This window comes from Rhinoderma darwinii, chromosome 1, assembly GCF_050947455.1.
Source record: "Rhinoderma darwinii isolate aRhiDar2 chromosome 1, aRhiDar2.hap1, whole genome shotgun sequence".
Classification (NCBI taxonomy): domain Eukaryota; kingdom Metazoa; phylum Chordata; class Amphibia; order Anura; family Rhinodermatidae; genus Rhinoderma; species Rhinoderma darwinii.
Window position 1 is genome coordinate 133,446,112 of NC_134687.1, and position 72,089 is coordinate 133,518,200.

Consider the following 72,089-nt stretch of genomic DNA (forward strand, 5'->3'; position numbering starts at 1 on the left):
GAATTACAAGTCAGTATCTTATTGTTAGGATAGATTTGTCAATGCCAAGAAAGTGTAAAAATCACTTTACTATAAAGCTTATTTACTTTTCACTATTGCTATTAATTATTATTATTATTATTATTATTATTATTATTAATAATAATAATAATAATAATAATAATAATCACATTATTTCAGGGATGTAAAATACAAAGCAATGAAATTGGAAAACAAACCACACTTAGGGTATGTTCACACGCAGTGTTTTCAGACGTTTTTGAGTTTGTGTTTGCACATACCCTAACCCAGACAATGTCTTCAAGAAAGCGACACTGGTCCGCAGAAATTCCTTGCATACATTTTAATGATCCGACCTAATTTAACCTGTAGTTTTGAGACAGTCTCCCACCACTCACAGCCATTCAGGTATTCATACTATGGTTTTTTAGATATTGTAGATGAGAACATTCAGTTTCTTCCTCCACATGAATGGAATTCCAGCCAATTGTATGAGCGAGCAGTATTCTAATCCTTCCGGCATTAAAATTACTATTGTGCTATAGTATGGCTGCATACATTCACCTGAAGCACTCCTATTTCTTACAAGTGCCTATTGTGACACAAAAAGCCTTTTAGCTGAGTAGTACATGTCTAGCTTGGCACTAGTAACTCATTGGTTACCAAAGGTTATGAAAAGACATAAGTAAAATCTGGAGTCAGTTTAGATTATCTTTTCATTTTAATGCTTTTTGTATGTTGTGTTTTTTTTTTTGTACATTTTTGTTTTCACAGTGAACACATTCCAATGGCGCAGGACAGTGATTCAATACTATGTAGCATTGAAACGATGGCTTCAAATCTGGCCAGGGAAAAATATCTATGGAATTTTGCTTTCCACATTCCCCCATCTTCCCAATGGGCGATATGGTCTCCACTTTCTACAGCTGCCATATCACTGGTTCTCTTCAAGGAACTGCTGTCTTCGGATGGAAGTTCATATCTGGTAACATTAACATGTTGTGTTTGATCATAAAAACTTGGTAAAATATGTTATGGGAGGTGACACATCTATAATACTGTACTACCTGTTTAAATTTATATATTTAGTACCCTCTTTAGCTCACTTATATATAAGCGCATCAGCTCAGTTTCATCTTTCACCGTGCTACAAAACACACATATTATAGTAATGCACAGTGTTGGAGCCAACTTTTGTATCCGGGAATTTCATTATCCACAATTCTGTACTATATTTTTTATTATTATGTAAATGTCTCTTAGACAACCCCACTGTATGGGTATGTGTTTGTCTTTAAATCCCATCTCTATTCAAAGTCGTGCGTGGGTTCTTTGGGTCCACCAGAGGAAATGATTTTGAAGGCCAACCCTCCATCTATAGAGAACCTGTGCACGTCCATATTAAAGAAAACCTGTCACCTGTTTTCTTATGCAAGTTTGTTACAGTGACTCGTCTGTTAACAGACGACACACCAGAAACTGTGGTACAATTGCTTTACTGTTTTAACATGGATTCATTTATGCTGTTGCAGCTGGGATAGACAGGGCAGTCCAAGACAAGAGTTGGGGACGTCAGCCAAACAAGAGTCCCCCCTGAAAATGCCTGGTTCCCAGGGACAATGTCTAAGCCTCCATGGGTCATCCATGAAGCTGCTTTCTACCATGTGGAATCCCCAAAGGTAAGAGCTACACCCTCAGCATCTAGCTGCATTGTGGGACCAGTAATTGATCTTTATACGCCCATGTGGTTCACAGCGGCAGCAAACTGCTTCCCCCTTAACTGTACCACTCTCTCTCCGGACTACGTCCTTACAGGGTGAAAGGCCTGCCGATGTAACACAACCTGAACAAGCAGGTGGCACAGTCAGAGTCCTTGGCACAATGTCCTTGTTGGTCTTAGACTATACCACTCTGCCCTTTGTAGTCATTCGCACCTATGTAGAAAGTGCTATGCATCTTAGGGTTTACAATAGAGCTTAATTTAGGCAGCAAAGGTTGACACTGAACTTAGCAAACGGAAACTATCAGCAAGTATCACACCACTTCAGTGCTGTCCCAACCACAGTATTTGTAGGGTACTTAACTCAACTTATTAGTAGACCAGCATAGAGTGGCAAAGCTGTGATTATGTCGCTGGAATTGGTAGGACTAACTTCTTGCAACAGGTCTTACTCTGGCTCCCAAAAGATGCAGGGATGTTGTCTCTACTATTTCTTCTTACTCTGTCTCTCAATAGGATACCTAAGATTCCGGCACAACACGGGAGCAATTCTCAGTGCACCTTCACAGAGCCCCAGTCGCCCCTTCTCCCCCCTCCTATTCATGACTCAAGCCCAGACTATATTCAATCAGTAGCTATTGATTGTTCAAATTCTCATAGAGCGTAAAAAGTTACAGATTTTATAATATCATTCAGTACAGTAAAAAATTGTGTAGTACCGTGTTAGCCAGAGACAATATGAAATGTTAAATACTTTTGTGTCAAAAAAGACAAAAGTATAATAGGTATGATACCTTTATTGGCTAACCATAAAAGTTCTATATGCAAGCTATATGCTAAGTCATTCATTTGTAAACTGCCTGAAGAAGGGGCCTCTGTGCTCTGAAAGCTTGCATATATAACTTTTATGGTTAGCCAATAAAGGTATCATACCTATTATACTTTTGTCTTTTTTGACACAAAAGTATTTAACATTTCATATAATATCATTCAAAATGCATCTAAATCTTCGTACCCTAGCCAGCAGTTATTCAAGAAATCTCACATTGCTATAAGAAAATGTGTTAACCTTCCCCTTTAAAGTAAAAAAAAAAATCTAACCCTGGGATAATAAGAGGAAGGGGTAACATTGGTTTTAATAATGGTTCACAGTTGCTGTTAGTTAAGGTTCAGTGACTCTCCCTCCATTGCTGCTTCCTACTTCATCTTAGTTTCTTTCTTATTTTCATTATTCACAATTCAACACTGCTTCTTTGGTAAACGCTAAGGAGGCAAAATTCTGACTGTAAGTGACCCGTGAGTGTTTGACGCTGAACCATAATTAGGCATTTCCTTTTGCTTTACACTATCATGACCGAAAAAAAATAATGTTATGTTGAAATATTTTTGCAAATAGGGAATTTCCTCTTCTGTAATGAGGTGAAATTAGGGTATGTGCACACACACTAATTACGTCCGTAATTGACGGACGTATTTCAGCCGCAAGTACCGGACCGAACACAGTGCAGGGAGCAGGGCTCCTAGCATCATAGTTATATACGATGCTAGGAGTCCCTGCCTCTCTGCAGGACAACTGTCCCGTACTGTAATCATGTTTTCAGTACGGGACAGTAGTTCCACGGAGAGGCAGGGACTCCTAGCATCGTACATAAGTATGATGCTAGGAGCCCGGCTCCCTGCACTGTGTTCGGTCCGGTACTTGCGGCCGAAATACGTCCGTCAATTACGGACGTATTTAGTGTGTGTGCACATACCCTTAAAGTGAATTGTTAATTTAGCGAATTGTAGTCAGTTACTTATTAGTGAAGCAAAATAACTTGTGTACATCGATAGAGCAGACTATTCCTCATCGGTACTTTGTAATGACAGCTGGACTTAATCCTATTTAGACTAATCAATTGTTCTGCAATATTTTTATATTATGGAGAAATTTCAGGTTTAATGTGTTTGATTATTACATATTGATTCATTTTCCATTGACTTTAATAGTAAAAATAGCTTGTATTGTTCTGCTCTTTGTATATACATATAAAGAATAAATAGATTGGCATTTCTGTGGTACATTTATATAAATGCAACTGGAATCACTGGAATATAAAATATCAGATGATTCCTGAGTCCCCATATAATAAGCTGAAACTGCAGGACAAGTTGCTAAGTATCAGCATGCTGTGTTTATGATGGCTTCCAGGATTAGACTATGCCACATTTGTGTCTTCTTCTGGCAGTTTATAACCTATAACTGTGGTTAAAGTGGTTACAATTATGATAAAATCATACCCATGCCACCTATGTTGCAGAAGCAATTTTCCTGTCAGTACATTTGTCACGTTGTGCTCTTTAGATTGATCTCATAGCATTTACCACATTATACCATGGATACCAGACTCAACCATAGTGTACATTATAGTTTATATAATGGCTAAGGAACTATTGATTTTGGCTATGTTTCATTTTCCTGCATTTTTTGTTACAGCGTGTCTCTAAATGTCATCTAGAATATAAGCTGTATATTTTCTCATTTTAAGACCGGATTCACACGAGCGTGTGCGTTTTGCGCGCACAAAAAACGCAGCGTTTTGCCTGCGCAAAAGGTACATAACAGCTCCGTGTGTCATCACCATATGATGCGTGGCTGCGTGATTTACGCGCAGCCGCCATCATTATGAAACTCTGTTTGTATGTTTGTAAACAGAAAAGCACGTGGTGCTTTTCTGTTTTCATTCATCGTTTTTACTGCTGTTGCGCGAATCACATGCGTTACACGGAAGTGCTTCCGTGGGCTGCGCGTGATTTTCACGCACCCATTGACTTCAATGGGTGCGTGATGCGCGAGAAACGCACAAATATAGGACATGTTGTGAGTTTTACGCAGCGGACAAACGCTGCTTAAAAATCACTGACTGTCTGAACGGCCCCATAGACTAACATAGGTCCGTGCGAGGCGCGTGAAAATCACGCGCGTTGCACGAACGTATATCACGTTTGTCTGAATAAGCCCTAATATTGATCTTATAGAGACATCTAGTGTGATCTGAACACTGCATTACTTTTAGGTTTAGAGGTCCATCATTAATACCTTCATTGTATTGATAATTTGTGAGGAAGTTACCACACCATAATCCATCAATCATGACCACCACTCCAGAATTTATGACTGGCAAAAGCCTCCACCCTTGGCTTTAAACTTAGAGGACATGTCAGGCCTGGATGTGATTGCATCACACACCAAGTCAAACATATACTAGTTTATATTTATATATATAAATAAAAATACATACACCGATCAGCCATGGGGCGCTGTGGTGGTGGTGGTGGTCTATTTGATATCTTTGGGACACTTTAGACATAAACCTGGTTGGTATTTCGGAACATTCAGCTGATGTGGCCATACTAATGGTGGATGGGTGATTTTTTTGCGTGATTGCACTCACCATATATATATATATATATATATATATATATATATACAGTGAAGGAAATAAGTATTTGATCCCTTGCTGATTTTGTAAGTTTGCCCACTGTCAAAGACATGAACAGTCTAGAATTTTTAGGCTAGGTTGATTTTACCAGTGAGAGATAGATTATATATTAAAAAAAAAAGAAAATCACATTGTCAAAATTATATATATTTATTTGCATTGTGCACAGAGAAATAAGTATTTGATCCCTTTGGCAAACAAGACTTAATACTTGGTGGCAAAACCCTTGTTGGCAAGCACAGCAGTCAGACGTTTTTAGTAGTTGATGATGAGGTTTGCACACATGTTAGATGGAATTTTGGCCCACTCCTCTTTGCAGATGATCTGTAAATCATTAAGATTTCGAGGCTGTCGCTTGGCAACTCGGATCTTCAGCTCCCTCCATAAGTTTTTGATGGGATTAAGGTCTGGAGACTGGCTAGGCCACTCCATGACCTTAATGTGTTTCTTTTTGAGCCACTCCTTTGTTGCCTTGGCTGTATGTTTCGAGTAAATGTCTTGCTGGAAGACCCAGCCACGAGCCATTTTTAATGTCCTGGTGGAGGGAAGGAGGTTGTCACTCAGGATTTGACGGTACATGGCTCCATCCATTCTCCCATTGATGCGGTGAAGTAGTCCTGTGCCCTTAGCAGAGAAACACCCCCAAAACATAAAGTTTCCACCTCCATGCTTGACAGTGGGGACTGTGTTCTTTCGGTCATAGGCAGCATTTATCTTCCTCCAAACACGGCGAGTTGAGTTAATGCCAAAGAGCTCAATTTTAGTCTCATCTGACCACAGCACCTTCTCCCAATCACTCTCAGAATCATCCAGATGTTCATTTGCAAACTTCAGACGGGCCTGTACATGTGCCTTCTTGAGCAGGGGGACCATGCGGGCACTGCAGGATTTTAATCCATTACGGCGTAATGTGTTACCAATGGTTTTCTTGGTGACTGTGGTCCCAGCTGACTTGAGATCATTAACAAGTTTCCCCCGTGTAGTTTTCGGCTGAGCTCTCACCTTCCTCAGGATCAAGGATGACCCACGAGGTGAGATTTTGCATGGAGCCCCAGATCGATGTAGATTGACAGTCATTTTGTATGTCTTCCATTTTCTTACTATTGCACCAACAGTTGTCTCCTTCTCACCCAGCGTCTTACTTATGGTTTTGTAGCCCATTCCAGCCTTGTGCAGGTCTATGATCTTGTCCTTGACATCCTTAGAAAGCTCTTTGGTCTTGCCCATGTTGTAGAGGTTAGAGTCAGACTGATTAATTGAGTCTGTGGACAGGAGTCTTTTATACAGGTGACCATTTAAGACAGCTGTCTTTAATGCAGGCACCAAGTTGATTTGGAGCGTGTAACTGGTCTGGAGGAGGCTGAACCCTTAATGTTTGGTAGGGGATCAAATACTTATTTCTCTGTGCACAATGCATATAAATATATATAATTTTGACTATGTGATTTTCTTTTTTTTTTTTTTTATATATAATCTATCTCTCACTGGTAAAATTAACCTAGCCTAAAAATTCTAGACTGTTCATGACTTTGACAGTGGGCAAACTTACAAAATCAGCAAGGGATCAAATACTTATTTCCTCCACTGTATATATATATATAATATATAATATATGTATTATACAGGGTGGGCCATTTATATGGATACACCTAAATAAAATGGGAATGGTTGGTGATATTAACTTCCTGTTTGTGGCACATTAGTATATGGGAGGGGGGAAACTTTTCAAGCTGGGTGTTGACCATGGTGGCCATTTTGAAGTCGGTCATTTTGTATCCAACTTTAGTTTTTTCAATGGGAAGAGGGTCATGTGACACATCAAACTTATCGAGAATTTCACAAGAAAAACAATGGTGTGCTTGGTTTTAATGTTACTTTATTCTTTCATGAGTTATTTACAAGTTTCTGACCACTTATAAAATGTGTTCAAAGTGCTGCCCATTGTGTTGGATTGTCAATGCAACCCTCTTCTCCCACTCTTCACAAACTGATAGCAACACTGCAGAAGAAATGCCTCCTGATCTGACCCCCTTAGACTTTTCGCTTTGGGGTCATCTGAAGGCAATTGTCTATGCTGTGAAGATACGAGATGTGCAGCAACTGAAACTACGGATACTGGAAGCCTGTGCTAGCATTTCTTCTGCGGTGTTGCTATCAGTGTGTGAAGAGAGGGAGAAGAGGGTTGCATTGACAATCCAACACAATGGGCAGCACTTTGAACACATTTTAAAAGTGGTCAGAAACTTGTAAACAACTCATGAAAGAATAAAGTAACGTTAAAACCAAGCACACCATTGTTTTTCTTGTGAAATTCTCGATAAGTCTGATGTGTCACATGACCCTCTTCCCATTGAAAAAACTAAAGTTGGATACAAAATGGCCGACTTCAAAATGGCCGCCATGGTCAACACCCAGCTTGAAAAGTTTCCCCCCTCCCATATACTAATGTGCCACAAACAGGAAGTTAATATCACCAACCATTCCCATTTTATTTAGGTGTATCCATATAAATGGCCCACCCTGTATAACTTGTAATAATAAAGATGCATTTTTGCGTTGTACATACTTTGCTTGGTGAATTACTGAATTACTCTGGTTCTAGAGTATTGTGATAGGTATATATAACATTAACATCACCTGCCTAGCATTGTGTAGGTCCCCCTCGTCTTGACAGAACATCTCAAGAATCCCTGAAGATGTCCTGTGGTATCTAACAACAAGACATTAGCAGCAGATCGTTTAAGTCCTGTAAGTTGCGAGGTGGGGCCTCCATGGATTCCATGAATCATTCTTGCTGTTCCAGCACATCCCATAGACGCTAGATCCGATTGTGATCTGGGAAATCTGGAGGCCAAGGTAACACCTTAAACTCCTTGTCATGTTCCTCAAACCATTCCTGAACAATGTTTGCAGTGTGGTAGGCCGCATTTTCCTGCTGAAATAGGCCACTGCTATTAGCAATAATGTTACCTGGAAGGTGTGTTCTTGGTGTGTAACAATGTTGAGGTAGGTGATATGTGTCAAAGTAACATCCACATGATTGTCATGACCCAAAGTATCCCAGCAAAACATTGCCCAGAGCATCACACTGCCTCCATCGTCTTGTTTAATTCCCACACCCCCCTTTCTTCAAGGGGGGTGGGGCACTATCATCATGGACACTGTGGCACTACATAGGAGCACTATTTACATGGGCACTATCTACTTGGGCACTGTGGCACTAGGGGCAGCTTTGGGGGCATTATACTATATAAGGGCAGCTAGGGGGCATTATACTATATGGAGGCAACTATGGGGGCATTAGGCTGTATGGGGGCATTAACCTGTATGGGGGCAGCTATGGGGCATCATACTGTATGGGGGAATTTGTTTGGACATTATACTGCATGGGGGCATCTGTGTGGGGATTATACTGCATGGGAGAATCTGTGTTGGCATTATACTGCATGGGAGAATCTGTGTTGGCATTATACTGCATGGGTCCATCTATGTGGGCATTATACTGTATGGTGGCAACTAGAGGACATTATACTCTGTGGGGGCAGTTCTATGGCATTATACTGTGTGGGAGGCACTATGCAAGCATGATACTGTGTGGGCTGAACTGGGTGTGTATGGGCGGGGATTGGGTGGGATTAAAGGCATGGCTTAAAATTAAAAAAATTGTGGTGGCGCGATACATGCGTCACATTGGTTGTCCCTCTTTGTGATACTTGAAAGTTGGGTTGATATGACTCCTGCGTCGTGCGGGGAAAGGGACTATCCACTTCATACCGAACAATATCCCAAACCTATCTAAATTATTTCCATGTCAAAGTTGCTCAGATCCTTACACGTGCCCATGTTTCCTGCTTTTAACATAACAACTTCAAGAACTGATGGCTCATTTGCTGCCTAATATATCCCACCGGTTGACAGTGACAGTTGTCATTGTAACAAGATAATCAATATTATTTACTTCATCTGTCAGTGGTTTTAACCCTTTCAGGACTGAGACTCCTTTGGCCTTGAGGCCAAAGCCGATTTCTTTTAAATCTGACACGTCTTTCTTTATGTGGTAATAACTTTGGAATGCTTTTACCTATCTAAGCGATTGTGAGACTGTTTTCTCGTGACATATTGTACTTTATGTTAGTTGAAAAATTTGGTAGATAAATTCAATATTTATTTGTGTTAAACACCAAAATTGTATTCAAAACAGCATTCAGAAAGTGTTTTAACCCTTTAGGCGTTCCACAGGAAATAAAGAAAAGTAGAGGTAAAATTTACAAATTAATTTTTTTTCACCAAAATTCATTTGTAATAAAAAAAAAATCTGTAACCCAGAAGGTTTTATCAGAGAAATGCAACTCAATATTTATTGCCCAGATTCTGCAGTTTCTAAAAATATCCCACATGTGGCCCTAGTTTGCTAATGGACTGAAACACAGGCCTCAGAAGCAAAGGAGCACCAAGTGGATTTTGGGGCTTCCTTTTTTTAGAATGTATTCAGGCACCATGTCAGGTTTGAAGAGGTCTTGTGGTGCCAAAACAGTGGAAACCCCAAAAAGTGACCCCATTTTGGAAACTACACCACTCAAGTAATCTTTCTAGGGGTATAGTTAGCATTTAGACCCCACAGGTTTTTTTTGCTGAATTTATGGAATTAGTCTGTGAAAATGAAAATCTACTTTTTTTCCTCAAAAACGTAGAATTTTTAAATTTTGACAAGGAATAAAGGAGAAAAAGCACTCCAACATTTGTAAAGCAATTACTCCCAATTACAGTAATACCCCATATGTAGTAATAAATTGCTGTTTGTACCCACATCATGGCTCAGAAAAGAAGGAGCATCATCTGGATTTTGTAGCGCAGATTTTGCTGGAATGGTTTTTGGTGCCATATCGCGTTTGCAACACCCTGGAGGGACCAAAACAGTGGAAACCCCCCAAAAGTGACCCCATTTTGGAAACTACACTTATCAAGGAATTTTTCTAGGGGTGCGATCACTTTTTTAACCCCAAAGTATTTTTGCAAAATCTTGTTGAAATCTGGCGTGAAAAATGACATTTTTAGTTTTTTCCCAAATGCTTCATTTATAGGACAGATTGTTCAGCGCATGCAAGTGAAGAAAAACATCTCAACATTTATTGGCCTATTTGTACCGAGTTCAGAAATAGCCCCCAAAGTGGTCCAAATATGTTGTGTGGACACATGGCAGTGCCTTGAAGTGAAGGAGCAGCCTTAAATTTTCAGGGCCCAAGTTTTGCATGATTGGTTCAACAGCCCCATTTGATATTTGAAGAGACTCTGTGTCCCCTTAATGATGGAAACCCCCAGAAATGACCCCATTGTGAAAACTACACCACTCAAAGAAAATTATCTAGGGGTGTGATCACTTTTTTGACCGCACAGTTTGTTTTGCAGAATCTTGTTGAAATCTGGCGTGAAAATAACAATTTTCAATTTGCTAACAACTGCTTCATTTATAGGACAGATTTTTCAGACACACAGCATGGAAGTGAAGAAAAGCACCTCAACATTCATCAGGCTTTTTCTTCTGAGTTTAGAAATACCCCCAATTGGCCCTAATCTGCTGTTGCTAGACATATGGCAGGGCGAGAAAATATTGGAACACCACAAGGATTTTGAGGCTTTATTTTACTTGGATGATTTTTGGGCACATGTCATGTTTGCATAAGCCTAAAAAATTGCGCAGATACTACACCATATTACAAATCCTAGGTGTTCATCTATGGGTATAATGATAATTTTTAGTTTTGTTATGGAGGATATTACATTTTTAAATGGTAAAATAGTTATGGTAAATGAAAGGAACGCTAATTGTAAATGAAAGGGACGATAATTATAAATGAATGGGACGGATGAAAATAACATTTTGAATTCCAGAGAGGTGTGGTATATCTGTAAGCACTCCTTCATACACAGTCAGTGGCGTAACTACCGCGGTAGCAGCCGTAGCGGCTGCTACGGGGCCCGCGGCATGAGGGGGCCCATGTCGCCTGCTGGCACGGGCCCCCACCATGGCCAGAGGCTCCGCTAGCAGCCGCTATGGCTGCTACGGGCCGTAGTTACGCCACTGGCCTTGCCCCCGGACAGAGCTCCGTACCTCATATCACGTGATCATCATCACTTTACAGTGTATAGGAGCTCCGCCCCCTCACAGATCCCCGCTCCCTGATGTCATGTGATCATCACCTTCACACACCGCAGGAGCCCCGCTCCCTCACAGAGATCCGACCCTCATGTCATGTGATCCTCTTCACATGACATCAGCTCATTATTCCCACTTCTAAGCTCCTCCTTATGATACAGTTGTCACGTGATTTTGATATCACAGGTCCTTCATCCACCAGGTCTCTCCACTGATAAACTCCGCCCCTCCTGTCCCGGTCACATGCTGAAAACGTCTTCACAGGTCCTTTAGGTATCTCCCCGCTCTGCCATTAAACAAAAGACATGTATCCCCTATCCACAAGATAGGGGATACATGTGTGATCGCTGGCAGTGATAGGGAGAACGGGGGACCGAAAGTCCCCTGAAGTTCTCCATCACATAGTGTGTCGGCAGCTCTGTAGAAATGAATGGAGCGCCGGTCGCGCTTATGCACATGCGTGACCAGCGCTCCTTTCATTTTTATTGAGCTGCGCAGACGCCGGAAGTCAGAGGTTAGTCATGGAGAACTTCAGGGGACTTTCAGTCCCCCGTTCTCCCTATCAGTGCCAGTGATCACACATGTATCCCCTGTCCTGTGGATAGGGGATACATGTCTTTTGTAAGACACACTGTAGGTGGGATTTTTTTGGGGGGTTGGGGCTGCATGGCGTTACCTACAGGGGGGCTGCATAGCGTTACCTACAGGGGGGGCTGTATAGCGTTACCTACCGAGGGGGCTGTATAGCGTTACCTACAGGGGGGGCTGTATGGCGTTAGCGCCATACAGCCCCCTCTGTAGATAACGCCATACAGCCCCCACTGTAGATAACGCCATACAGCCCCCCTGTAGGTAACGCCATACAGCCCCCCCTGTAGGTAACACTATACAGCCCCCCTGTAGGTAGCGCCATACAGCCCCCCCTGTAGATAGCGCCATACAGCCCCCTCTGTAGATAGCGCCATACAGCCCCCCTGTAGGTAACGCTATACAGCCCCCACTTTAGATAACGCCATACAACCCCCTTTGTAGATAACACTATACAGCCCCCTGTAGGTAACGCCATACAGCCCCCCCTGTAGGTAACGCTATACAGCCCCCCTGTAGGTAACGCTATACAGCCCCCCCTGTAGGTAGCGCCATACAGCCCCCCTGTAGATAGCGCCATACAGCCCCCTCTGTAGATAGCGCCATACAGCCCCCTGTAGGTAACGCTATACAGCCCCCACTGTAGATAACGCCATACAGCCCCCTTTGTAGATAACGCCATACAGCCCCCTCTGTAGATATCTACAAAGGGGGCTGTATAGCGTTATCTAAAGGGGGGGCTGTATGGCGCTATCTACAGAGGGGGCTGTATGGCGTTACCTACAGGGGGGGGCTGTATGGTGTTACCTACAGGGGGGGCTGTATAGCGTTACCTACAGGGGGGGCTGTATGGCGTTACCTACAGGGGGGGCTGTATGGCGCTATCTACAGAGAGGGCTGTATGGCGTTATCTACAGAGGGGGCTGTATGGCGTTACCTACCGGGGGGGCTGTATGGCGTTACCTACAGGGGGGGCTGTATAGCGTTACCTACAGGGGGGGCTGTATGGCGTTACCTATAGGGGGGGCTGTATGGCGTTACCTACAGGGGGGGCTGTATGGCGTTACCTACAGGGGGGCTGTATGGCGTTACCTACAGGGGGAGCTGTATGGCTTTATCTACAAAGGGGGCTGTATGGCGCTATCTACACGGGGGGCTGTATGTCGTTATCTACAGATGGGGCTGTATGTCGTTATCTACAGAGGGGGCTGTATGGCGATATCTACAGGGGGGTCTGTATGGCGCTCTCTACAGAGGGGGCTGTATGGCGTTATCTACAGGGGGGGCTGTAAAAAAGGCACTATCTACAAGGGGGGGGGTTGTGTGACACCCAGGGGAGGGGGGCCCCCATCAAAAGTTTGCTATGTGGCCCAGTCTTTCCTAGTTACGCCCCTGTACACAGTCCAGGGTGGGAGGGACAGGTAGTTTCTCTTCTTATGCCTCTTTTGGCACAGACATGACACCTTTTCTGGGGGCACCTTTTTTTTCTGTGGGCGGTACTTCACCAGGAAAGTGCTGCCCTGGAACTATGCTGGAGACGTCACTACTTGCAGAGGTAGAACTTTCTCCTACCTCTGCCACATTACCTAAGAGAAGGGGTATGATTATCTTCTCCTGGTATTCCAAATATGTCCGTTCCTGACCAGAGCTCCTGTAAATTACAAACGAGTTGTACAATGGCATTTGGACGAAGTACACCGCCAGTTTTTTATGCCAAATTTTTTATTTCCACATGGGATTGTACGGTTTGAGCATCTGGTCAGATAGGTCCCTCCCAGCATAAATTTGTTATATGCCTGGATGCAGACAGGCTGTGACGTTCTGGCGGGTGTTGCATCACGCACAGGGAAAAGAGAGCAGGTGGCGTCATGAATGGATGTTAGCATCAATACAGCCTTCTTGTCCCTGAATTTTAAAAACAGGACCCCTTCGCTATGGAGCACCCACGCTGCAGAGTTTGTCTGAGAAGGGTTTTTGGGAGCTGTCTTTGATTTTTCTGGACCATCCCACATGCCACAGTTTTTTTCTCCGCCAGGCATTTGAACAGGGTTACACTTGTGTACCAGTTGTCTATATACAAGTGGTACCCCTGATTAAACAGTGGGTGCAGGTGGTCCCAGACAATCTTCCCAGTTGTGGTTAGGACGGGTGGACATTTTTGGGGCTCTATTTGACTGTCCCTTCCCTCGTAAATGTTAAAAGTATGTGTTTAGCCTGACTCCGACTCACATAACTTGTAAATTTTGATGCCATACCTGTCATGCTTGTTGGGCAAATACTGCCTGAATTTTACCCTTCCCTTGAAATGCACCAGGGACTCATAAATTTCTCTTCCAGGGTTATCCGAAGATGAAGATTGCCAGGCATAAAAACTACTGGGGTTGACAGCAATAAATTGTTGAGCACCGAGATTTGTCTGCTCAACAATTTTTTCAACAATGCTGTCGGAAAAAAAGAGCTTGAAAAACTCAATTTCGGACAGCCCGGCTGTCTGGACTTGGACCCCTGCAGCAGAAGTAAAGTCCGATACTTGGGGAGTGTAGGAGGTGGGGGCAACCAATTAGGTTCAGGTGCAGGTGTGACCTGAAGACTAACCCTCCTGCGACAGCGAGGAGGTTCCTCAGTGTCACTTGAGGAGGACAGAACAAAAGCGGACCCTACATCACTTGCAATATCTGTGTCCGATGCGAGCATCCCATAAGGCGTAGCTAGGTTCTCCAGCACCCGGGGCAAAGATTAAGTTTGGCGCCCCCCCCCCCAACATCTCCTTCCCCCTCGCCGTGTTTGTTTTCTCTACCAATCGACGTGTCATTTCTTTTTATGTAACGCGAGCATAAAATTATTTGTACATTTCACAAGCAATATGGTTCTATACACAACACCAGAACCAAGCTCACTACATATATACAACACCAGCACAAATACAGCTCAATTTAGTGCAACCCCTGCCGTATAGGTTTGTACGGCGTAAAACTACAGCTCCCAGCATGGCCCGAACAATGGTAAGGATATGCTGGGAGATGCCGTTTCACAAAAAATAAATCCTATCATAATCCTACCACCCATCATCTCGCTGCAGATCATACAGTGACTACAGTACTGATTAGAGGCAGAGTGAACATTTACATTAAGTGACTTACCGGTGACGTCTCAGATTCTAGTTCTTTCTCTCCATCCGGTCCAGACCTCTATGGTGACTTCACGCGGTCACAGCCCATTTCTGCAGTTTGCCGCTCAGATGTCTTCAGCTTCTCACTTTACCAACATTTCTGCACCTATAAATAAAGTTATCATTATACCACACACTACGCCCCTAAATATAATAGCGCCAAACACCCCCCCACACACACACACTGTGCCCCCTGTAGATAGTGCCTGCCATAGAGCCCCCTGTAGATAGTGCCTGCCATAGAGCCCCTGTAGATAGTGCCCCCATATAGACCACCCCTGTATATAGTGTCCCACAAATAACTCCCCCTATAGTGCTCTACAGATAGCCCACCCCTGTATATAGCCCCCTGTAGATATAGCCCACCCCTGTATATAGAGCTCTACAGATAGCCCAACCATGTATGTAGCCCCCCTGTAGATATAGCCCACCCCAGTATATAGTGCTCAACATATAGTCCACCCCTGTATATAGTGTTTCACAGATAGCCCACCCCTGTATATAGCCACCCCCCTTGTACATATAGTCCACCCCTGTATATAGTGCTCCACTAGATAGTCCACCCCTGTATATAGTGCTCCACAGATAGCCCACCCCTGTATATACTATATACAAGGGTGGGCTATCTGTGGAGCACTATATACAGGGGTGGGCTAACTGTGGAGCACTATATACAGGGGTGGGCTATCTGTGGAGCACTATATACAGGGGTGGACTATATGTACATGGGGGCTATATACAGGGGTGGGCTATCTACAGGGGGACCATATCTATAGGGGGACCATATCTACAGGGGGACCATATCTACAGGGGGACCATATCTACAGGACTGGGCTATACACAGGGCTGGGATATACACAGGGGGGGCTATATCTACAGGGGTGGGCTATACACAGGGGGGCTATATCTACAGAGGGGGGCTATATACAGGTGTGGGCTATACACAGGGGGGCTATATCTACAGGGGTGGGCTATACACAGGGGGGCTATATACAGGGGTGGGCTATATACAGGGGTGGGCTATCTACAGGGGGCTATATCTACAGGGCTGGGCTATATCTACAGGGCTGGGCTATATACAGGGCGACTATATCTACAGGGGGGCTATATACTGGGGTGGGCTATCTATGGATCACCATATACAGGGGTGGGCTATATCTACAGGGGGCTATATACTATATAGCCCACCCCTGTATATGGTGCTCTATAGATAGCCCACCCCAGTATATAGCCCCCCTGTAGATATAGTCGCCCTGTATATAGCCCAGCCCTGTAGATATAGCCCAGCCCTGTAGATATAGCCCCCTGTAGATATATTCCCCCTGTATATAGCCCAGCCCTGTAGATATAGTCCCCCTGTATATAGCCCAGCCCTGTAGATATAGTCCCCCTGTATATAGCCCAGCCCTGTAGATATAGTCCCCCTGTATATAGCCCAGCCCTGTAGATATAGTCCCCCTGTATATAGCCCAGCCCTGTAGATATAGTCCCCCTGTATATAGCCCAGCCCTGTAGATATAGTCCCCCTGTATATAGCCCAGCCCTGTAGATATAGTCCCCCTGTAGATAGACACCCCCCGTAGATAAAGTCCCCCGTGTAGACAAAGTCCCCCCCGTGTAGACAAAGTCCCCCCCGCAGATACAGCCACACTTCTATTACAATAAAAAAATAAATTCAAACTCACCTTTTCCCGCTCCCATGCCGTCCGGCAGCCATGGAGACCTGCTCTCTTCTGCGCAGGTCTCCAGGGGGTTGAACGCGGCGTCTATGAAAGGCGCTGATTGGCTGGGCAGGATGACTTTCCCTGTCAGTCAGTCAGCGCCTTTCATCGACGGAAGCGTCACTGGTACAAAAGGTACCAGTCGCTTCATTCGTGGAAAGGCGCTGAATGGCCGGGCACGGAACGTGCGCGGTCATTCATTGCTTCTAATTGTACCTGTGTCCTTGCGACACAGGTACAATTATAGTGCAGGAGGAGGTGGCGCTTGCGCCCCCCTCTAAGCTGCGCCCAGGGCACATGCCACGCCTGCCCCCCCCCTAGCTACTCCCCTGTTCTACGGTAAATGTTTTGCGGGCCATTTTTATTTTTTATGTACAGTAAATGTATCTGTACTTGTATACTGTCGAGAGCTGTATACAAAAAAAATGTATAATAGAACTTTTCTTGTCTTTTTTTTTTACATAAAACACTAAATACTAACACTAACATACACTAAAGTATATTTGTATATTTAAACATTTTTTATTTTATGACACTAAAACTAACTAACACTTACTAAACTACACTGACAAAAAGACGATGACTAACTGACAATCACACACTGACTGACGCTAACTGACTGACTAACTGACACTGATTGACTGATGCACTGACACTGAGAGACACTAACAGACTGACGCTGATTGACTGACGCTGACTAACAGACGGTCTGACACTGACACTAACTGAATTGAAACTGACTAACACTGACTAAATTGACACTGACTAACACTGACTAAATTGACGCTGACTAACACTGACTAAATTGACGCTGACTAACACTGACTAAATTGACGCTGACTAACACTGACTAAATTGACGCTGACTAACACGGACTAAATTGATGCTAACACTGACTAAATTGACGCTGAGACGGACTAAATTGACAGTGACTAACACTGACTAAACTGACACTGACTAAATTGACACTGCCTAACACTGCCTAACACTGGGTAAACTTTTTTTTAGTGTTTTATTCATTTTTTTTTTAAAAGAATAAAAAAAAAACTCCCTTATATACTTATGGGGGTGGGTGATCACAGTTACGGAACTGTGATCAAGGGGTTAATGGGGGATATTGGGAATTTTTTTCAACTTTATCTTCACACGACGACTACAGGCTCTGATCTCCATGACTTTCTAACTCCAACAGGGGAGGTCATTGCCTGTGAAGACTTTTTTCTTAACTTCTAAGCTCCGATTGGTAAGTCTGCACAAAGTAACCAATCGGATCGATTTCTGACAGGGGACTGCTTTGATAGGTCCCTTGTAGTCTGCCTGGAGGACAGACAGACTGTACAGTCAACAGCCGCTGCGGTGTATCGCCACGCGGCGATTAACTTTTAAATTGCAGACGTAACTGCACGTCAAGGTGCGCGAAGTTACTCCTCACCTTGACGTGCAGTAACTTCAAGGTTTGGGAAGGGGGTCAATGTTATGCCTGAATGGTGTAGAAATGTAAGGCTGGGTTCACACTGTGTGGTTTTGTTTCATCTTAGCATGCGGTTTTTTTGGTTTATGTACTCGCATTGAGAGACATTGGAGTTTATATACCAAAACAAAAACAATGCATGCTAAAAACTGCAACAAACACGCACAGTGTAAACCTAGCCTTAGGGAATGTCCACACTTAATGCATTTTCTGCAGAAAATTTCTGCAGCATTTCCGCATAAACTAGCAGACAATCCGCTGCAGAAAATCCGCACCATTTCATGCGTTTTTTTACTGCGGAGAATGGTGCGGATTTTACTGCGTTGTTTTCAAGGCTGTGTGTCCACTTTCAAATTACCCACTGCAGGTGAATTTCTGGACTGAAATGTGTGGATGACATTTGTTCAATTACACCCACATTGCTGCTACTGTATTATGCTGCATATTTTCCGTCCGCAATTCCGGATGGAAAATACGCAGCAAATCCGTTACGTGTGAACAATTAGGGTATGTGCACACACACTAATTACGTCCGTAATTGACGGACGTATTTCGGCCGCAAGTCCCGGACCGAACACAGTGCAGGGAGCCGGGCTCCTAGCATCATACTTATGTACGATGCTAGGAGTCCCTGCCTCGCTGCAGGACAACTGTCCCGTACTGTAATCATGTTTTCAGTACGGGACAGTTGTCCTGCAGCGAGGCAGGGACTCCTAGCATAGTACATAACTATGATGCTAGGAGCCCGGCTCCCTGTAGTGTGTTCGGTCCGGTACTTGCGGCCGAAATACGTCCGTCAATTACGGACGTTATTAGTGTGTGTGCACATACCCTTAGAGAGAACTGATTAAATGTCGGTAAACTTTGTTTGCAGCAGAGTGCAAGGAATACATAAATGTATTTATTTATTTTTCATTCACAATAAAGGCAATGCATATATTTTATTTAACAATGAATCTATTGAATCTATGACAACTTATAAATATTAGATTTGATACATTTTGATCATTTCATCAAATGTAGTTTTTATTATTATTATTATTATTATTATTATTATTATTATTATTATTATTATTATTATTATTATTTTATTATGATGCCCAGCTCTGTGCAGCACTATTGTTTTCATTTTGCTTGGACTTGCTGTGGGTGGGATTCCCATGAAAAGGGATTGCAGTTCCCATAAATCCTCTCCCCTCTCTTAGGCATTGCCTCTATTACAAGGTGTAAAGTAGAGCTGTACTTACTTACTACCTGCTACTGAGACACATCTCTGCTGTTCTACTGATTTACTATTCACTATCTTCTGTCCAGCATGTGAAACACGATCCCTCTAGAGAGGACGGGATGGGGGAAAGTAGGGAGCAGTGGAGATAAGAACATGTGATGTGAGACGTCATTATGTACAGGATAAGGAAAGAAAACCCACGTGTTCAAAGTACAAAACGTGATATAAGCAGAAGATAAATACCAGGCGTATGATCATGTGAAACTGGCCTACAAAGGCATTTCAGCTACAGCCAGCACAATAGTGAGTGACTAGATTGACTGCAGTTAAACCATTTGCACACAATTTTTATAGCTCAAAAAACACCTTTAAGAATATACAAATTGCTGACCCAGTCAAAAACAAGTGCAGGAATAATCACGTCATTAATTATAAAGGTTTCCAAGTAGTGAAAAACATAGTATGGTGTTTTACCAACAGTCTATACAATTCCTGGCAAGTATGAGCTCGCAGATGAGATCAAGCATCAGCACAGTCACGACTCCAACCCCGTCTGGTGAGGCGGCCATTGCGTCCAGACACAGACTCAGTGGATAGGTGGCCGGGATTACAGAAACAGCCGAGCTCGCTGTGCTCTGCTGTTTCTATAACTTTCATAGAAGTAGTGAATGGAAGTTACGCTCAGCTGTTTTAGTAATTCAGGCCACCTCTCCACTGAGTCTCCGCCTGAATGCAGAGGCATGTGACGGCCACACCAGATGGGGACAGGGTCAGAGGACCCCTGTTCTCGAGATAAATGTGGGTCCCGGAGCTGAGACCCACACCTATCCAACATTTATGGCATATACTGTTTATATGCCATAAATATCTAAGATGGAAATACCCCTTTAAGGATGCTATTTTGGGCGTTGAAGACGGAGCAATTTGTTTCATTTTTTCCCCACTGCATTCCGAGAGTCATAACTTTTTACATTATCCATAAACGTAGGCGTATGAGGGCCTGGTTTTTGTGGGACAAGTTCTATTTTTTAATGGCACCGTTTTGACATATTATGTATTGAAAAAAATGTAATGGTGAAATGGAAAAAAAATCAGCAGTTACACATTTTTTTTGTGTTTAGTTTGTTGAGTTTAATTTTTACGGCACCCACTGTGCACTATAAATGACATGTTAACTCTATTCTGCGGGTAAGTACGACTTTAAAGATACAAAATGTATATAGTTTTATTTATGTTTTACTACTTTTGCACCATAAAAACAAACTGTAGTTTTGTATTTGTACCATTTTGAGTTACATATAACTTTTTAATCACTTTTTATCCTATTTTTTGCGGCGAGGTGATCTACAAACAGCAGTTATGTTATATTGCAAAATTAGATCTTTTTAATATTTAGCCCAAATGTATAGATTTTTAAATCTCGAAAAAACTTCTTTAATGATGCACTTTGTTCATGTCATTTAAATTCTTTGTATGGTTTTATTTGATTTTACAGTATAATTTAAATTAGGGCGAACCCGGGCAAGTGCCCGGCCCCACTGCCCTTGGCAGGGCCCACTCGGGTGCTTAGCCCTGCTGTCATGGCACCTCCAGGAATGGAATCCCCGGCCAGAACTTTGCCGAAGCTCTGGCCGGGGATTCCGCTCCTAGAGATGCCCCTGACGTCACTATCCTTATATGGACAGTAATGTCAGCGGCTTCTGCAGGAGAGGAATTCCCGGCTGGAGCATCAGCAATGCTCTGGCTGGGGCTTCCACTACTAGAGGTAGACCCAATGGCGCTATCTACCGGGAGGGGGAGTGTAGTGCTATCTACAGGGTGGGGTGTGTGGCGCTATCTACTGGGGGGCTGTGTGTGGCACTATTTACTAGGGGACTGTGTGTGGCACAATCTACAGAGGGCATTGTGGCACTATCTACAGAGGGCACTATGGAACTATCTACAGAGGGCACTGTGGCACTATCTAAAGCGGGCACTGTGGCATTATCTGCAGAAGGCACTGTATATATAGACACAAACTGGGGGCCTAACTTCTATAAAGGGGGCCTAACTTTTATATAGGGGCACAAACTGAGGGCCTAACTTCTATATGGGGGCATAAATAGGGCCTAACTTCCATATGGGGCACAAACTGGGGGCCTAACTTCTATATGGGGCATAAACAGGGCCTAGCTTTTATATGGGGACACAAACTGGGAGCCTAACTTCTATATGGGGGCATTTTCAGGGCCTAATTTCTATATGGGGGAATAAACAGGGCCTAACTTCCATAAGGCTGGCACAAACTGGTGTTTTCTGCCACCGTGAGTTCCCTCGCAAATGGTCCACTAAGTCTGTGTCGCCCAAGGGCCTACATAAACCTGGAGCCGGCCCTGATTTGAATGTATTTTTTCATGCATAATTCTGTATTTTCTGTGTCTATGTAGAGGGTATTAGTATAAGAAATGCAGCATACGACTGTTTTACTCCTGCTTCTAGGTCCAGAGAAATCTGTGTCATGACAATAGAGGGAAAACTCTAGAGAGTAAGCTGAGGTGCAGCAGTATCTTTTTTTTTTCCTCATGAACACGGTGGCCTTGGTGTGTGAACACTTGTAGTTTACAGATGTTTAGCACAATGCAGGGTTAAGTTATGTGAACAAGGTCATGCAGAACACCTGGCTGTAATATCTTGCTATTTGGTGGGACAAAGGGCTGACACATTGGAGAAAAACAGTGATCCCACTGTGCAGTAAGCTAAGAAAGTTAACTAGTTAACGGCCATTTAGAGGAAATGGAAATTTGGAATATTTAATCACCATATACCGTATTTATGAGATGTCCAATTATGCATCATCTACTGGAATATATTAGTGAAAGTGTGAAATTCCATCACTAGATCCAAATTGAAGTATTTCAGTCAATATTTGAAATTACACTGTGCTTGAAACTGGGCTAAAATTTATTGAATAAGAGTAAAATATCCAATGCATGTGGAAGGTGCCGTTGTAACATTTATTTTTTTACATGACAAAGTGTAATTGTTTTACAGTTTCATATAGTACCCAATGATACTAGAATATTTAACATATATAGAGCAAATAATGACTTTTCACTGTGATGACTGTCAGAGACAAATCTAAAGATGTCCATAGATGTTATGGCATTTTGCTAGGATATGCCATAACATCTTGATCAGTGGAGGTCTGATCTCTGGGATCATGGCCGATCACAAGGATCAGCGGTATTCCCATCCTCCTGCTTTGCAGAGAATAGCAACACAACTTCATTCAAGTGAATGGGACTGTGTTGCGGTACCCTACACAGAGGGAACTGTGGAGTCACAGATGAGAACTGTGAGGGAGCCTCAGCTCTATGGCATCGCTTACTATGGTGGGAAAACCCCTTGAAAGGAAAGTATGGGATCTATCATCCTCTGACACCAAATCATAATATGCATTCTCTTTTTCACCTATGTACATTTTTCACCAACCTATAAGAACCATCAGAAGTTGAAGAGGGGCTACAAAGTCCCACCTAGGTGATCCATTTATCACATGATACCTAATGTGTATTGGCCTCTCGAGGGATCATTTGTTCAAAAAGTTCACCTGATGGTAGGTTGATAAAATAACTTCATTTAATGTTCATGAGCATTTTAAAGGTTTACATTAAAGTTTCACACCAAGTACTCTATGCATACAATTGGCTGACACGCAGGATCCACCTGTATTCTATCACATCTAAGTTATGAATTTAGATGTGATGGATAACAGGTGGATCCTGCATGTCATAGACACGCAGGACCCGCTGTCATTGAACCCGTTAGTCCAGCGGACCTGACGAGAACAGGATTTAGCGCTGCATACAGCTGCTCTGTATACAGAATACAGAGCAACTGTATCCAAAAAGTAAAACATGGCTTATTTCATGTCATCATACCGAATGTATGTTACCAAGAAGTAAGGGACAGATGGGAGGAAGTAGGACTGCAATATCAGACTCAGACTACACAGAATTTGTTTGTAGTCTGTAACCATGAAAACCGTGTAGTCTGTTACCAAGAAGTAAGGGACAGATGGGAGGAAGTATGACTGCAATATCAGACTCAGACTACTCCTGATTTGTTTGTAGTCTGTAACCATTAAAACACATAGGACTAAATAGCAGCTATAGACACTTAACGGTAGGATATTTTTAATCAAGACTGTAAAGCTATTCTAGTTTTTATTTTAGATACAATACAAAAAAGAAAAATAACTTTCCATTATAGCATTCTCCACCTGATTGTCTATATTGCTCTCGACTTCTTTTATGTATATTGTACTCACTTCCCTGCAATCTAGCCTTCCGTCTGCATTTGATCAGACACCATTTAGATTTTTATATTTTACCCTGCAACTATGTTATCAATCCCATGATGCCTTAGATGGGCAGCTAGAATCAGTACCATTTTTGTCTGCAGGGAGGACAGTGTGTAAGGGATCCTGCCACATTTAATAGATCTACTCAATTACTGTCTGGGTTTCCTGCCCTGTACTTGTCATGTGTGGTCTGCCAACTTCCTTCCCTATTGTATGGTCCCGGTGTTGGTGAGTCTGCCTCCCCCGTGTCTTCTAGTGCCTGATGGGGCCCTTGAGCTGAGAGAAAGGAGAGGAAATTAGAATGTAGAGGGTCAGTTAAAAGAGAGGGAAGTTGGGAGGAGTGTGTGGCGGGAGCAGCTTTAGGTACCATAAATACCTGCCTCTGGCCTCAAGGTGAACTAGCTCCCACTAAAAAAAAGTAAATAGTAAACAGCCATGTACACAATTGTCATATAATAGAACTCGTGCAGGGGGGCACGAAGGCAGAAGTCATCTCTGTCTAAGTGTCATACTGTCAAAGTGTCCTGGCGGTTATACATGGCGGTTAGACAGGGAAAGTGACAGGTAAGCTGCAAAACGAAACAAACTAGCACACACTCTAATTATTAGATAAACCCCTTCAGGACTGAGCCTGTTTTGGCCTTCAGGACTAAGCCGATTTTTCAAATCGGACATGTGTCAATTTATGTGGTAATAACTCTGGAATGCTTTTACCTATTCAAGTGATTCTGAGATTGTTTTCTCGTGACATATTGTACTTTATGTTAGGGAAAAAATTTGGTCGATAAAATCAATATTTATTTGTAAAAAACACCAAGATTTAGAGAAAATTAGCAAAAATTAGCATTTTTCTAAATTTAAATGTATCTACTTGTAAAACAGATAGTAATACCACACAAAATACTTACTAGTTTACATTTCCCATATGTCTACTTTATGTTTGCATCATTTTTTGAACATTCTTTAATTTTTCTAGGACGTTACAAGGCTTAGAACTTTAGCAGCAATTTCTCATATTTTAAGAAAATTTCAAAAGCCTATTTTTTCAGGGACCAGTTCAGTTCTGAAGTGACTTTGGGGGCCTTATATTTTAGAAAGTCCCCATATATCACCCCATTTTGAAAACTGCACCCCTCAAAGTATTCAAAACAGCATTTAGAAAGTGTTTTAACCCTTTAGGCGTTTCACAGGAATTAAAGCAAAGTAGGGGTGAAATTTACAAATTTCATTATTTTTTTTGAAAATTCATTTGTAATACATTTTTTCTGTACCACAGAAGGTTTTACCCAAGAAATGCAACTCAATATTTATTACCTAGTGCGGTAATGGACTGAAACACAGGCCTTAGAAGCAAAGGAGCACCTAGAGGATTTTGGGGCCTCCTTTTTTTAGAATATATTTTAGGCACCATGTTAGGTTTGAATAGGTCTTGTGGTACCAAAACAGTAAAGACCCCCCAAAAGTGACCCCATTTTGGAAACTACACCCCTCAAGGAATTTATCTATGAGTATAGTTAGCATTTTGAACCCACAGTTTTTTTGCTAAATTTATTTGAATTAGGCTTCTGTACATTGTCTGACTTCCGGTTGCCATGGGTACCATCGCCAGCCCCCGTCATTTCACGAGGGGACTTCCGATCTCTGCTAAACTCCTTAGATGTGGCGATCGGAATCGATCGCCGCATCGAAGGGGTTAACTGCCGAAATCAGCTGCGATGGTCCGCTGATCGGCAACAGGGAATGCAGGGCAGACACTCTGCACAGTAAACCGCCGCTGCGGTGCAGCGCCGCGCGGCGGTTAACTGTCAAAACACCGACGTAACTGCACGTCGAGGTGCGCGAAGTGACTGATCACCTCGACGTGCATTAACGTCAAGGTGCGGGAAGGGGTTAAATACTCTATCTGTTTACAAACAAACATGTTCGATACCGCGCTCATCATTATAGCTGCTATTGGTTTACAATCCTACCGCCCATTTAGGCCTTGGCAAAAAACAGTCCACATCAGTCCCTCTCTCCTTCCCTCGCCCATGAACAGCTCCCATGCACTATTCACTTTCCTCAGTCAACTTAACCCATCTCATACCACTGCCGAACATAAAAAACGCTTGCATAAATCACAGAACCATCTGCTGTCTCTCTCCATTCTCCTGCTACTAGCTGCAAGGGACATATCTCCCAACCCTGGTCCTCCCTTTTCTTCTGCCAAGCTCAACCACTTACCTGTCACATAGAAACCTTGCAAATCTTCTTACCATTCATTGTACGTCTTCTCCTGTCTCTTTTAACTGTGCTCTCTGGAATTCTCGGTCCATGTGCAACAAGCTCACCTTTATTCATGACTTATTCCTTTCTAACTCTCTCAACCTCCTGGCTCTTACAGAAACATGGCTACACCTGTCTGACACTGCTTCCGCTGCTGCTCTATCTTATGGTGGTCTCCAGTTCTCTCATGCCCCCAGACCTGAGAACAGGTAGGGTGGAGGAGTAGGTATACTTCTTTCCCCACACTGCACTTTCCAGGTCATTCCCCCAGTCCCCTCACTCACATTTCCCTCTTTTGAAGTCCACACCCTCAGACTCTTTCCCCTTTCTTCCCTCCGAGTGGCAGTTGTCCACCAACCCCCGGGCTCACCCCGCCAATTCCTGGATCATTTTGCTGCCTGGCTTCCACAATTTCTATCCTCTGAAACACCCACTCTCATCATGGGTGACTTCAACATCTCCATTGATAACCCAATCTCCCCATCTGCCTCCCAGTTTCTATCTTTAACCTCGTCCCTAGGTCTGTCATAACTTACTAACTCTCCTACACATGAAGATGGGCATTCACTTGACCTGGTCTTCTTCCGTCTCTGCTCAGTTTCTGACTTTACTAACTCTCCTCTCCCGCTCTCTGATCACAACCTTCTCTCCTTTACTATCAAATATTCTCTGCCTTCTCAGGTCATCCCTACGTATCAGACATACAGAAATCTACATACCATTAACACTCAGAAACTCATAGACCGTCTACAATCCTCATTGTCCCCTATCTCTTCCCTCTCCTGTCCCAATCTGGCTGCCAAACTTTACAATAACACTCTAAAAAATGCATTGGATGAAGCAGCCCCCCCTACACTCCGAACCACTCGACAAAGACAACAACAACCCTGGCACATGCCTCAATCCCGCTTTCTTCAGCGGTGCTTGAGATGTGCCGAACAACTGTGGAGAAAATCGCATTTGGTTGCAGATTTCCTCCATTACAAATTTATGCTGAGAACTTACAACTCTGCCCTTCACCGAGCCAAACAAGTCTATTTCACCTCTCTCATCTCCACACTATCTAATAATCCAAAACGCCTCTTTGATACTTTTCACTCCCTCCTTAGTCCTGAAGTGCAGACGCCAATCACTGATCTCAGTGCTGAAGACCTGGCCACTTATTTTAAAGTTAAAATTGACAACATCCGCCATTATATTATCTCCCAGTCGCCTAGTAACATCGATCCCCTTCCCTCCCGCACTCCCTCTTCTTCACTCTCAGCATTTGACCCAATAACAGAAGAAGAAGTCTCTAGGCTCCTCTCTTCTTCTCGTCCTACTACCTGTCCTAGTGATCCTATTCCCTCACACCTCTTCCAGTCCCTCTCCCCAGCTGTCACTGGTCACCTAACAAAAATATTTAACCTCTCTCTTTCCTCTGGTATCTTTCCCTCCTCTTTTAAACATGCCATTATAAACCCATTACTGAAAAAAACAACTCTTGACTCATCCAGCACTGCTCACTACCGACCAGTCTCTAATCTGCCCTTCATCTCCAAACTCCTGGAACGCTTGATCTACTCTCGCCTTATCCGCTATCTGTCTGCTAACTCCATTCTAGACCCCTTACAATCTGGTTTCCGCACTCTACAGTCCACAGAAACTGCCCTTACTAAAATCTCAAATGATCTCTTGGCGGCTAAATCTAACGGCAAATACTCTCTACTGATTCTTCTGGATCTCTCTGCAGCCTTTGACACTGTAGACCACAAACTCCTACTTAACATCCTCCACTCTATTGGCCTCAAGGACGCTGCTCTCTCTTGGTTTTCCTCCTATCTCTCTGACCGCTCGTTCAGTGTGTCATTTGCTGGTTCTACTTCTTCTCCTCTTCCCTTTGCTATCAGGGTTCCTCAGGGATCAGTCCTAGGTCCGCTTCTCTTTTCTCTCTACACAGCTCCTGTTGGACAAACCATCAGCAGATTTGGCTTTCAGTACTATCTCTACGCTGATTGAAAAACAGATGCCAAAGGCAAAGAAGCCCTATTTCCCAGCTACCATAGAAATTGTTAAATTTTAAAATGTAATCTTTATTATGCTGATTCAGCAAACAGACAAACAGACAGACCAACATAAATGGTTACAATTCTCAGTGCATGGATCGGGTCAGCAACCATTAGTGGTTGTGTCAGTATGCACGTGTATTTGCCATCTATACCTGCAGACCAGCAAAATCTGGAGAACGTTGATAGCAACAATGGACTCCTGAGCAGTTAAATTGTTAAATTGTTAAACCCTAAGATCCAGCATGTATTAAAATTGAAAGGAGAGCCCCCCCGACATGCGTCCTCAGGGGTTCACGGGGCTACTGACGGCGCGCCGAGAAATTATCTCTGTTATGGGAATCCTCTATGACGTATCAGGGGGTGTGTGTACAGATAGAACCAATAGTGACGGGGGTGGGCGGGAATCTCCAACCCCAGTTTGAATGGCAGATGAAACTGCCAATGAAACAGTGAGAAGCCTGAGCAGCTGAGCAAGAAGGCTCACGCATGCGCTTTAGGGCTTATTCGGTACTTACACTTGGGGCCACTCGCAAGGATCAAATAAGTGAGTGGTACGTTTATATTTAGATCGATTATACACCCAAGTCACTGGTATTGAAATTGGATATTAAATATATACTAGTAATTGAGACTACACGATGTGAATAATTTAATAAATGTATAATAGAGATCAGTGATGTGGCAGCAGGTATCGCTGCTGATAAGATGCCAACAATATGCAGAGGCATGTGTATAACTGTAGGTGTATGTGCACACTTGTATGTCAGCTCTAAACTGAGTTAATAATAACGATAGTAAAATTATATTTGCGTGTGGAGTTTGTTTTAAAGAAACACAGCTGTAGACTTCTCAAGTCAAATGGACAATCAATATGCAAAAAGTACTGGGGTGAATTCTTTAAGCAAACCTAAGTGTTTATCACGAGCGTGCAAATGGTCCCTATTAAAGGTCACAGGAGGATAAGAGTACCCTAAATAAAACAGAGAAAATATGAGGCCATCAGAACTCAATAGTTGGACAGTGTCTGTAATTCTATATCATATTTCTGTAGAAAGTAAAGATTGAAAAACATACGAATAGAGATTAGATTATGGGCCCGTGACACGGTAATCGTGACACTGAACTCAATACATTAATCTCAGAGAAAAGCTGCGAATGTAAATCCTTCATTCAGACTGGAGGGGCTGAGAGAATGCAAACGATGAATCCATCGTGCTTCCTCCTGTAGTAGAATCTGATCTAAATTTCCAGCCCTGGGTCCTAATTTAATCTGGGTGACACCCCAGAACTGAAGTAGCTTGGTGTCACCCCCATGTAGTTGGTGCATATGTCTGGACATATGTCTGGACATCCTCTTTCTGATTGATCGTGCTCAGATGCTTGGAGATTCTCCTTCTTAGTTCATTTATAGTCTTTCCCACGTACAATTTGGGACAGGGACATTTCGCTATATATATCACCCCACTGCTATGACAGTTAATAAACTGCTTAATAACATAGGTTTTACCATCAGGTGGATTGGTGAAGGTCTTTGTCATAGGCATAAGAGGACAGAAGGAGCAACGACCACAGGAGTGAGAGCCCCTGACTGGTGATTTTAACCAAGTTTGTTGGGAATTGTTTTTTGTGGAATAGTGGCTGTGTACCAAAAGTTCTCGTAAGTTCTTACCTCTGCGGTAAGTGATACTCGGAGCCGCTGAAATTACTTTTTTAAGGTCTGGGTCGATGGTAAGTATTGACCAATGTTTTCTAAGGATGTTTTCTAAGGATGTTTTCTTAGGATGTCCTTTCAATTTTAATACATGCTGGATCTTAGGGTTTAACAATTTAACAATTTAACTGCTCAGGAGTCCATTGTTGCTATCAACGTTCTCCAGATTTTGCTGGTCTGCAGGTATAGATGGCAAATACACGTGCATACTGACACAACCACTAATGGTTGCTGACCCGATCCATGCACTCAGAATTGTAACCATTTATGTTGGTCTGTCTGTTTGTCTGTTTGCTGAATCAGCATAATAAAGATTACATTTTAAAATGTAACAGTTTCTATGGTAGCTGGGAAATAGGGCTTCTTTGCCTTTGGCATCTGTTTTTCAATTGTTGTATCTGGCCTGCCAGTTACCAAGGGTCCAAACTATATCTTTTTGCATCTCTACGCTGATGACACCCAATTATATGCCTCTTCCCGTGACATCACCCCTGCTCTAATACAAAACACCAGTGATTGTCTGTCCGCTGTCTCTAACATCATGTCCTCTCTCTATCTGAAACGGAATCTTTGTAAAACTGAGCTCCTTGTGTTCCCACCATCTACTAACCTCCCTAAACCTGATGTCTCCATCTCTGTGTGTGGCACTATCATAACTCCTAAGCAGCACGCCTGCTGTCTCGGGGTTATTTTTGACTCAGGTCTTTCCTTTACTCCTCACATTCAATCACTTTCACGCTCCTGTCATTTTCACCTCAAAAACATATCCAGAATCCGCTCTTTTCTTATGGAGGAAACCACCAAAACTCTCATTGTTGCTCTGATTCACTCTCGTCTTGACTACTGTAACTCATTACTAGTCGGTCTTCCCCTCACCAAACTCTCCCCTCTCCAATCTATCCTCAATGCAGCAGCCAGGCTCATCTTTATGACCAACCACTACACCAACGATTCTAATCTGTGCCAGTCGCTGCATTGGTTGCCCATCCCCTTCAGAATAAAATTCAAACTTATTACTCTCACCCACAAAGCTCTCCACAGTGCTGCACCTCCTTACATCTCCTCCCCCATCTCTGTCTACCACCCTACTCGGGCTCTACGTTCTGCCAACGACCTTAGATTAAAATCCTCCGTAATCCGAAACTCCCACTCCCGTCTCCAAGATTTTTCTCGTGCTGCACCAGTCCTCTGGAATGCGCTACCCCAGACAATCAGATTAATTCCCAATATCCACAGTTTTAAACGTGCCCTAAAAACACATCTTTTTAGACAGGCCTATAACATTCCCTAGTCTGACTCCTTTCCATGGCCCTCCTTTTAGATTAGTCTTCAGAATAATATTCCGTAACACTCCTTCGCTTCATGTCCGTCATACACGGATACTGGCTGGTGACCGGCTCATGCAGCTTTATGTGTACCACCCCATGTGTATAAAAATGGCTGCACTATTGTACAGAACAAACACTGTTACACTTTGTGTCTCCTTTATTTCCTCATAGATTGTAAGCTCTTGCGAGCAGGGTCCTGACTCCTCAGGTTTGAATTGTAAATGAACTTTGTCACTATGTAATGTCTGATATTGTTTGTTTCATGTCCCCTCTAAATTGTAAAATGCTGCGTAATATGTTGGCGCTATATAAATAACGATTATTATTATTATATAGAACATACTTTATTGATCCATAGACATGGAACACCTCCCCTACACAAATAATTAAAAAAATAATCAAAACTCAATTAAAAACATAAGCTCAATTGAGACCATCATTTAACCAGCTACACAGTAATACAAGATCAAAATGGTGTAAAAGTATGACTACATGTATAGCGGAAAATAGTGTCTAGATCACAATCCGACAAGATCCAAGTCAAGAATGTCATAGTAGTACATATACAATTTTAATTACCTCCTGACAAATGTAGTGAAACGCGGGTTGTGGTGTTACTCTTTTGAGTTTTCCAGCATCCATCATACCAACCACAGGTAATTAAAATTGTATATGTACTACTATGACATTGTTTGACTTGGATCTTGTGGAATTGTGATCTAGACACTTTTTCCCGCTATACATGTAATCATCCTTTTACACCATTTTGATCTTGTATTACTGTGTAGCTGGTTAAATGATGGTCTCAATTGAGCTTATGTTTTTAATTATGTTTTAATTATTTTTGTAATTATTTGTGTAGGGGGGTGTTCCATGTCTATGGATTAATAAAGTATGTTCTATTATATGATAACAATTGTGTACATGGTTGTTTACTATTTACTTTTTTAGTGGAGACAATTTATTGTTCAGTTATTTATGCTGGTATATTTTTGTCTTGCTTAACATTGGCGCTCAAAATATATTATAGGTTTTAATTAACTCAAGGTGAGCTAGGCCTGAAGAGATGGGTCAACCATCAAAAATCATGGGGCAGAGAGACAGAGAGAGAACATTATTGGTGGCGTAGTTGAGACCCTAAAAGTGGGAGTCCATATGTCAAGATACCCTGTGATTTCCATCCACCAGACATGACGTGTGAGCAGGAGTGATTGATAGCTTCCGCGTGGACGTGCAGAGAAGCCTGTTCTGATGAAAACAGAAAGCAGCTGGCCTGATGTGGCATCCTAAGTGGTGGCTTTGCAAGAGCTCAAGATGGCTCCTGTTAACCCAGTTTTCTACAACTGTAAGCCTTTCATGTGAGAAGCACTGAAGCATGTTGATGCATGTTAAAGCAGATCCTTAAAGAGACAGTACCACTATTTAAAGACTTTGACTAAGAACAGTGTGAGCGTGCCACCCCGTGGCCTAGGACCGTTTTCTGTATTGGTAGCGAAAAGTACGCAATGTGTATATTACACCTGGGCACCCGTGAGAGTCGGGATACGTGAGGTAGTAACGTAGCGGTCATCGTTCGTGACACATGTAAATGCAGAGAATTACTATAAAGTGACTTAGTGCACACTAGGCGTATCAGGGTAAGCCATGTGGTAGAGAGTAGCCCCACAGGGAACCATGGCAGCACAGCCCAAATTGGTTGGAGCTCCGGTGGGGTTGAGAACCCTGATACCGGTATAAAGAACGCTCAGTTGTCGTGCCACTTGTTTTAATAAAATCTATTAAAGCTGCAAAACCTCTTTGATTTATTGAAGAATCACCCGTTACAAGTTTAATTATCTTTCCCTTTATATTCTTCTAAATAAGCTAAGAGACCATAAGTATACAGTCAGGGAGATTGAGCTGTGATCTTCTCCATTATAACTATGTGACAGGAACCTGTCCAATTATCAATAACTGTGATAGGGGTTTCTGTCCTTACCTGTGAAGAGCCTGTGTGGAACAGTCCATGCAATTTCATCATACAGGAGGTTGTGGTTGTTGAGATGGAGACCCCTGGAGAGAACAGAAAGACAAGTAATGCACAGGGGGTCACTATGACATCACATGACCAACAGAAAAAAAGGATTCCATGAATTTTTAGATTGAAAGGAATAACTAAATAAGATAATACTAGCTGAATTATATATATATTGGGTACATAGTTATTTAATGAAAGAAAAATATTGTTACCGTAGTGCTTCTTTAAGCAGCCCATAGCAAATGCAGACTAAGTATAAATTCTTTTGACTGCACAATAAATTAGATACAATGATGAAGAAAAAGCAAAGCACATTACCTAATTCCTGCCTGGCTAAACAGCCTTCATTATTAAAGGTCATAAATTCAGGCTACGGTTTTATAAATGGATTCATGGATAATTTCCAGAGCCATGCATAAAAAGAAAAGAACCACTAAAGTATTAATATAAGCCTCCTTACTACTGTACATGTATTTTCCTAACAGGTTAAGTATTGTACACATGAAAAGCTACGTTAATAGGTCTAAAAGTATTTTCTTTTATTTTAGTCCACTGTCCGGTGCTTTCTTCCCTTTTTTTTTTTTTTGCATTTTTAATGATTGACATGGTTCAGGGGAGAGGAAAGATCAATATAATGTGACCAATGTGTAGAACGTACATAAATCTGCTGGAATATTATGGAACAGACGTTGGAAAAACACATTCATGGTCATTCCAGTCTTTAAGAAACCATCTATCATGGAACAGTGATAACATACAGCATTAACATGCACAATCAAAGTTCATTGTGTAGCTGAAACCAGATCTTCACATCACCTGGGGGTTTCATAAGTGCATATGTAACTGAGACTTTGAGGGAAGGGTAAATTAAAACAAGTGTGGAGCAACAGATGGATTAGAAAATGTGCAGCACTGGGAGACCAGGGTGACGACAGTTACAAAGATAAACTCTCTCTTTTCATGAGCCTGAAATGTAAATATGCAGACCACTGGGGATCCTTGTAAAACACACCCATCACATGATGAAGGCTACAGGCAACAGCTAGAGAATTTGCTACTGTACTATGCAATGAAAGAAGAAATATGACTACCTGAAAAAAGGCTAGCTGGGCGTGAAACGGTGAGATTCCTATAATCCACACTCCAATAATTCTAATATTATTAGGTCCCATTATTGACGGATTGAAGTCATTTTTACTGTGCACCTAAAGTTGTTCACACCTATACATTTTTATGCAAACATTCTCATGCTGCAATTGAGTTCTTATTATAACTACAGAAATATTCCAACCCCTCCAAGAATTTCTCCAGTTAACCCCCTTGCCAGCGCAGCCATTTTTCGTTTTTTCATTTTCATTTTTCCTCCCCACCTTCCAAAAGCCATAGCATTTTATTTTTCTGTCAATATAGCGTATGAGGGCTTGTTTACCGTGGGACGAGTTGTGGTTTTTCACGCCACCATTTACTGTACCATATTATGTAGTCGGAAACTGGAAAAAAATATTTGTGGGATGGAATGGGAAAAAACAGCGATTCCTCTATTGTTTTTTAGGTTTAGTTTGATACGACGATCACCGCGCGGTAAAAACAACATGTTAACTTTATTCTGGGGTCAATATGATTATAGCCATACAAAGTTTATAAAGTTTTTTTTTTTTTACTACTTTCACAAAAAAAAAAGAAATTGTAAAAAAAGTTAGTGTCATTTTCTGAGGGTTATATTTTTTAAATTTTTTCTGTTGAGTGAGCTGTGTGAGGGATTGTTTTTTATGGGGTGACCTGTAGTTTTTATTGGTGACATTTTAGGGTACATAAGACTTTTTTATCACTTTGTATAATTTTTTTGTGTGGGTGACTAAAAAACAGCAATACTGCTGTTTTTAAATTATTATTATTTTACGGCGTTCACTGTGAGGGCTAAATAATAATCTATTGTAAGAGTTTGAACTTTTACAGATGCAGTGATACCTATTTTTTATTACTTTGGTTGAAACGTTTTTTTTTTATATTGCACATTTAAAAAAAACACCTTTTTTTTTTGCTTTTTTTTTTATCCCTCTAGGGGACCTGAACTAGCAATCGTTGGATTGATTGCATGATATACTGTAATACGTATGTGGGCTTACAGCGGGAGAATGTGAATAGATAGATAAACATTACAGTTTTAGTCTTTTACGCTATTTGCGGATTACAGTAGTTTGGGGCGGGGGGGTTAAGGGTGACAGATTCCCTTTAAGGCCCCATTCCCACGACAGGGAAACTCGGCCCTGTGGCATTCCCTACAGAGGGAAGTGTGTGGCATTATTTACAGAGGGAAGTATGTGGCATTATCTACTGAGGACAGTGTGTGGCATTATCTACAGAGGGATGTGTGTGGCATTATCGACAGAGGGCAGTGTGTGGCATAATCTATAGAGGGCAGCGTGCGGCTTTATCTACAGAGAGAAGTGTGTGACATTATCTACAGAGGGCAGTGTGTGGCATTATCTACAGAGGGAAGTATATGGCAAAAAATGTACAAATTAAATTCATTCGTTTTCAAAACGGACAGGGGAAAAATGTATGCAAAAGGGGTCAAAATCGACCATTAAAAACGGAAACATGGCCCGGAACGGATGCGAAATGGATTCAAAACGGCCGGGAAAAACTGACCAAAACGGTCATTTTTATCAGCCGACACTTGAATCCTGTCGTGTGAATAGAGCCTAAGGCTGTATTCACATGACGGTGAAAAACGGCCGTGTGACAGACGTTTTTTCAATGGTCTTCACACGGCCATTTTCAGAACAATGAAGTTCTATGGGTGTATTCACATGGCCGTTTTGTTAATGGCCCATGAATATTGGCCGTCAAAAAATAGGATATATCCTATTTTTGGCCGTTTTCACGGCCAGACGGCTCCCATAGAAGACAATGGATCCGTTTTTCCTAGCCGAGTATTCCCCGCACACAGCGCTAGTTTCAGTGCTGAGCACGGGGAAGCCCTTGACATTGCTGTCCATATAAGGACAGTGAAGTCAGGGCTTTCAACAATGGAATCCCCGGCCAGAGCATCGCAAGGTCTCTGGCCCACGGACTCCAGTCTTGTAGATAGCACCCCCCTGCCTGAAGATAGCAAAACCCCCATCCCCCGTAAATAGCGCCATGTGTCTCTTCTGAAGCCTGTGATCCTCTAATACATCGGCAGAACCGCTGGGGACAACTGCAGGGCTAAGAGTCTTAGAGTAGCGGTTCAGGACCACAGGCTTCAGAAGAGACACGTGAAAGGAGTTGGGGATTCTGAGGGTAGCGGGCAGCCGAAGCTTATAAGAGATCGGTTTGATCCGCTGGAGGATCTCAAAGGGTCATAGGAACCTGGGAGAGAATTTGCATAACGGCACCCTCAGCCGGATATTCTTTGAGGATAGCCAGACATTGGTACCCGGAAGAAACTGGGGAGGCTGTCTTCTCCATGTGTCTGCCTTTCGCTTCACGCAGTTGACCACCAGCAGAATAGAGGATCGGGTTAGTTGCCAGATCTGTAGGAAGTCCCTGAATGTAGAGTCAGCTGCAGACACCTGGGACGTAGTGGACACAGGAAGAGGAAGTCGTGGATGTAGGAACGGTGTAGAAACAGTGGACTCACTTGTGTGGTTGTTATAGGAGAACTCAGCCCAAGGAAGAAGCTGCACCCAGTCATCATGCTCCCTGGAGATGAAGTGTCGTAGATAGTTCTCCATTATTTGGTTGATCCTCTCGACTTGGCCATTGCACTGGGAATGGTAGGCTGAGGAAAAGTCCAACTTTACATCAAGGAGTTTGCAGAGGGCTCTCAAAAATTTCGAGGTGAACTGAACCCTCTGATCCGACATGATATGCAGAGGTAAGCCATGCAGGCAGAAGATGTGTTGGATGAAGAGGTTGGCCAGTCGAGAAGCAGAAGGTAGACCGGTCAGCGGAACTAAATGAGCCATCTTGGAGAATCGGCCCACCACCACCCAGGCCGCACTACATCCAGCAGAGGGAGGCAGGTCCATGTCAAAGCCCATTGCTATATGCTGCCAGGGAGCATTGGGCACAGGCAGCAGCTGTAGCAGGCCAGCAGGCTTGGAGTGAGCAACCTTGTTAGCCGTGTACACCGTGCAGGACGAGACAAAGTCCATGATGTCTTTCGGCAGCGTGGGCCACCAAAAATGACGGGCAATGAGATCTCAGGTTTTACGGGCACCCGCGTGACCTGCCAGTCTGGAGCTGTGTCCCCAGCGAAGGATTCTCCTTCTGTCTGCCAAGCGCACAAAAGTCCTCCCCTGAGGGATGTCTCTTACTTGCAGGGGGTTGACAGAGATAATGCAGGACGGATCAATGATATTTTGTGGAGACTCCTTGGTGTCCTCTGTCTCGAACGACCTGGGCAAGGCATCGGTCCTCACATTCTTGTCGGCAGGGCGGTAGTGGAGCTCAAACTGGAATCGTGCAAAGAACAGTGACCACCTGGCTTGACGGGGGTTCAGTCATTGGGCTGTCTGGAGATAGGATGGGATGAACTGCGCCCTCTAGTAGATGTCTCCACTAATCCAGGGCCAATTTGATGGCCAGTAACTCCTGATCCCCAATCGAGTAGTTGTGCTCTGCGGAAGAGAAAAGTTTAGAGTAATAGCCACATACCACTGCCTTGCCCTTGGACCTCTCTGGAACAGAAGTGTGCCAGAACCAACAGAGGAGGCTTCCACCTCCAATGAAAACTGTCTAGATACATCAGGATTATGCATGGTAGAGGCTGACGTGAAGGCACTCTTCAGGCTATTAAATGCGCATTCCGCTTCTGGAGTCCACACCTTGGCGTTCATGCCTTTTTTGGTGAGGGTGGAGATGGGAGCTGTCAGTGAGGAGAATTTTGGGATGAACTGCTGGTGGAAATTGGCGAATCCCAGGAAACGCTGTATGGACCTTAATCCTTGAGGACGTGGCCATTCCAGGACGGCCTTTACCTTCTCAGGATCCATCTTGAGGCCTTGATCCAAGATGATGTAGCACAGGAAGGGTAGAGCATCTCTCTCAAACACACACTTCTACAGCTTGGCATACAGGTAATTCTCCGTTAATCGCAGCAAAACTTGACGGACATCTATGGAATAATCGACCGCAGTAGCTGGGCTCAGCAGGGACAGTAGATGGCTTTAAAAAAGGCTTTGATAATTTCCTAGAACAAAAAAATATAAGCTCTTATGGGTAGAAATGTTTTACTTCCCTTTTCCCATCCCTTGTTTGAACTTGATGGACATGTGTCTTTTTTCAACCGTACGAATTATGTAACTATGCAACATGTCTCTGATGAGTCATCGGGTCTGGAGAAAAAATTAAGATGTTGTCGAGATAAACCGCAACACAGACATAGAGGAGGTCATGGAAGATATCATTAACAAACTCTTGGAAGACCGCGGGAGCGTTATACAGACCGAAGGGCATCACTAGGTATTCATAGTGCCCGTCTCGGGTGTTAAATGCCGTCTTCCATTCATCACCCCGACGAATCCGGATTAGGTTGTAAGCCGCACGCAGGTCTAACTTAGGAAAAATCTTGGCTCCTCGTATGCAGTCAAATAGTTTAGAAATCAGTGGCAACGTATATCTATTTTTTACCGTGATCTGGTTGAGACCCCGGTAGTTGATGTAGGATCGAAGAGATCCGTCCTTCTTTTTGATGAAGAAGAACCCGGCCCCGGCCAGGGAGGAGGATTTTCATATTAAGCACCTCTCTGAATTCTCCTTAATATAGGCGGACATAGACTGAGTCTCTGGCAAGGAGAGAGGGTATACCATTCCACGAAGGGAAGGGATGCATCAGGAACCAGTTCAATAGGGCAGTCATACACCCGGTGTGGGGGCATCATCTCAGCCTACTTCTTGCTGAAAACATCTGCAACCTGTGAACAGTGAGAAGGCTGTCCTTGGATGGATCTGCCCCAGGCAGCATTTGGGGCACTTGGAACCCCACTGGAGAACCTCTCCAGAATTCCAGTCCAGAACTGGGGCATGAAGTCGGAGCCAGGGCAGGCCCAGCAGCACAGGTTTGATGGACTTGGACAGGACAAAAAAATGAGATGAGCTCGGAATAAAGGGCTCCCACTTGGAGCCTCAGTGGTTTGGTCACAGCCACAATCGGGTCTGGCAGAGGCAGTCCATTCACCAAGGCCACGATCAAAGGCCTCTTCAGGGGGGTTATGGGCAACTGGAAAAGATCCACCAGGTCCCTCTGAATGAAGTTAGCTGCGGAGCCAGAGTCCAGATAGGCAGAGACCCGGTGCGTCTTTTCGCCGGACACTATGGTCACAGATATGGACAATTTAGAAGAAAGTACTTCTTCACCCAGAGTTGTCTCTCCAACCAACCCTAGGCTCTGGGGCTTTTGGGAACACAGACGCACAAGATGGTCTCCAAGACCGCAATACAGACATAGTCCCGATGTGAGTCTGTTTTGTCTCTCCTAGGTAGACAGCTTCAGATGGTCCACCTTCAAAGACTCCTTTGGAGGAACAGCTGATCAGGGCAGCAGGGGTTACTGCAATGTAGGAGTTGGACTAGGGAGTCCCTCCCTCCCGACGAGCCTCTTGGAACCGTTCTCGGATCCTTATGTCGATCCGGGCGGCCAGAAGGATGAGGTAATCCAGGGTAGATGGCAGATCTCGGGCAGCAAGCTCATCCGTAATCTCAGGTGACAGTCCCTGCCAGAATGTAGCCACCAAGGCCTCATTGTTCCTTAACAACTCTCCCGCCAGGGTGCAGAAGTGAATTGCGTATTAGCCCACGGAAGTGTCTCCCTGGCGAAGGTTCAGCAGGGAGGCAGCTGCCGACGAGACTCTTCCAGGCTTCTCAAACACAGTGCGAAATGTCCGTAAGAACCCCTGGAAGTCACGGGTCTCTGGTCCTTGTCGTTCCCAGATAGGGTTCACCCATGCTAGGTCCCTGCCAGTGAGGAGAGAGACTATGAAAGCGATTCTTGCACCGTCCATAGAAAATGCTCTGGCATACAGATTGAAGTGGATCTGGCACTGGTTCAGAAATCCCCTGCAGGTCCTCGCGTCTGCGTCATAGCGATAAGGTAGTAGCCGAGAAAATCGGCTGGCAGCACTGCCAGGAGGTGTAGTTGGAGGGTCCGTACTGCCAGGAGGTTTAGTAGGAGGAACAGCGGAGGCAATATGAGCAGGTGCTGGGGGAACTGCAGCGCTATCTACATGGGCACTGTGGCACTATCTACAGGGGACACTGTGGTGCTATCTGCATGGGCACTGTGGTACTATGTGGGCTCTGTGGCAATATCTACAATGGGCACAGTGGCACTATGTGGACACTGGCACTATATATGTGGGCACTATATGACTTTATATATAGGCACTATGGTACTATGTGGGCACTATGGCACTATCTATAGTGGGCACTGTGGAACTATGTGGGCACTGGCACTTTATATGTGGGAACTGTGGCACTATCTACAGTGGGCACTGTGATACTATGTGAGCACTGGCCCTATGTGGGCATTATTTACAGTGGGCACTGTGGCATTATCTACAGGGACATTGCAGCACTGTCTACATGGGCACTGTAGTACTTTGTGGGCTCTGTGGCACTATCTACAATGGGCACTGTAGCACTATGTGGGCACTGGCACTTTATATGTGGGCACTATGTCACTATATGTGGGCACTGTGTTACTATGTGGGCACTGTTGCACAATGTATAGTGGGCACTGTGGCACTATGTATAGTGGGCATTGGCACTTTATATGTAGGCACTGTGGCACTATGTGGACACTGTGGTACTATGTGGGTACTGGCCCTATCTGGGCAGTATCTACAGTAGGCACTGTGTCACTATCTACATGGACATTACAGCACTATCGACATGGGTACTGTGGTGTTTAAGGGGTTGGGACAAAAAACACCTGACAAATGAAATCCAACCTTTTTTTAACGGCCATTAAAAACGGATAGCAAACGGATGACAAATGGCCATTAAAAACGAGCAGACGGACTGGAAATGGATGAAAATTTGGAGACACACTGATGCAATATGGCCATAAAAAACTGATCAACTGTCAGTTTTTCATCTTTTTTCACTGTCGTGTAAATGTAGCTTAAGGCCCTATTCACATGACAGGGATTCTCGGCCGTGCGCCGGCCATTTTTCGAACGGCCGTCAGCTGGCCGCAGAAGGAACAATAGCCCCAAAATGGGGCTATCCACATGGCCGATTGTTTGACAGCCTGGTAAACCGGCCCGTCAAAAAATGGAGCATGCCCAATTTTGGTCCGTTCTCCCGGCTGCACAGCTCCCATAGAAGTCTATGGGGCCGTGTAAAGCACGGCTGTCACTTGGATTTGATCCGAGTGACGCCCGTACTTCTGCCGCTTGCTCACTTCACATGACGGAGCAGAACAATGGAATGGTGTGAACAGGTGGGAACCCAGCCTAATCCTCGTATAGATAATTGCCGCATTCCAAGAGCCATAACTTTTTATCTCCCCATCTTTGTAACTGCATGAGGACTTGTTTATCGTGGGACAAGTTGTCGTTTTTATTGGCACAATTTTGGGGTACACATAATTTATTGATTCATGTTATTTTGGGGATGGAAAAAAAACAGCAATTCCGCCAATGTTTAGTTTTTCTTATTTACACCATGCAATATAAATAATATATTAACTATGTTATACGGGTTGTTGTGATTGCAGTGATACTCTATATGTATTTTTCTTTTATTGTTTACTATTTTTAAAAACAAAACATTTTTTTATGTCAAGCTCCTTAGTTACATGGCATCTAAGGTAATAAACAGCTTCTCTGATCCTGCCTACTACAGCGGGAGTCCGGCTGTCACTTACAGATGGACTACAACTGTTGTTCGCGTGGGAACAACTACTGTGCTCCTGTGTCCTTCCTAATATAAACGTACGTCATGGGGCCTCTAGTCAATGCAATCTATGATGTACTGTACATTTATGTTATAAAGTGCTATATGGTCAAGGTAGGAATGTGAGTAGTGTTTTCATGGGATTGGAAAACACTGAACTTTTTTTTTTTTCCCAACCTTTTAAACTATATTACTATTATGGGCCCCAAAGCATTAAAAACATTAGTGTATGTATATATATATATATATATATATATATATATATATATATATATATATATATATATATATACACACGCATACATGTATAGATATCAGTCTTGATAAAGATCCTATTGTAGGATTGAAACGTTGCTGTTGTATCTGGAGTGAATAAACCACCACTTTTTTCATATTGGAGTGCTGCAAAGTTTCTTTTTCTATACATTACATTACGTCCGAGGATCGGGACGTTTTGCTGGGCGCCTGATCAACAATTTCTGTGTGAGTGCTGCTGCTTTCTTTTTTGATATATATATATATATATATATATATATATATATATATATATATATATATATATCCAAGAAAACGAGACTAGAAGCAGTACTCAGCAAAAATTTGAATTTATTCACCGAACACAGCAACGTTTCACTTCCTCCATGGAAGCATTGAAAATGCTTCCATGGAGGAAGTGAAACGTCGCTGTGTTGGGTGAATAAATTCACACTTTTGCTGAGTGCTGCTTCTAGTCTCGTTTCTTGGATATATGCATGAGGAGCACGTCACTCCTTATCTTTGAAGCTAGCACCAACCGTTTTCTTGGATATTTACGCAGTGCTGCTCCTATCCCCTGTTTTGCTGTACATATATATATATATACAGGGTGGGCCATTTATATGGATACACCTAAATAAAATGGGAATGGTTGGGGATATTAACTTCCTGTTTGTGGCACATTAGTATATGGGAGGGGGGAAACTTTTCAAGCTGGGTGTTGACCATGGCGGCCATTTTGAAGACGGCCATTTTGTATCCAACTTTAGTTTTTTCAATGGGAAGAGGGTCATGTGACACATCAAACTTATCGAGAATTTCACAAGAAAAACAATGGTGTGCTTGGTTTCAACATTACTTTAGTCTTTCATGAGTTATTTACAAGTTTCTGACCACTTTTAAAATGTGTTCAAAGTGCTGCCCATTGTGTTGGATTGTCAATGCAACCCTCTTCTCCCACTCTTCACACACTGATGATAGCAACACCGCAGAAGAAATGCCTCCCAATCTGACGCCCTTAGACTTTTATCTTTGGGGTCATCTGAAGGCAATTGTCTATGCTGTGAAGATACAAGATGTGCAGCAACTGAAACTACGAATACTGGAAGCCTGTGCTAGCATTTCTTCTGCGGTCGGACCATGTAAGAGGACCCTAAAGGGCCTTTTACAATGGGCAATTATCATGGAACGCTCGTTGCCGATAATTGCCCTGTGTAAACTGGGCAGCGATCAGCAGATGAACGAGCAAACACTCGTTCATCTGCAGATCGTATTGTTTTAAAAAAATAAAATATTATCATTGTCAGCAACACATTTCCCTGTGTAAGCAGAGAGATGTGCTGCCGACATGATAATAATATATGGGGGTGAACGTTCGCTCATCCCCATGCATTGCTCCTTGTGAAGGAGTAAACGAGCGCCGATCAACGAGCTGTCTTGTTGATCGGCGCTCGTTTACACAGTCTAGGATGGGCCGTATAAGAGGACCTTTAGACTTCTGCTGCAAAGCAATAGAAAGACAATGGCAATATATTTAATCTATGAGAATTTCCTGGAATAGCTCCAGGGGCGTAGCCATGATGCTGAGGTCGCCTATGTCGTTAACTGTAGAAATCTATCAAAATGTAATGCTTGTTTAGAAGTACAATTAAAACAAGCATTATCCAATATTCCTTTTATTTTATTTACAGATGCAGCTATTGAATAAGGCGTTATCTTAATACTATACGTCCATCTAGTAATGCAGATAAGAGTATTGTTGTAAAGTACATTTTCTGGGATTGACTGAAAAATCAATTTTGGAAAAGACTGACTGTAAATACTTGAGATAAGTTAATGTGGATGCACCAGTAAAACCACAGACAAAATATTACTACACCCTTTAAAAACCACATTCTCAAATTCTATGGCATCTATGCACTTTGCTTTACTAACCACAGTTCCTTGGATCCGTTTTAGTTAAGCCACATTCACACTATAGTCCATCTAAAACCCACTTTAAAGAATCACATATCAGAGTTCTACGAAACAATCATTAAACCACCCATGATGACAACAATATCTTATTGCTCGGTTAGTACATTCTTCAGACAGGATCCCAAAAAGTTTTAGACTTGTTTTTCCATCTCTGAAAAATTGCTTAGTGTCCAAAGCAAAAGTGAACCCGTAATTTGTAAATCTTTAAACATTTTCCATATACAGTATCCAACCATTTGTTACCATATTAATTTATTATTTCGAGACATTTAAGTCCATTTGTCTTGTATGCACATTAAAAGAAGCCAGAACAATGGTTTGTACGCCCTTGCATTCTATTAATGTATTAGTAATTGTGACATGATTGAGCCCCGGTTCTGTGATGTTGTTTGTGATATCCAAAGTATATGATTTTAGTACAGATTACGAAATGCCAGATTTACAATAATAATTGCTAAAGGGGAATAATTAGGCTTTAGATGTCTGTATTATTCTACTTTAATAACATACCCTAACTCAGTTAAATTTAAAGACACAAAATAATAATTTAGGTATCTAGACAGAAAAATATTATTCATCGCCCATGTAGTATGGTAAGTAAGTACTCAAAGACTCAACCCAAGGCAAAGTGTGAAAGACACAGCACAAATTCAGTCCAATCATTGCATTGCAATATTTCACAAATCCTGTATTCCACTTTTTAGAGTTTGATTAGTATTGTCAAGTCATTTTAGGTTATATCAATGATTGTGGAATACTGTCGCTAAACAGTTAAAGGGGTTATCCCAGTGGCGTAACTACTGCTATAGCAGCCATAGCGGCTGCTACGGGGCCCGCGGCATGAGGGGGCCCGTGTTGCTCGCCTGCACGGGCCCCCACCATGGCCGGAGGCTCCGCTAGCTGCCGCTATGGCTGCTACAGCGCGACGCCACTGAACACTGCGGTAGAGCAGGGAGGTATCTCCCCGCTCTGCCATTAAAGGGGTTGTTCCTACATAAGACATGTATCCCCTATACACAGGATAGGGGATACATGTGTGATCGCTGGCAGCGATATGGAGAATGGGGGACCGAAAGTCCCCTGAAGTTCTCCATGAAAAACCTCGGACTTCCGGGGTCTGTGGCAGCAGCTCCGTAGAAATGAATGGAGCGCCGGTCGCGCTTGTGCGCATGCGTGACCAGCGCTCCTTTCATTTTTATTGGGCTGCGCAGACTCCGGAAGTCTGAGGTTAGTCATGGAAAACTTCTCCTTATCGCTGGGCGTCCCAGCGATCACACATGTATCCCCTATCCTGTGGATAGGGGATACATGTCTTTTGTAGGACACACTATAGGTCTGATTTACTTTGGGGGGTTGGGGCTGCATGGCGTTACCTACAGGGGGGCTCTATGGAGTTACCTACAGGGGGGCTGTATGGCGTTACCTACAGGGGGGGCTGTATGGCGTTACCTACAGGGGGGGCTGTATGGTGTTACCTACAGGGGGGGCTGTATGGCGTTACCTACAGGAGGGGCTGTATGGCGTTACCTACAGGGGGGGCTGTATGGCGTTACCTACAGGGTGGCTGTATGGTGTTACCTACAGGGGGGCTGTATGACGTTATCTACAGGGGGGGCTGTATGATGTTATCTACAGAGGGGGCTGTATGGCGTTATCTACAGGGGGGCTATATGGCGTTATTTCCTGGGGGGGCTCTAAAAAAGGCACTATCTACAAGGGGGGGGGGTTGTGTGACACCCAGGGGAGGGGGGGGCCCCGTCAAAAGTTTGCTATGGGGCCCAGTCTTTCCTAGTTATGCCCCTGGGTTATCCCATCAAAGACATTTATGACATATCCATAGGATACTACACCTATCTCTAGAATGGGGACCACTAAACCCCATTCTAGATCTCTCTGCTCCGGCTGACGCGAGCGATTCCCTACACGCTCGTTCTATGGAGTGGGTTCAGCCCATGAGCCCGCTCCATATTCCCCCACCGACATGCGCCGTATATATACGGCGGATGTCGGGAAGGGGTTAAACATACTAATCTGTGAGAATGCATATTTTAGGTCAGATCAAATGTTATTATTAGGCAAAGTTTTAAAGTGAATGCCCAACTTTAAATTCTATGAATTTTTTTTGGTCATCATGGTGGAGTGAATATTACAAGAACAAAAATACTGGTCAACTTGTTGGCTGTTACAGTGCAGCTGTCATGTGTCATTGTAAGTTTATATTTTTGTAAAGAAAATCATTTCTTTAAAATGAATATCCATCATTGGATGCCATATTTTTTTCTCTAATCTAAATAGGTTCACAATTCTCTGCATATTAGTTTCATAATATATATTTAGAGTGGTCAGAATTCAGTTTTCATGATACAGAGTTTTAAATCACCTGCATAGAAATATGCGACCACCACTACATACACACATCATACAACTCTGTGAGGAACATTTATTAAGACTGCGCCAGCTTTAATAGGAATCAAGCTAGAATAAGACGGAACAAATGTATTAAGAGGCACACACCACTGAATGAAATATAGGCCACAAAGAAGCCAGCGTAGATTTCTGTCGTAAATTATAGTAAATGTGTCGAGCTGCGGATGGCGATGCCCCCTTCCACTGAGCTCCCCGCACTTTTTTTATAGTGGTTGAGAGCGGTAGAAACAACTTGAAAGTTCAAATTATTGTGACTTTCGGGTTGTTTGCAACATTTCAACGGCAGAAAACTGGCACAGAAATGTTGTTAACCCCTTCCCCTTGCTTGCATTCTGGGCCCTAATGACCAAGCAATTTTTATAGTTTATCCATCGTCACATTCGAAGAGCTATAACTTTTTTATTTTTGCGTCGACATAGCTGCATAAGGTCTTGTTTTTTGTGAGACAAGTTGTATTTTTTAATAGCACCATTTTGGAGTAGATGCGACTTTTTGATCAATTTTTATAAAAAAAATTTAAAGTCAGGATTCACAGAAAACAGCAATTTTTCCATTGTTTTTTATTTTATTTTTTACGGCGTTCACCGTGCGGGTTAAATAATGTAATAGCTTTATAGTCGGGGTTGTTACGGACGTGGCGATACCAAATATGTGTAATTTATGTGCTTTCTTTTGGTTTTTTTTAATAGTAGAGCATTTTGTAAGGGGAAAAAGTGAGTTTTCACATTTTTTTTTATAATACACTGCAATACTTCTGTATTGCAGTGTATTACTGCCTGTCCGTTTAAAACGGACAGGCATCTGCTAGGCCATGCCTCTGGCATGACCTAGCAGGCATTCACTACAGGCAGGCCTGGGAGCCTTTATTATGCCCCCGGCTGCCATCGGAGACACAGACACTCGGCGATCTTATCGCCGGGTGTCAGTGGGATGAGAGGGAGCTCCCTTCCTCTCTCCAAAACCACTCAGATGTGGCGCTTGCTATTGAGCGCCGCATCTGAGGGATGAAACAGGTGAGATCGATACTAATATCGATCTCACCTGTTCGAGCAGGGATGACCCCAGCCCTCAGCTACCACTGGTAGCTGAGAGCAGGGAGATTTAACGGCTCCCTGCTCTGTTTATTTATTCGGATGCAGCGCCGTGAAAAGGCTATTGCATCAGAATAAAGCCCACTAATGACCACCATGAAAAGGCTTATCGGCGGTCATTAAGGGGTTAAATTACCCCCTATGTATATGCAGGGGATTGGGAGTTCTGTATCAGAAGACCAAAGCTCCAGTCCCAGAGTTAAGACAGATTATAAAATTATTCAGGACAAAATGTTGAACCTAGCAACAACATGGTGTTAAAAGGTAGACTTCGCTTTAATGTACTGGCATACTTAAATATGCCAGTACATTACAAAAGTAATAAACAATAAGTAATAGAGTAGTACATAAATAAAAATGTGTCCTAGGGCCAGCAGAGGATGGTGTGAACCCTTTGAGTTGCCAACTGATTTGTCGTGGTGTTAATACAGGGATTCCCAGGTGTTTACCCTTTAGCCTCTGTATGGAGATGTGGACTTGGCTGCTAGAAATCCCCAGTTCACTACTCCATAGAGTAGCCTCTGTTGGCAACGGCTGACGTGAACAGATATAGTACCAAAACAATAAGCAAGATGCAAGGCCAATACAAGTAAAAATCAGGGCAAGTGGCAGACGGTCCCTCACGGTTAGACAGGCTGAAATTCAGGGCAGGCAGAGTACGGTCATAACTGAAGGCAGGCATAAGGCCAGGGCAGGCAGCACACAGTACAAGGTCAAGCAGAGTTGGTAACAGTGGTTCAAAATTACAATACAGCACACAGTACAAGGTAAAGCAGAGTTGGTAACAGTGGTTCAAAAAGACCATACAGCACACAAACTAGCATGCTAGCAAGGAACCCAATTGCTCGGGGTCAGACCAAGGGGGGGTGCCTTATATATTTTAGGAAAGCTGGGTAAATTGGCACGCACTGGCCCTTTAAGGCAGTAGGAACGGCAGCGGGGTGACAATGAATTGGGCGGCTAATATGAGTGACCCGGAGGAATGGCACCGTGTTGGCCTGCCAAAGGAGACGCTGGGGAAAGGTATGTATACAGCGGAGGGAGAAGAACGCAGTTGTAACAGGAAAGCTATCTTGATAAAAAAAAAACAAAAAAAAAACTTATGACTTGGAAAGCAGATGGGAAAAATTTCCCCGGTCTTCAAGGTTGGAGCCCAACATTTAGATTTCGGCAATACCAGAAGATTGAAAGTGATTCACTGTGATTCATCTGATCTATGAAATATAAAGCTGTTTATTTAAAGGAACAGTGTCATCACAATTTTTTTTTTAATATGTTAAAGATGTTAGTGCTTTATTAAAAACGTTTAGATTTATTTGTGTGTTTGTGTTTTACTTTTTCCTATTTTTACACTTTTTCTTCCCTATGGGGGCTGCCATTTTTTTGTCCATTTCTGTATGTGTCGATTAACGACACATACAGACATGGAATACGGCAGCCACAGCCCCATAGGGACTGCGAACGGGTCCCGTCCCATCCACTTCTGTGTACGCCGTCTGTGTGGGAACTGCGCATGCGCCGCTCCCACACAGTCCAATTTGAAATGCGTGCCGTCCGGCGCCATTTTCCTGTGGACCGGAAGTCGCGGCCGGACAGTAAGATTACTACTTCCGGTCGCGGCTTCCGGACTTGTGCACTTGGAGCAGCGGCAGCAGATGGAGCGGACGGGCCGGAGGGAGCCGCGGCGGCAGGAGCAGGTAAGAGATTTCTATGTATGTACGTGTTTGTGTGTGTTTACTACTGTATGTAAACCTACTACACTGTGTGTTAGCTCAAAAAATGGCGACACACAGTGTAGGAGGTTAGACCGTTCAAACCCCTCGCTTATCCCGGCACTAGCCAGGATAAAGGAGGGGGGGATTCTCAGAGCTCACTAGAGCGAGTGCTTTTTTCCCAATTTTGCAGCAAAAAGCAATGTGGTTGCTTTACCACATGCAATGCTGCAATTTTGGGAATAGCTCCATCTAGTGACCAGCAATGGGAAATATTATAAATTAGAATCTAATTTATAATATTTCCTGACTCGTGAAAAAAATAAAAAAAATTTGAACAATGTTTAATCACCTACACACTAAATGTTTAATTAAAAAAAAAAAAACATGTTTTGCTGGCAACACATTCCCTTTAAGATTTCTTACCATTCATAATCTCTCCAGTTACATGGTCATATTAATGCCCAATGGGGTCATATGTGCTGATATCAATAAAAAATCAAAGATAGCTGCAAAGGTTACTGTGGGTCAAATCAGTCTGACCTCACCTACACTTGAAGATGCAGTTCCCTAGATGGATCTTAGGCCGTGTATACATCACCGTTCTTTTCCGCAGAGGGGTTCCGTCGGAGGTTTCCGTCGGGTTAACCCCTCAACGGAAAGGCAAACGGAAACCTAAGCTTCCGTTTCCCACACCATTGATATCAATTGTGACGGAAACATTGCTAAACATTGTCACCGTTGTCACAGGGTTCCGTCGTCTTTGACGGAATCAATAGCGCAGTCCAACAACGCAAAACTGTCACAACGGTGACAACCGGAAACCTTTAGCAATGTTTCCGTCACCATTGATATCAATGGTGATGCAAATGGAAGCTTAGGTTTCCGTTCGCCTTTCGGTTGAGGGGTTAACCCGACGGAAACCTCCAATGGTACCCCTTAACAGTAGGGCAATGGTGATGTGAACAGGCCCTTAGTGATAGAAAAATAACTTTTTCCAGTGTTTCAGTTCCCATAAATACCAGTACTGAACTAGATATCATATCAGGTCTGTATTAACTGTAATATAGTATTATATAAGAATTGGTGCTTTGGTCACACTATATTGCTCAAGGCTGTTTTCTTTTGAAACAATTGTTACATTAATTAATAGTGACACTTAAATTATTAATTGAACAATGGCCAAAACATTAGCAGAATACTTTGAGAGCTTAGCTAATTTGGCTCCATGGTCCATTGATACAAGATGTACACAATCTCACTAACTATTAGCAGAAGATTGGAAATGCAAATCATTACTAATTTCTTCCACAGTGGAAATCTTTTGTAGACAATGTACTACCCTGCCAGTAATAAGGAATCATTTCTGCAATAGATATAGCTGGTTTTGAACATTATGTTCACTAGTACAATTCAAAAAAAGTTTATCAACAGCAGAAAAATTATTATTTTTTCCATTATGTCATATATATGAATATATACACATTATATGTACAATGCATTTGAAAAGTCTTCAGACCCTTTCAATTTTTTCACATTTTGTTATGTTGAGGCCTTGTTGTTATGTTGAGGCCTGCTCTCCTCTGCAGATCCCCTCAAGCTCTGTCAGGTTGGTTAGGGACTCTCCAGAGATGTTCGATTGGGTTCAAGTCAGGGCTCTGGCTGGGCTACTCAAGGACATTCACAGAGTTGTCCCTAAGCCACTACTGTGTTGTCTTGGCTGTGCACTTAGAGTCATTGTCTTGTTGGAAAGTTAACCTTCAGCTCAGTCTGAGGTCCTGAGCACTCAGGATCAGGTTTTCATTAAGAATATCTCTGTACTTGCTCCATTCATGTTTCCCTCAACCCTGAGCATTCTCTCTATCCCAGCTTCTGAAAAACATCCCGACAGCATGACGATGCCACCAACATGCTTCACTGTAGGGATGGTATTGGGCAGGTGATGAGCAGTGCCTGGTTTCCTCTGGACATGATGCTTAGAATTGAGGCTAAAAAGTTCAATCTTGGTTTAATCAGACAACAGAATCTTGTTTCTCACAGTCTGAGAGTCCTTTAGGTGCTTTTCTGCAAACTCCAGATGGGCTTTCATGTGTCTTTTATTGAGTCGAGGCTTCTTTATGCCCACTCTGCCATAAAACACAGATTGGAAGTTTTGCCCATCTGCACACAGGATCTTTGGAGCTAAGCCAAATTGACCATTTTGTTCTTGGTCACCACTCTTATCAAGCTGCTTCTTCCATGATTACTTCTTTTGGTTGGGTGACCAACTCTAGGAAGAGTCCTGGTTATTCCAAACTTCTTCCATTTAAGAATTGTGCAGGCCACTGTGCTCTTGGGGACTTTCAGTGCAGCAGAAATTTCTTTCTACCCTTCTGCAGATCTGTGCCTATACACAATCCTGTCTCTGAGCTCTACAGGCAGTTCTTTCCTCCTCATGGCTTGGTTTTTGCTCTGATATGCATTGCCAACTGTAAGACCTTACATAGACAGGGATGTGTCTTTCCAAATAATGTCCAATTAAATGAATTGACCATAGGTGGACTCCAATCAAGGTGTAGAAACATTTTAAAGATGAGCTAGGGAAATTGGAGGCCCCCAGAGCTTAATTTGAAGTGTCATAGCAAAGGGTCTGAATACTTATGTTCATGCGAAATGTGAGGGTTTTTTTAATTTATTTTTTTAATTCTTTATTTTCACGACCAAAAGGTCAAATTTACTGTACAATAGGGATACACATTATACAGAAAACACAAAGAATATAAAGGCAAAATACATGCGGATTGCAACTAATCAGTACAGTAGTCTCACATAAGTGAGTGAAATGATTATTTTCAAATCCACGACAAATGGAGCATGTAACAATAGACCTAAGACGAGCATAGAGAGGAAAGGAAAGAAGGAGGTGTAGGAGGGGATAAAGACCAAGAAAGGAATATGCAGGGCTTCCCACTGAGATATAAACCAACGACAAGAGAAAGCCCTACTCAGGCTGCTAAATGAGGTCCATCTCTCGAAGAATGTCTTTGTATGAGTCAGAACTCTGAAAAATATTCCAAGGAGTCCATGTTTGGCAGAACTTAGCATGTGAGTCATTAATGATGGAGGTCAAGTCCTCCATATGCATGAGGTCGTTGACCCTAGAAATCCAGAGGGACAAAGAAGGATGAGAGGGATATTTCCATCTTAATGGAATGCAATGACGAGCTGCTATCACTAAAAAGTGAAGCAAGGAGCGTTTGTAGATATTCACCGGAATGTTCCAGTGATGGAGAAGGAAGAAGGCTGTATCCATAGAAATGCCGGTGTCTGTGACCTCAAATATCGCCCGTTTAACTCAGTTCCAAAACAAAGCAAGGAGAGAACATAACCAAAAGGTGTGAATGAGGGTACCATTCTCCAACCCACATCTCCAACACAGGGGAGATACTGTAGGAAAGATGCGATGCAGGCGAACCGGAGTCCTATACCAGCGCGAGAGAAGTTTGAAACTGGCTTCTTGATAGCGCGAGCGGATCGAGGTCTTGTGAGCCAGAGTGAGGATGTGCTTACTTTGAGCGGTTGAAAAGGAAATACCCAAATCAGACTCCCATTTGGAAAGGTAGTCAGGGGAAGGTACAGCAGGAGGATTCAAAAGGAGGGTGTTGATTTTGGACAACGTGTGTCGAACTAGCTCCGTGCCAACACACGAATCCTCCAGAGGGGTCCTGTCATTCTGATATGAAGAGGGGGGGGGCGATATAGAGGAACAAAAATGGCGAAGTTGAAGAGATCTCCGGTGACTTAAAGGCTGAAGGTCAAGCACCTGAGACAGATCTGAAAGAGAGAGCCAATCTGTACCATTTAGGAACTGAGCTGCTCTGAACTTACCTGAAGCAAAGCAGGAACGGAAAACTGGATCTTTCAAACCTGAAGAGAAGGAGGGATTCCCTAGAATGGGATACAGTGAGGAGTGTACAGGGAGTAAAGATGACCTCACCGAGGAGAGGGAGCAACATAATAGAGTAGGGCCAATAGTAGGATGCTGGCGAAGAGGTTTAAGTTGATTGTGATCCAACCACGAAATGACCGCAAGGGGAACCGCAGAGAAGCTTTGCTGCAGACCCACCCATGGCTTAAAGAGGCTCTGTCTCCAGATTCTCAAATCCCTATCTCCTATTGCATGTGATCGGCGCTGCAATGTAGATAACAGTAACGTTTTGTTTTTAAAACGTTCATTTTTGGCCAAGTTATGAGCTATTTTATATATATGCAAATGAGGTTTGAAATGGACAACTGGGCATTTTTTTTCGTTATGTCCAACTGGCCGTGTATTGTGTTTTTAACTGGGCGTGTTTACGTGTATGACGCTGACCAATCAGTGACCAGTCAGCATCATACACTCCTCTATGTTCATTTACACAGCAGCGATGTGCAGCCACATAAACAGAGATTAACGTTAATCAAGTGTCCTGATAATGAATACACATGATCATCCAGCCTGGACGTCATGTGTATTCAGAATCCTGACACTTCTGAATCTTTTCTTTGAGATTTCTAGCAAGGGAAACGAAATCTCGCGAGATTACGGAGGTAAACGAGATTTCGTTTCACTTGCTGGAAATCTCACAGAAAAGATTCAGAAGTGTCAGGATTCTGAATACACATGACGTCCAGGCTGGATGATCATGTGTATTCATTATCAGGACACTTGATTAACGTTAATCTCTGTTTATGTGGCTGCACATCGCTGTTGTGTAAATGAACGTAGAGGAGTGTATGATGCTGACTGGTCACTGATTGGTCAGCGTCATACACGTAAACACGCCCAGTTAAAAACACAATACACGCCCAGTTGGACATAACGAATAAAAAACGCCCAGTTGTCCATTTCAAATCTCATTTGCATATATATATATATATAAAATAGCTCATAACTTGGCCAAAAATGAACGTTTAAAAAAAAAACAAAAAACGTTACTGTTATCTACATTGCAGCGCCGATCACATGCAATAGGAGATAGGGATTTGAGAATCTGGTGACAGAGCCTCTTTAAAGAGGGCGTGTTTACAATCTACTGTACGCAACAGATGGGATGCAATATAGTAAGCTCTAACATCAGGAATGCCAGACCCCCCCAATTCCTTAGATCTACACAAAAGTGTACGTTTGAGTCTAGGAGATTTACCATTCCAGACAAAGGATATTTGTAGAGAGTTGACCGCTTTGAAAAACGACATTGGGACGGCTATAGGAAGAACCTGGAATAGATATAGTATCCTTGGAAGAACGTTCATTTTGAAAATAGTCCACCGCCCCATCCATGTAAAAGTGCCTTTTGTCCATCTAGCACAGTCCAACTTGATGTCAGAAAGAAGAGATGGGAAGTTCAAATTGAATCGTTCCTTCAGGTCAGCTGGAATGCGTACTCCAAGATATTTTAGGGCTACCGAGTTCCATTTAAAACTAAAGGAGTGTTCCAAGGTAAGTAAAAGGGGGGAGGGGAGGGATATGTTCATCGCCTCCGATTTAGAAAAGTTTATTTTGAAATTAGATAATTTAGAAAAACGCTGGTATTCCTGCATGAGGTTTGGGAGGGAGACGGTCAGATTGGTTAAGAAAAATAAGAGATCATCCGCATACGCTGCAACCTTATCAACTTTAGCACCCACATCCAAACCCTTAATGTCAGAATTTGCTCGAACGTGACAGAGAAAAGGCTCCAAAGTCAGGATAAAAATCAAGGGGGACAGGAGAGAACTCTGTCTGGTCCCGTTGTGAATTGAAAACCCATCAGAAAGGATACCGTTCACACGGACTCTAGCAGAAGGGCAGGAATATAGGGACATTATCCAGCCCATCATTTGGGATTTAAGGCCAAGTTGGAGAAGGGTTTCTTCCATGTACGTCTAATTGACACTGTCAAATACTTTTTCAGCATCTGTGGACAAGAGTATGAGTGGTATATTAGATATCTTAGCCTTGTGGATAAGGTTAATAGCCTTTGTAGTGTTGTCACGGTCCTCTCTGCCCAACATAAAACCCGCCTGGTCAGTGTGAATGATATCCCCCAACAACGGAGCCAGACGAACAGCAAGAATCTTTCCAAACAGCTTTACGTCTGTGTTAAAGGGAAGGTGTCACGAAAAAAACATTTTTTATATGTTTTTGCTTTTAGTATGTTATTAAAATAAATGTTATTTATTTGTGTTTTTGTGTTGTACTTTTTTCTTTTTTCTAACTTTTACTTCTCTATGGGGGCTGTCATTTTTTTTTTTCATCTTTCTATGTGTCGATTAACGACACATACAGAGATGGAATACGGCACATACATCCCCATAGTGAAAGCGAACGTGAGCAGTTCCATTCACTATAGCGTACGCCGTCTGTGTGGGAACGGCACATGCGCCGCTCCCACACAGTCCAAAAGGAAGGTCTTCGGCCGAGCGACATCCGGCGCCGTTTTCATGTGGACCGGAAGCCGCGGCCGGAGAGGAAGATGACTACTTCCGGTCGCGGCTTCCGTCCATATGTTCAGAAGCAAGGACTAGGAGCTGAGGGAGCGGACAGAGCGGAGGCAGCGGCGGCGGCAGGAGCAGGTAAGTTATGTTTGTGTATGTTCATGTTATACTGTGTGATTACCACTGTATCTAATCCTCCTACACTGTGCATTCGCTCCAAAAATGGCGGCACACAGTGTAGGAGGTTTGAACATTCAACCCCCTCCTTGTTCCTGGCACTAGCCAGGATAAAGGAGGGGGGATTGTTTGAGGACGCTAGAGCGAGTGTGTCTTCTCTAATTTTGCAGCATAAAGCAATGAGGTTGCTTTACCACATGCCAATGCTGCAATTTTGGGAATTGCTCCCTCTAGTGACCAGCACATGGAAATGTTATAAATTAGAATCTAATTTATAATATTTCCTGACTTGTAAAAAAATTACAAAAAATTAGAACAATGTGTAATCATTTACATACTAACAGTTTAACTAAAAAAAAAAAAAAGTTTTCTAGCGACACATTCTCTTTAAGGAGAGAGATCGGCCAATAACTTTCACATTGTGAGGGGTCCTTCCCGGGCTTAGGAATCACTGAGATATGTGCCCTAAGCGCATCAGGTGGGATGGGAGATGGGGTGGAAAAGGAGTTGAAGGAAGATAAAAAGTGCGGGCTCAAAGCATCAAACATTTTTTTGTAATATGGAAGCGTAAACCCATCAGGATCGGGGGCTTTGCCCGATTGAGAATGTTTAAGAGCGTGAGACAGCTCTTGCAAAGTGATCGGAGCTTCCAATGCAGTGAGATTATTGTCCGATAAAGAAGGAAGGCCTGATTCTTCAATGTATGTTTTAATGTTTGACTGGAAATCTCTAGATAACGTGGCCGGATTGGTGAAGTCAGTATTATACAAAGAGGCGTAAAAGTCATGAAATGACGATGCTATGTCTAGGGGTAAGTGGGCACGAGGGCGGGAGGAGGACCTAATAAAAGGTATATAAGTATGTGCTTGTTGAATGTGCAACGCTCTGGCAAGTGATTTACTACATTTGTTGCCATATTCATAGAAATTACGTTTACATTTGGAGAATGTGGCTTTAGCCTTGGACAACAGAAGGGTGTGAAGATCTTCCCGTTTCTGAAGGAGAGCTATCTTACAATCCGGATCACGGGAACATTTATGTGAGGTCTCTAGGATCTTAATCTCCGAGAGAAGATGGGCGATAGCCATTGAGCATTCCTTCTTCAACCGAGCGCCATGTTTGATAAAAGTACCACGGATCACACATTTGTGAGCCTCCCAGATGACGCGTGGATTAGTATCTGTAGTGGCGTTATTTGTAAAATAATCGTCAATTGAGCGTTGAATATCAGAGGTGACCAGCGAATCGGTGAGAAGTGAGGGATTCAATTTCCATTGAGATTGATGGAGGAGCGGAGAATGCAAAGTAAGGGCTAGTGTGATGAGGGCATGGTCCGAGAAGGAGATCGTGTCAATGTCGGCCGGCTTGGGGAGAATGAAGAGAATGATGTTTGATAAAGAATAGATCAAGTCTGGAATAAGTATCGTGTACAGGCGAATAGAAAGAAAAATCTTTATCCGCTGGATGTAAAAGACGCCAAGTGTCCACGAAACGATGATCCTGGAGAGACTGTGTGATACGGCGAAGTTGGGAATATGAGATTGAAGACGACCCAGTAGATACATCTATAGTGGGATCCAACGCAACATTGAAATCACCACCCAATACAATGGTACCCTCCCAATACTCCTCCCGGACGTCCAAAAAGCCAATAAGAGCCGTACCTTGACCCACGTTGGGCAAATAGAAAGCGGCAAAGGTGTATACCCGAGAGTCAACAGAGCCCTTGAGTAGAAGCATTCGCCCCATATCATCACTGCGAGACTCTAGAAACTCCCATGGGAGGGAACGCGAGATAAGGAGACTTGTCCCCCTGGACTTTGGATCAGGCGAGAAACTATGGTAAGCATCAGAAAACCACAAGTAAAACAACTTAAAAGGTTTCTGCTCACATAAGTGCATTTCCTGAAGAAACGCGACATGCCAATGTCTACATTTAAACATGGTCAGAAGAATGGATCGTTTTCCAGGGCTATGTAAACCCTTGATATTCAGCGAACCTATCCATAGATCTGTCTGGGCATGCTGCGCCATATCTGTAGTGGGAAGAAAGGGGGGAGGGATGAAGAAGGGAGACGAGCTAGATACAGAAATGAAGTAGTTAAAAAGACAAACAGGAAAGAGGCCCAAAGGCCGACTCCTCAATTGTTGGAAAACCTATGGAGAAAGGGTGTTAAATTAACGGGGACTAGGAAAACCACGGAGGGGGGAGCCCCATACAGCGAGCAACACAAGTAATTAAAAAAACAAAGTCTTCCGCCGCTTGCCACATGGAAAGCGACGGAGGCACAAACACTTGTAGAGCATAGTTCTGAAGTCAAAAGATCAAGGGAAATATTGTACAAAGTCCGTGTCCTAGTATAAAGTGGGTGAGGAACGCAGAACCAAACTGCCCATAATATGAAAACAACTGTATCCCTTTGACCACACAGATGAAGTCTCCGTTAACACCAGGCAGAAATCAAACAATCTGCAAAGTAAGCAAGGGAAATGTCACCTCATATATCACTAAATTCAGTGTTATTGAAAGAATGGATCTAGAAAAAAATAAATAAAAAAACAACAGAAAAAATCAATCTCCCAGCGTCACAATAGAATAGTACCTAGCAGGTATAGCTTCCCAAAAATAAAACAAGAGGCCATATAGTGCCATAATAGGGAAGGTGAGGAAGGGGGAGAGGGATGAAAGGGAAAAAGGAATGGGAGAGGGAAGGGGAGGGACGGAGGAGGGGCGGGATAGGGTAGAAGTAGGAAGGTTGTGATGGGTAGGAGACTAGGGACCATGGGGAAGGAATTAGCAGTGAGAAGTAAGGCAATCAAGTGAATAACAGTGGCCCATCTCTAGGTACTGTAAGACTAATGGATATGCATTTAGCCCTGTGAAATATGAGGTAATATAAAATCAGAGCAACATGTGGTCTAGTAAATCACAATAAACAAATGCGTGGAAAAATTGCACAGCAAAAATACAGCATTTTGTGAGATCATGGAAGTAAATCTCGACGCAGAAACCTGTGGGGATCCAAAGTCATGTAGGCATGGTATAAAAATCACACTTCAAGCATCACCATAAAATAACATCTAATAAGAAAAGTGTCCTAAAGTATAAGACCAGAGACCACCGAGAGCCACAATAGGGAAGGTGAGGGAGGGGGGAAGGGTCGGAGGGGAAGAAGGGATGGGAAAGGGAAGGGAAAGGAGGGAAAAAGGATGGGAGGAGGAAGAATTGGGAGAATGGGGATGGAGAGGAGAGCAGGGACCAAGGAGAAGGACTTTGCAGCAAAGATTAAGGCAGTTATCAAGTGAGTGACAGTAGGCCCTCGCTAGGTAATGTGAGACTGAAAGATATGCATTGAGCCCTGTGAAAAGTGAAATAATACAAAATCAGAGGAACATTTGTACCAGCAGATCACAATAAACAAATATTTGGAAAAAGTTGCACAGCAAAAATACAGCATTTTGCGGGATCACGAAAGGATATCTCAACGCAGGAACCTGTAGAAGTCTAAAGACGAATAGGCATGATATGGTTCGAAGGATCAGTGTAGTGAACAAGTGCAAAACAACAGACTAGAAATAGGAACTCACAGGGTGTCCCCAGATTATGCCCCAGGTGGAACCCTCAGTGAAAGATCCATAAGGGGTAGTTATGTGACCCTAGACAGGGACTGCTGATGAAGGGATGACTGGAGCGCCCGCCGTGGGCATCTTCGCTGAGGTTGATCAGGCCTTTCCAGAGCTAGCCAATCAGGGACTGGAAAAGGGTCAATTTGCAAAAAACAAAAACAAGCCATCTAGATCTGAGAAATGCCGTAATACAAGGGATTCTGAGTCCTTCTTGACAACCACATGGAAAGGGTGACCCCATCTATAGGTAGCTCCCGCAGCTTTGATTTTTTCCAATAAAGGATGTAGGAGACGTCTCATATACAATGTTTTTGGAGAAACATCAGGATATAGTGTAACCGTACTACCTTCAACGGACACTGGACCATGTGACCATGCTCCCCGAACAATCAAGTCCTTGTCTGAATAATAGAGTAGGTGGCACAGAACATCCCATGGATTGGATGGATCGGTTGGACCGGGACGTGAGACTCTGTGAATACGGTCCATCAAGAAAATAACTTCTAGGGGTCTGTTGGTGAGCTTATTGAAGATGATGGAGACTCTTGTAGAGAGATCGTCCCCCGAACCAAGATTAGGGAGACCTTTCAGGTGGACGTTGTTCCTGCGTCCCCTATTTTCCTGGTCATCTAATTGAACTGCTAGGGACTGCAGGTGTGTCCTGTTCAAGATGGCTGCACGCTCCAGGGAGGCCACTCTGGAGTCAATAGCGGAAACAGTTTGGTCAGTAGCAATGACCCTGTTGTCCACTCTATCAACCTCCAGACGTAAATCTGAAATATCTTGTTGATGAGATTGTTCAATTCTAGTAACCAGGGAATCTAGGTCCTGTCTGGTAGGTAGGGCTTGAATGTAAATCAGCATGAAGGCCTGGCTGCACCGGGTCCAAATGGTAATAACTTGTAAGTATTCACTCGCTGGCACGGAGCTCCCCCAAGACGCATGCTCACGGCTCCATAGCTAAGCCACGCCCCCGAGTTTTTAATTTTTAATAAATGTGCAAAAATTTCTAAAATTATATTTTCACTTTGTGATCATGGGATTTTAAGTGCAGAATGATGGGGAAAAACATGATTTTTTTTTATTTTAGCACAAGGCCACAACATAACAAAATTTGAAAAAAGTGAAAGGGTCTGCAGACTTTCCGAATGCTATATATATATATATATATATATATATATATATATATATATGCTTGAAAAAGGTCCCAAGGTGAGACGGAAACGTTGCACTTGCCATGTTGGCACAATAAACCACATTTTTTTCACCTTGATTACCGGAGTGCTGCTGAATTTATTTCTGGATATCTACATTGTCTTTGGATTGAGACTACTAGCTGGCACCCTCTATTATTGGACTTTTCTGCTGGAAAACCGAGTGCTTCTGTCTCTCTTTTCTGGTATATATATATATATATATATATATATATATATATATATATATATATACCACCGTTCAAAAGTTTGGGGTCACCCAGACAATTTTGTGTTTTCCATGAAAACTCACACTTATATTTATCAAATGAGTTGCAAAATGACTAGAAAATATAGTCAAGACATTGACAAGGTTAGAAATAAAGATTTTTATTTTAAATAATAATTTTCTCCTTCAAACTTTGCTCCATTTGCAGCAATTACAGCATTGCAGACCTTTGGCATTCTAGCTGTTAATTTGCTGAGGTAATCGGGAGAAATTTCACCCCATGCTTCCAGAAGCCCCTCCCACAAGTTGTTTTGGCTTGATGGGCACTTCTTGCGTACCATACGGTCAAGCTGCTCCCACAACAGCTCTATGGGGTTGAGATCTGTTGACTGCGCTGGCCACTCCATTACAGATAGAATACCAGCTGCCTGCTTCTTCCCTAAATAGTTCTTGCATAATTTGGAGGTGTGCTTTGGGTCATTGTCCTGTTGTAGGATGAAATTGGCTCCAATCAAGCGCTGTCCACAGGGTATGGCATGGCGTTGCAAAATGGAGTGATAGCCTTCCTTATTCAAAGGCCCTTTTACCTTGTACAAATCTCCCACTTTACCAGTACCAAAGCAACCCCAGACCATCACATTACCTCCACCATGCTTGACAGATGGCGTCAGGCACTCTTCCAGCATCTTTTCAGTTATTCTGCATCTCACAAATGTTCTTCTGTGTGATCCAAACACCTCAAACTTCGATTCGTCTGTCCATAACACTTTCTTCCAATCTTCCTCTGTCCAATGTCTGTGTGCTTTTGCCCATATTAATCTTTTCCTTTTATTAGCCAGTCTCAGATATGGCTTTTTCTTTGCCACTCTGCCCTGAAGGCCAGCATCCCGGAGTCGCCTCTTCACTGTAGATGTTGACACTGGTGTTTTGCGGGTACTATTTAATGAAGCTGCCAGTTGAGGACTTGTGAGGCGTCTATTTCTCAAACTAGAGACTCTAATGTACTTGTCTTGTTGCTCAGTTGTGCAGCGGGGCCTCCCACTTCTCTTTCTACTCTGGTTAGAGCCTGTTTGTGCTGTCCTCTAAAGGGAGTAGTACACACCGTTGTAGGAAATCTTCAGTTTCTTGATAATTGCTCGCATGGAATAGCCTTCATTTCTAAGAAGAAGAATAGACTGTCGAGTTTCATATGAAAGCTCTTTTTCTAGCTATTTTGAGAGTTTAATCGAACCCACAAATGTAATGCTCCAGATTCTCAACTAACTCAAAGGAAGGTCAGTTTTATAGCTCCTCTAAACAGCAAAACTGTTTACAGCGGTGCTAACATAATTGCACAAGGGTTTTCAAGTGTTTTCTAATCATCCATTAGCCTTCTAACACAGTTAGCAAACACAATGTACCATTAGAACACTGGAGTGATGGTTGCTGGAAATGGGCCTCTATACACCTATGTAGATATTGCATTAAAAACCAGACGTTTGCAGCTAGAATAGTCATTTAGCACATTAACGATGCATAGAGTGTATTTCTGATTAATTTAATGTTATCTTCATTGAAAAAAACTGTGCTTTTCTTTCAAAAATAAGGAAATATCAGAGTGACCCTAAACTTTTGAACGGTAGTGTATATATATATATATATATATATATATACACACACACACACACACACACACACACACACACACATACAGACTAGTATACCATATAGGCACAAAATGCAGCATCTATAAGTCTGCAGAATGGAGAGAACCTACAATGGACTCTCCCCTCCAGAGGAACTGCATTGTAAGAAAACAACGGGGTGGAATATTTGCCCAAAGTTCATGAATAACATAACACCAGACACTTGTTTCCTAGGGTATTAAAAGGGGTTTTCCAATAATCAATAATTATCACCTGTCCGCAGAATAGGTGATAAATATCTGATCGTTAGAGGTCCAACTGCTGCGACCCCCACCAATTACGAGAACGGGATTACCTTGCCATTCCTGTGTGCCCCATATGAATGGAGCGGTACTGCTCGGCCACCGCTCTATTAATTTCTATGGGGGCTGCTGAGCGCTATCTTCGGCAGGCCCATGGAAATGAATGGAGCAGTGGCCGAACATGCGCAGTATTGCTCCATTCATATGGGGCTCACAGGCATGGTAAGGTAAGCCCATTCTTGTGTTCAGTGGATGTCCCAGCGGTCGGACCCCCACCGAACAAATATTTATCACCTATCCTGTGAATAGGTGATAAATATTGATTATGGAAAAAAAACTTTTATGTAAAGAATGCCTGCACCATTTTGTAGTATATCAAGATAATCAAACGTAGTCTATGCAAGTTGCACTTACGTCATAGTTGAAAGTATTCACATTTAGAAACAAGTATGCGAATCTCTGGAATTCCTTGTAGTCCAATGTAATGCAGCACTCTTTGAATGTCTTGGAATCTGATGGTGTGAAAAGATGGCTCTTTGTCATTCCCTGGGCTTAGTTTCTGTCTGTTTGACCAGGATAATCTGTAGATGTCCAGGAACTCAACCGATCGTACTGATATAAAAGTTTTGTTATTTATATTAAAATATTCTAAAAAAATAACAAAAAAATAAATAAAAGAGCAAGATGTTTTGCGAGTTATATCCGCTTTGTCACACATGATGCATTATCGGTTGAGTTCCTGGGCATCTACAGATTATCCTGGTCCAACAGACAGAGACTAAGCCGAGGAAACAGCAAACAGCCACCCTTACTTCACACCATTGGAATCCAGGACATCCAAAGACCGCCGTATTAGATCGGATGACAAGGATTTTACAGAGATCCGCATAATTGTTGATATACTATACTATGGCCCAGGCATTCTTTACTTGATACTTTATAGCTCCCTTGGGGAAATATCAGACACTCCACACACAAACAGCCAAGTACTCCACTTTTTCAGAATAACTATGGTAGCAACTGCCACCAGAAGAAGCACTGGGTAGCAAAATTTACCACAATCGTCTATGTCTTAAGGATTTTCTGTTGTGTTTTACGCATCTTTCAAACACATTTGTCGGGGAAAAGCTATTTCATATTTTTAGAAACCACAACGTAATAATGAAAACATTTGACAGACAAATATGTGGCACATGGTAGCAAGTCAGTTGTTATGTCCTGTGTTCTTAGAATTTCTTAATGACAAATAGTTCCAAAAGTTTAGTACAAATGTACTTACTCTTCTCAATGTTCTAGAAGGTATTGTCGGTACTTTAAAGAGGCTCTGTCACCATATTATAAATGCCCTATCTCCTACATAATCTGATCGGCGCTGTAATGTAGATAACAGCAGTGTTTTTTTATTTTGAAAAACGATCATTTTTGACCAAGTTATAAACAATCTTAGATTTATTCTTAATAGACAACTTGGCGTGTTTTTAAGTTTTACCTACTGGGCGTTGTGAATAGAAGTGTATGACGCTGACCAATCAGTGACCAATCAGCATCATACACTTCTCATTGTTCCAGCCCATTGTTACAGTGTGATTGTGCAGTGAAAGCTGGGCTGGAACAATGAGAAGTGTATGATGCTGATTGGTCACTGATTGGTCAGCGTCATACACTTCTCTTCAAAACGCCCAGTTGGTAAAAAGTAAAAACATGCCCAGTTGTCTATTAAGAAACGAATTAGCATAAATCTAAAATTCTTCATAACTTTGTCAACAATTATCGTTTTTCAAAATAAAAACCACTGTTGTTATCTACATTACAGTGCCGATCAGATTATGTAGGAGATAGGGCAGTTATAATCTGGTGACAGAGCCTCTTTAAGGAAACCATAAACATTGGATTTTTGTGAGGAGATTCGGCTAATTCTGGTATGCTAATGTTTAAGGCCACCTATAGATTAGATTGTGGGTTCGGCAGAATTTGGTATTCTTAGTTTAATTAAAATCAGTGCTATAGTAAGTGTGTTGGCCTATATTGGTTGGTAGAGACCAGACATATACTTTGAGGTTTTGCTTGAGTGTTGCATGATGGAAATATAGAATAAAAGTGTCACATGATCCTTATCCTAAATCCTCACGCACCCACCCAAACGTCATATATCCTCCTCTTTCCTTAATGTTAGCAAGGTGCCTAAAACCCACAAGTGACATAAAGTCGTGTACATAATAGTCCAAAATGTAGATCTTAAACAAATCAATTTTTGACAATTTTTTAAAACATTTCTGATATGCTAGGTCAATTCATGAACCAGACTGCATTAACCCCTTAATGACCAGCCTATTTTAGACCTTAATGACCAAGCTATTTTTTATGTTTTTCCATCGTCGCATTCCAAGAGCTATAACTCTTTTATTTTTGCGTCGACATAGCTGTATAAGGTCTTGTTTTTTGCGGGACAAGTTTTATTTTTTAATAGCACCATTTTGAGGTACATATTATTTGTTGATGAACTTTTATTAACTTTTTTTGGGGGGGGGGGGATAGAAAAAAATCTGACATTTCGCCACTCTTTTTTGCGTCCTAAATCTACGCCGTTTACCATGTGGTATAAATAACACAATAAGTTTATTCAGCGGGTTGTTACGATTGCAACGATACCAAATTTGTATAGTTTTTGTATGTTTTACTACTTTTACACAGTAAAAACGGTTTAAGTTCAAAATTATTTGTTTTTTTGTCTCCATATTTGAAGAGCCGTAACGTTTTTATTTTTTCGCCGATGCGGTTGTATGAGGGCTTTTTTTTTGCGGGAAGACTTGTAGTTTTTATTGGTACCATTTTGGAGTAGATGCGACTTTTTGATCACTTTTTAATCACATTTTTTTAAAGTCAGGATTCACAGAACACAGCAATTTTTCCATTGCTTTTTATTTAATTTTTTTACGGCGTTCACCGTGCGGGTTAAGTAATGTAATAGCTTTATAGTCGGGGTCGTTACGGACGAGGCGATACCAAATATGTGTAACTTTTTAACTTTATTTTGGTTTTTTAATAGTAAAGCAGTTTGTAAGGGGAAAAAGTGGGTTTTTCATTTTTTTTTCACATTTTTTTTCAAATTAACTTTATTAAACCTTTTTTTTTAACTTTTTTACTAGTCCCACTAGGGGACTTCACTATGCGATCCTCCGATCGCTATTATAATACACTGCAATACTTTTGTATTGCAGTGTATTATGCCTGTCCGTTTAAAACGGACAGGCATCTGCTAGGTCATGCCTCCGGCATGACCTAGCAGGCATTCGCTCCAGGCAGACCTGGGGGCCTTTATTAGGCCCCCGGCTGCCATGGGAGACACAGACACTCGGCGATCGTATCGCCGGGTGTCGGTGGGGGAGAGTGGGAGCTCCCTCCCTCTCTCCAAAACCACTCAGATGCGGTGCTCGCTATTGAGCACCGCATCTGAGGGGTTAAACGGGTGAGATCGATATTAATATATCTATGGCATCGGAATAAGGCCCGTTAGTGACCAACGTAAAAAGACTATGGGCCGGTCACTAACGAGTTAAAGGCGACAGCATAGACCAATTCTTTGTTCTTTTAATTAGAATTATCTTACTTTTTCATATCTGGTATTTGGAGCTGTATATCTGTGCCACAGACCAACTCAAATCGATCCCACCACCACTTCATTTTTCTTTTTTCTTTTTTTACTTCCACCTATTACTACTTTATTCCTTTAGATTTTTGGCACAAAACGTAACATTCTCAAGCAACAACTGTCCTTCAACATTTAGTCCATTTAGACTCAATGAAGTCACATCTCCAATGCTTGTTAGCTTTTTGTCCATAGTTTAGTTTCCCCACATGAAAAGTGATAAGTATATACTGTCACTCTCTATGCTAATTGTACCTATGTGCATGATGTGTCCAGCAAGGATGCAGTACTCTTAGTCTTAGGTAAGACTTCGTTCACATTTGTGTTGGGACTCCGTTCATGCATTCCATCAGACCATTCTGTCAGAGGAACCTATAAACAGAATCCAAACTGAAACAAACGGAAACCGTAGGATTTCCGTTTGCATCACCATTGATTTCAATGGTGACAGATCCCCGGTGCAAATGTTTTTTGTTTGTCATCGTTGTTTAAGGGTTTCATCGTTTTGATGGAATGAATAGCGCAATCGACTATGGTATTGATTCCATCAAAACAACGGAAGCCTTACACAAAGGTGACAAACGGAATCCATTTTCACCGGATCCGTCACCATTGAAATCAATGGTGATGCAAACGGAAACCTATGGTTTCCATTTGTTTCAGTTTGGAATCCGTTGGAGGGTTCCCCTGATGGGAAGGTCCGACGGAACCTATGAATGGAGTCCCAACGCAGATGTGAACGAAGCCTAACATGTTGAGCTGATGTGAGCTGTAAATCTGTGGGTGATAAGAGCAGTACAAATGGAACATGCTTGCTAAACATAACACCATATTGCCTAATGCAGTATGGTTGTGCATATGTAATAATGTAAAGATAATTACATATATTTCTTTGCTTAAATTATACACAATAGAAATTCTTCAGGTTATCCATTGGAGTCAGATGTCTTAAAACAAGGAGAAATTGTAAATACATTTTTATTCTAGTTACACATAGTTTAGTGTTGAAAACAGAAGCACAATATAAAAATGTCCATTTCTGGTATATGTTTTTGACATTATTTATTATCTTTGTACATTGACTGTAGGTGCAATATTTAGTTGAACCATTTAGTTTAGCAAATATAGTTTCCTCTTTCTCGTAGGAAATCTAAAAACATATTCAACTGGACATGGTTATCATATTTTCCTTCCCTCTTTGAATCTGCCACCCACAATGTGTTATCCATTAAAGAGAAACATTTAAAAATCTTGGCACAGACTGCAGAAGTCTGGTTCTGAAAAAAATAAAACTGCACCATTTACCTTATTCATTATTAAATATAACAATGATGTCTTCTTAACAAGGACTCTACTTAGATATGAAATCAATCTCTGAGGTCATTTAATAAACAAAACGCATGGACCACACACTGTTCCTCTTTTTTTATTACATGTGCCCCAGTTTTATAGGTCACTCTTGTAGAAACATCGCAAAGTGGTGTAATTTACTAAATATCTAATAATTTGGATGGTAGAAGTACCAGGGCAAGTATAGTCATTCTGTATGGAAAGTATTAGAGGCAAATTGTTGCTTTATATTCCAAAATAGGATTTTAGTATTTCAGTAGTAAGTATGTGAGGACGGAGGGGCAGAGGTAAGTTAATTTTGATGTTTTGTATATCATTTTTAGAAGTTAATGGCAAATAAAACTCTGGCATCACCTCCAGTCTTCTTTTGTTTTTGTTTTTTTTATACATAGAAAAATTATAAAGTAATGTGGCTTATAAATAATTATACACTTTGTCAACCTATGTAATACCTACATTTTACTTATTTTAAGTACCCCAAGGTAGTAACTGATGCTTTTGCCCTTATTCAAGTTTGAAGCATCCTGTAAGAGTGCTCACATAATATAACCACATTGCAACAGTGCCCAGATAAAGAAAGCAGCCCGCAACAGGGAAAACAGAAGTCTACAAGAGAAGCATGGCCTGGAGGCACTACAAACATCCCCTAGACTTGTGCCACATACCCCCTATGGTACACATGCCACCAATTGAGAAACTAGGTTTTAGAGGATGACATGATTTTATTGATTTGTTTACAAGGCATTATATTTTTTAGTTGCACTTTCTTATTACCTCTGTCTTGAATATATAGCAGTTCTTACTTATACATTCATCATTTATCTTTATCATACAGTACATACTGGTCATGAAAACAGGGCCAGATCAGGGTCTGTGGAAGGCCCTGGGCAAAACAGTTTGTGGGATTCTTCCTTTTTTTTTTTAAGGAATGGACAGAGTTCTAGCTCAGAAGAAGGCTACCTAAATATATTGCAATTAAAAAAATTAAAAAATATTCTAACACAATGAGAAAATAACAGAACTATATAGTAGCTAGAGAATAGTGCCATACAGTGCACTAATAATACTGACATGCTGTACAATGTCTAAATAACTGTGCATATACAAAACTCATTTAATAGTGCTTAGATCTTGGGTTTCAACGCCAAATCAAATCAGAAATTTGTAATCACTGTAAATCGTGCTGAGGAATAGAGTGAAAGGCCATAGAAGGTGGAGGTTTCAGGGCATTTGCCCTTTTGGCTTCCCTATTATCCACCTCTGAGTAAAAACAAAAATTCACTCCAAGGGCTCGTATATTTTTACACTTCACCCATTATCTACTGTCATCTATTGATGATAAGGGCAAATAGGGTAGAATTTTAATGTGCACATAACTTTAGATAGATTTTGCATATGTAAAGTTATTTGTACAATATATAACTACATTAGCATGTATGGCACAACAATAATTTAGTGCTACTGTTAAGGGTCTGCCAGGCACAGCTTCTGTATCTACGCCCATAGGTAATCAGTATGCACCTGCTTCTATGTCTGTGAGACTGACTCCATCTTCCACCACTTAGGATGGCAGGCATAGGAGTGGGAGAGCCTATCACAGCCTGGCCAGATGGAGCTAGCTCCCACCCTCTGTCTATTTATACCTGCCTTTCCTGTTCCTCCTTGCTTGTGATTCTTCTCATTTGGTTTCCTGGCCCTGCTGCAGCTTCTTGAACTATTTGACCCTGCTTCATATTGACCCTGGCTTACTGACTACTCTCCTGCTCTGCGTTTGGTACCTCGTACACTCCTGGTTTGACTCGGCTTGTTCACTACTCTCCTGCTCTGCGTTTGGTACCTCGTACACTCCTGGTTTGACTCGGCTCGTTCACCACTCTTGTTGCTCACGGTGTTGCCGTGGGCAACTGCCCCTTTTTCCTTGCTTCTGTGTACCCTTGTCTGTTTGTCTGTCGTGCACTTATTGAGCGTAGGGACCGTCGCCCAGTTGTACCCCGTCGCCTAGGGCGGGTCGTTGCAAGTAGGCAGGGACTGAGTGGCGGGTAGATTAGGGCTCACTTGTCTGTTTCCTTACCCCCATCATTACAGTTACTTAATAAAACCTGCAATCCATAACGTGGATGTCACTAAGAATTGTGCTGTGTAAAAATTACACTTTTAACATTTTTTTTTATACCCAAAGCCTTCTGTGTCACTCCATGGTAACTCAGAATGGCGAGTTCTGCCATCCAAAGATATCATAAAAAATATCAGTTGAAAACTTTGGGTCTTTGCCATTGGAATTGAGCAGTAGCTCATCCGGTCAGCCCAATTGCCTTTGAATTAAAATGCCCTTTCTTCTGAAGGTAGCTCCTCTTTCAAAACTGAGACTTGTTTTTGCAGTACATTTCAGTCACAGTACAAGAAATGTCATACAAATAGCCATATAACCAAGTAAAGCAGATCAGTATCAACAGTTCCAACAGCTGCATTTGTTTAGTAAATATCCTCAGAATGTATATCTTGTTTATGAATAACACCTACTCTATCTTGACATATTTTCCATAATATTGGCAATGTTGATTTCTCAATTGCCTACAATTTACATTGCAATGTAATTTTTCTTCTCTCTTTGCAAATCACACTGTAAACCACTATATATAAAGTTGTTTTGTAGCATCTATGAAGCCATTTTGTCAATTTTCCTCTCCTTAGCGGATGGAAGTTCTGGTAGTAAATATGGTTACACCCCACCAACCCTTCTCCCAAATATGAATGTCAACTCTGGATGCTTCTTACTGTCTACTAAACTACATGTGAGAGACGGGAATCTTGCACACATATTTAACAGTCCATATTACGGACCTAAGCCCCAGACTACCCATGGCACTATTGAATCACCAGAGAAAGAGGCTATACACATATTGTTCTTGAAGAGGAGCCCATCTTTTCTCTGTCCACTGATCAGAAGCAAACTAATGTAAAAATAGAATCAGATCAAGCAGTGTGTCTAGGGAAGAATACCTTGGTAATACATGAATCTCTAAGAAGTACCTTTGGTTGACTCTGTTGGCTTTCCATTTTACAGAGGTACAGTACAGTATGGCCTAATAGAATTGTCACATTGTGGATTCATACCACACAAGTCACATTGCGACTGCATGAACAATCCTAAGTGGTGAGAAGTGAATAAAATATAATCCTAGTTTTATTTATAAAGGATTAATATTTGTAATTTAGGGCTCATTCAGACGAGCATAATACTCGTCACGTGTGCTTTGCGTTAAAATAACTCACAGCACATGGACCCATTAATTTCAATGGGGCTATTCAGACATGCGTGAGCTTTCACGCAGCGAGTGTTCGTTGCGTGAAAACTCACTGCATGTCCTATATTGTTGCGTTTTTGCGCACCTAGTCGCCAATTGAAGTCTATGGATGCATGGAAATCAGTGACAGCACACGGGCAACATCCGTGTGCTGTCCGTGTTTCACGCATCAGTTACATAGAAAAGCAGAGAAATAAACAAAAATAAAAAAGAAGTTCTTGCATGGACGTGAAAAACACGTCACACGCAAAGCACACTGATGGCAATTCACAATGCACACGGACAGGAAATGTAGGAAAAATTATGTGTTTTTTATACACACAAATCTGACACGCTCGTGTGATGTATATGCCTAACGAATACAATAATAACAGTTTCCTTTATATATAAAAAAAGAAAACAAAAAGTACAACATATGTAGATAAGTTTTAGCTTCTTTTAACATCTGTTTTCCATTTTAAGGCAGAGAGGTATCACATTGTAAAACAAACATTTACTCACAATTGCCAGCACTGATAAGAAGTATCTTGTGACAGTTGGGCTTAAAATTGCTATTCTAGGACTATTCTTGACAACCAAAGCATTGTGCAAGAAGATAATTTTTC

The 72,089-nt window shown here is 42.4% G+C and overlaps 1 long non-coding RNA gene across 1 annotated transcript; it reads right to left on the reverse strand.

The window, feature by feature from the left end:
• Nucleotides 1-19,559: 19,559 nt before the first annotated feature.
• On the reverse strand, nt 19,560-33,256 carry LOC142737361 (uncharacterized). The gene is made up of 3 exons (XR_012880576.1): nt 33,206-33,256; nt 23,005-23,122; nt 19,560-19,638 (listed from the first exon to the last, which is right to left on the reverse strand). It is a non-coding gene; the product is annotated as an uncharacterized LOC142737361 (long non-coding RNA).
• Nucleotides 33,257-72,089: the final 38,833 nt, after the last annotated feature.